Source organism: Choloepus didactylus, chromosome 8 (assembly GCF_015220235.1).
Source record: "Choloepus didactylus isolate mChoDid1 chromosome 8, mChoDid1.pri, whole genome shotgun sequence".
Taxonomy (NCBI): Eukaryota; Metazoa; Chordata; class Mammalia; order Pilosa; family Megalonychidae; genus Choloepus; species Choloepus didactylus.
The window spans coordinates 37182682-37254770 of NC_051314.1; the positions used below are offsets into that span (position 1 = coordinate 37182682).

At 38.5% G+C, this 72089-nt stretch overlaps 1 pseudogene; it reads left to right on the forward strand.

The window, feature by feature from the left end:
• Positions 1-18790: 18790 nt before the first annotated feature.
• LOC119542599 lies at positions 18791-44342 on the forward strand (annotated as a pseudogene).
• Positions 44343-72089: the final 27747 nt, after the last annotated feature.

Genomic DNA, 72089 nt, shown 5'->3' on the forward strand with positions numbered 1-72089 from the left:
GAATGCATAATATATGACTATACTGGGAATCATTGATTGTTTACTTAGAATGGATTGTATAGTGTGTGAACAAATCTGCTTAAAAAATAAACAGAAGGATACAAGTGCTGTAAAAATGTTGAGAGAGGGATGTACCTATTCGCTGTTGGTAGGGAAGTAGAATGGTGCAGCCCACCTGGAGGGCAGTGTGTTGGTTCCACAGGAACTATGGGGTTGCCATATGGTTCTGCAACCCTGTTATTGGGTATATACTTGGAAGAACTGAGAGCAGGAACACGAGTGGACATTTGCACACCGGTGTTTGTGGTGGCTAAATTCACAATTTTCAATGGATGGAGGTGGCCTAAGGGTACATTGACTGATAAACAGAATGGTGAACTGTGGTGTATACATTCAATGGAATATTGAGCAGTGTTGTGCCAGTTTGAATGTCTATGTCCCCCCAAACACCATCATCTTTGATGTAATCTTGTGTGGGCAGACCTATCAGTGTTAATTAAATTGTAATTCTTTGAGTGTTTCCATGGAGATGCTCCCCACCCAACTGGGGGGATAACTCTGATGAGATATTTCCATGGAGGCATGGCCCCACCCATTCAGGGTGGGCCTTGATCAGTGGAGCCATATAAATGAGCTGACAAACAGAAGGAACTCAGCACAGCTGTCAGTGACGTTTTGAAGAGGAACTACAGCCAAGAGGGACACTTGGAAGAATGCACTGAAACTGAGAGAGGAGCTTCAGCTTACAGAGACATTTTGGAGATGGCCTTTGAAAGCAGATTTTTGTTCCAGAGAAGCTAAGAGAGGACAAATACCCCAACAGTAACTAAGAGTGACATTTTTGAGGAGCTGAAGCCTAGAGAGGAATGTTCTGGGAGAAAGCCATTTTGAAACCAGAACTTGGAGCAGACACCAGCCACGTGACTTCCCAGCTAACAGGGGTTTTCCGGATGCCTTGCCCATCCTCCAGTGAAGGTACCCAACTGTTGATGTGTTACCTTGGACATTCTATGGCCTTAAGACCAAATAAACCCCCTTTATAAAAGTCTGTCCATTTCTGGTGTGTTGCCTTCTGGCAGCATTAACAAACTAGAACAAGCAGCAAGAAGAAATGATGTTGTGAGGTATGCAACTAGGTGGATGGACCTTGAGGACAGTATGTTGAGTGAAATAAGCCAGAATTGAAAAGATAAACATTATAATGTCTCACTAATATGGACTAACTATAATGCGAAAATTCTGAGAATTAAATCTGAGAGCATAGGTTATCATGGAAAGACTTATAGTAAGGGTTCCTAGATTTTAAGCTCTTACAGCAGTCACATCTATTCATGAGTTGTAATGACTTTTCTAAATTCTGAGATGATGAGCTGTTTGTATATAACCTGGTCAGTCCCTGGAACTTTGTGTATCTGTGTGACACCTGAGACTCAGAGCCAGAGTTCAGCAGCTATGAATGTCAGCATTACTCCATTCAGCAAATGTTAAAGAAGCTGAAAAAGAGATCAGACTTCAATTAGGGATATGAACAAAATGGGCTTGATTAGGACTAAAGTAAACTAGACTAAAGGGAAAAGGATGATATTGACTGTGTTTTAAAACTTCAACTTTTATTTGAGATCAAAGGAAGAGATGTTTATTTGGTAGAAAATCTATATTTTCTGTAGCATGCTATATAATTTAACTTTTATGGTCAGTTATTCAAACACCATAATTACATGGCACCTTGAATAGGGGGTGAGATCTGGTTGGTTTTTACAGGTTAGCATGAAGCCCTGAGACATCCCAGAGTAATATGGGCGGAGAATAAAAATGTATTTTCAAAGCCCCCTTGAGGAACTGGGGAAAAATTGGAAATATTAAACTTCCCCACCTGGGGAATTCCTGATATTCTCACAAGCATTGGGGACTACCAGTTTAGGAGTCCAAGCCCTTGATCTTGGGGCTTGCTCTTATGAAGCTTTGTACTGCAAAGGACAGGCTAAGCCTACTTATAATTGTGCCTAAGAGTCACCCCAGAGAACCTCTTTTGTTGCCCAGATGTGGCCTGTCTCTCTAAGCCAACACTAGAAGTAAACTCACTGCCCTCCCCCCTACATGGGACATGACTTCCAGGGGGTAAATCTCCCTGGCAACGTGGGACATGACTCCTGGGGATGAGCCTGGACCTGGAATCATGGGATTGAGAAAGTCTTCTTGACCAAAAGGAGGAAGAGAAATAAAACAAAATAAAGTTTCAGTGGCTGAGAGATTTCAGATGGAGTCGAGAGGTCATTCTGGAAGTTATTCTTATGCGCTATATAAATATCCCTTTTTAATTATTAGTGTATTAGAATAGCTAGAAGAAAATACCTGAAACTGTTGAACTGCAATCCAGTATCCTTGATTTTTAAAGATGACTGTATAACTATATAGCTTATGCGGTATGACTGTGTGATTGTGAAAACATTGTGGTTCACACTCCCTTTATCCAGTGTATGAATAGATGAGTAGAAAAAAGGGGGACAAAAAGTAAATGAATAATGGGGGGTGGGGGTGCAAAGGAGGTTTTGGGTGTCCTTTCATACTTTTATTTTTATTTTTATTCTTATTTTCATTTTTATTTCTTGAGGTAATGAAAATGTTCAAAAAATTGATTGTGATGAATGCACAACTATATGATGAACAATTGATTGTATATTTTGGATGATTGTATGGTATGTGAATATATCTCAATACAATTGCATTAAAAAAATAAAATAAAATAAAGAAATGCAAAATCTCAGGTCCTCCCAGAACTCTTGTATCAGAATCTGCATTTTAACAAGATCGCAGATTATTTTTAGGCCCATTATACTTTGAGAGTGTTCTAAGTGGTGGTTTATTCATGGGACCAGAGAAATACCCATATGTTTTATTGTTGAGTATGTATTTTAATATTATTTCTAGCTCCATTTTATTTCCCAGTCTTTGTTTTTCCACTTTTAGGTACTCGTTTACTGTTCATGCTTGGGGAGCTAACTGCCTTTCCAGGAAATATTCACATAATCGTAATAGTATAAACAATGTGTCTTGTTTTACGTAAAATAGTGAAGTACTTATATTGGTAGGATAGGGGAAGGTGAGTGCTAACTCCTTTTCCATTACAGCAGAAGTCAATAGATTGGGTTTAAAATGTAAAAATAAATAAATAGCAACATCAGCATGTTATTTAGAGAGATGAAGGCAGTTGTCAGAATTTTAAAAAATAGTGAAGAGGAACTTTGAAAAGGAAGTGAGATATGGCAGGTCTGTATAGGTTAGAGTGAAACAGCAACAATTCCCAAAGTAATTTGGGCGGAGAATAAAAATATATATTTGGGGCCCACCTGAGGAGCTGGGGGAGGATGTGGAGGTGTTGGACTTCCTCACCTGGATTGTTGCTGATGTTCTCACAAACACTGAGGACTGATGGCTTGACATGCTGAGCCCTCTGTCTTGGGGCTTGCCCCTGTGAAGCTTGTTACTGCAAAGAAGAGGCTAAGCATGCTTATAATTGTGCCTAAGAATCTCCCCAAGTGCCTCTTTGTTGCTCAGGTGTGGCCCTCTCTTTCTAACTAAGCCACCTCGGCAGTTGATCTCACTGCCCTTCCCCCTACGTGGGACCTGACTCCCAGGGGTGTAGATCTCCCTTGAATCTGGACCTAGTATTGTGGAATTGAGAACATCTTCTTGACCAAAAGGGGGATGCAAACTGAAATGAAATAGAGCTTCAGTGGCTGGGAGATTTCAAATGGAGTTGAGAGGTCACTTTGGTGGACATTCTTACACACTATGTAGATAACACTTTTTAGGTTTTGATGTATTGGAATAGCTAGAAGTAAATACCTGAAACTACCAAACTCCAACCCAGTAGCCTTGACCCTTGAAGACGATTGTATAACAATGTAGATTACAATGGGTGACAGTTGTGAAAACCTTGTGGATCACATTCTCTTCGTCCAGTGTATGGATGGATGAATGGATGGGTGGGGACGGAAACTGAATGAAGAATAGGGTGGGATGGGGAGGATGATTTGGCTGTTCTTTCTTATTTTTATTTCTAATTCTTATTCTGATTCTTTCTTGTATAAGGAAAATGTTCAAGGATGGATTGCGGTGATGAATGCACAACTATATGATGGTACTGTGAACAGTTGATTGTACACCACGGATGATTATATGGTGTGTGACTATATCTCAATAAAACTGAATTAAAAAAAAAAGTGAAGAGATTTAAAGTACTTTACTCTGGAAATTGGACCTCTTTTTTTGCATTTTGTCTGGACTATTTTTTAAATGTGTGCATGTATTACTTTGACAATCTTGTATTTTATGTATTCCTGTAAAACACCTAAAATCCTTTTTTCAAGCAAGGTCTAATATAAACATGCAAATAAAACAACAAATCTTTCCCAAGGAGAACAAGCAGCCTATAAGAGTGGCCAAAATAGGAAATACAGTGGTTTATGCAAGGAGAAATATGTCAAGTATGATAACTTAAAGAGGAAATGAGCCATTCATCGTGGTGGTGTCCTTATATTTGAAGGATGAGAAGAGGATAAAATACATAATGGAGCTGGGGATAAGAGGAGAGATGGAGAAGTCATACAAGTTTGTGGTAGGATAATTTTCACAAAAGAAATACATGTTACCAGGAGAGGAACTTTCCCCAGAGGGATTTCCCTCCAGGGATTTATCTGCTAGAGATGAAAAACTAATGTAAGCTGTAAGAGGTAGAAATGATGAAATTTGGGAGAACAAACCTCAGAAAAGATTTAAAATGATTTCGGGTGGTGATTTTCAAACTTTATTTTATTTGTTGAAGTGTTTTTCTTTTTTTCCCTCCTTCTTCAAATGAGATGTTATCCTGAACCATGATGTGTTAAAACAGAATTGAGCTGAGCTGCTGTGGTTGAAGCAGAGGGTGGAGACCTGTCGTCTGGTGCCTCTATCTGTCCTTCAAATTGTACAGCTTTGTGGAACACAAGTAGTATGTTGCAACTCAAAAACATCCTTCATTTTACTAAGGCCTGGGGAGGCCCATGTGATTTGCTCATGGTCATTTATGTTTTCAATGCTAAAGCCAAGTCTTGACCCACAATTTCCTCTCCATCACTGCTCTTTCCGAGTCATCTTACTGCCACATGACATGATTGAGTGGGGGCAGGCAGTTGGCTCCAACAGGCTAACTCAGTGAGGGCTAGGATTGGATTTGGCTTTTCCCCTACTATAAAATGCTTGGCATGTACAGTAGGGCAACAATAAATACATGCTAAAAAAGTGTAACATACGATATCATAAATAGGCTAAACTCCTTAATGCTTTTAGGGAGTGAAATGGAGTTAAAAGATGTGAAGAGTACAGCTAATTCATCTTCTAAGATTCTCTTTTCCAGGAAGAGAGCTTATTTCCTTGAAGATAAGTGATATACTATTTTTATCTCTTTATCTCCTTAAACCTTACATTATCCTTTTGTTCCCTCTCTCCAGTTTAGTACTCTTCAAACAGAGAGTTTTCACTTACTTGGTATTAATATCTTCCTGGCTTTCAAGAGCCCAGAACACAGGCCATTTTTTTTAAGACCAGCTTTATTATAAGCTTTATTTCTATTGAGATTAATCCTGGCTATAGAAATATATGAGTGACATCTCTTCTCCCAGACTTACAAGTTGAAGGGATCCTGCTCATGGCATCTATTGGGAAAATTTCTTCACTGTAATGCAAGCCCTCTTCAGCTTTTGCTTTACTAGAAAGTGATAGCAGAGGCTGCACCTGGACATAAGAGCTCAGCTGTGATCACTCACTATAATTGCCCAATTAATGACTTGTCTTGAGAAAGGGGCTTGTGCACGAAATCTGTGCTTTGGTGTCAGAGTTTTTGTTTCACTTAGGCAGAGATGGCAACCAAAGACCATCTGTTTGATGACTTCCACCTGTGTGTGAAGAGGCGCTGCTCCCTCCCAGGTGTCCTGAGCGATTAGCCAGGAGAATGAACATCAGGAGAATGGAGGCGAGAGGAGAGAAGAAAGAGTAAGCCATCATATCTTCAGATATCAGAGTTAGTTACAGGCTCAATTTGGCTGCCAGCACATTCTCTAGGGTCCTAAGATGTCCAAGTTTGATTTGTTTTTCTTTGGAAGAATAAGAAAAAGGTGTTGGCTGGCTGACCTATCATCTGTACCCTGAGGCTGAAACAGACTGTGTAGGCCAGAGTGAAATGGTTAGTTATTCTTCCTCGGTAATTAGTTATTCCACTGCCCTGAAGTTACCTTTCCATAGCAGTGGCTACAAAGCTCATCTTATCTTCAATGCCAAGGGGCGGACCGGAGAAGGTGCTGCCAGGATTTGGAGTGGCTGGGGATGATGAACCAGATTTATGCAGGCAAGTTGACCAGAGGGACTTTTAAAACATTGGCATCAGGACTTTTTCTTCTTTTTTTCTTTCTTCTGACAGTAATTGATGAAGCATGTTAAGCTTGTTTTCGATTATACAACAAGTCCCCATTCATTAGAAACCAAGGCAGTGTTCCCAGCTGTATTTCAGTGGCTTTCAAAGTGCAGCTCCCAAGTTAGCGTAAGGTTGAGCAATTTCAGTGTTCAGCATCAGTGCTGCCAGCTCAGGTATCCCGGGAGTGATTAAATGTTTGCATATTCAGGAAAAGAGTGGACTGTCTCCCACTTGTGTTTAGAAGGCTCAGGGCTTGTAATCTATTTCTGGGATATGGGGAAATGGGAAATAAATGCCTTCCAGTCTCATTCTGTGTTTCAAGAAAAGGGAATTGTCATATAGCTAGGTGGGTGGATGGCCAAACTCACTGTCTCCTCACAGTGATTGCTCTAAATGAGCTCTTATTCCATTAGAAGCATACAGAAGGCCCCTGAGGCTCCTCCCTAGAAAAAAATTTTGGGGATTTTGGATTCTTAATTTTTCCAGAAGAAAAATGACCCTTGCCTTAGAAGTGGACATGGAAAATTATTTGTGTGCCGGGGGTAGGGGGTTGGGTAGAGAGGGGAGATGGGGCTGATGCATCAAAGTAAGAGTTTACCATTTGTCAGTCACCAGTCAAAACACATTCATGGAGCTCTTTTTATCTGCAGTCTGGCCTGGATGATAAGGATGATAGAAGGGCTCTGTAGTTATCATCTGAAGCCAAGGTGCCTGGGTTCAAGTCCAGGCTTAGTTCTTTATTAGCTGTGTGACCTTGGATAAAATAGTTAATATTCTGTGCCTTTTCTTCACCTGTAAAAGTGAACTAATAAGAATATTTACTTTGTAGATTTGCTGTGAGGGTTAAATGCTGTGTACAAGATACTGTACCAGATGTTTTGTATATGTTATTTCCAATTCTTTTTATAATCAGGAGATTTGGTTATTATCAACTATTTTATGGATGAAGGTTAAATGACTGTAGACAGTCACAAAATTACTAGATGACGATGATATTTGAAATGTGTTGTATTTGACTCCCCCAAAGCCCATGCTTCAGGGACAGGGAAAGATGAAATGTTTAAGTCCTGAACAGAGGAGCAGAGTGGAGGGAGAGTTGTAGGAAGTGACAAGGAAGGGAGGCCTCCTTGTGGCTTTGGAGAGGGGACAAGATTCTGATCTCAGGTCCATCACCAAAACTAAAGCTTACTATGTGGCAGGCTGAAGGCTGAGTGCTTTGCGTGCATTGTCTTGTGTAATTCTTAAAACAGTCCTGGGAAGTTACTGCTATTCCCATTATACAGACAAGAAACTGAGGCTCAGGGAGGGAGTTATTTAGTTGGTTAGTTTAAACTCTGATCTCTCTGACCCCAAGTCCGGTGAATTATTTTGTGACAAACATGACCTATGTTTTCCCTGACAAGTTTGGGCATCTCTTTCATATTCTTTTCCAAATCTCCATTTCTCTTTCAGTCCTTGATCCAAAGCCACTGGTTTATGTGATTGGTTTTTGTCAAGCCACGGCTTTGTTTCTGAGCCCAAGATGAAGGAGCCACAGGGTGGCAGTATAACATTACACAGTTCAAACATGGGGAAAAAAGCCATGCATCTTCCAAACAGCATTAACCAGGTAAGACTCAAATCTCAGACAGACAAACCATTAAAAGTAAGACTGGTCTTATCCATTCATTGTGTCATACATGCAGACATATGCACTCTATTCCACGCTGGCCAACCCTAGGACAAAGGATTGAAAGGATCAGTCATCAGCTGAATGACAATGGTGGCCCCAAGGCTATGGGACTTCAGGCCCCTCAAGACCTCAGAGAAACCAGGGAATGCCATACATTCAAAAATATTTTGCATCCTCACCCTTCACTCCCCACTCCCTATTTAGGTTTTAGTTTTATGTAAACTATGTTTGGAAAGTAAAGAAGTGGTAGAAAAAGCAAGGAGAGTAAGGAGAAAAAGAGAGCAAGCCTTTGGAGTCAATGGAGGAGTTCACCGGGCTCCTTGGCTCCTTCCTAGCTGTGTGAAATTTAACCCAACACTCAATATCCCCAGACTCATTTCCTTGTGCTTGAAATGGGGGTGGGGGGTGGGGGGCAGTGTCTGTCTTGCAGATTGTTGGGAATGTTAAATAGGGTAATGCCATGAGGCATTTGTAGGTGCTTAATCCTGGAAATTATGTGTTTTCTTTGAATGTTTGTTGCCTTAGCCTAGAGAGGTATGACAACTAAGAGAATGACCAAGATTCATATCCAAGAAGGAAAGGCATGCCAGTTTGAATGTATTATGTCCCCCAGAAAAAGCCATATTCTTTGATGTAATCTTGTGTGGGCAGACATATCAGTGTTAATTAGATTGTAATTCTTTGAGTGTTTCCATGGAGATGTGCCCCACCCAACTGTGGGTGATGACTCTGATTGGATAATTTCCATGGAGGTGTGGCCCCACCCATTCAGGGTGGGTCTTTAATCACTGGAGCCATATAAATGAGCTGACATACAGAAGGAACTCAGTGCAGCAGTGAGTGACATTTTGAAGAGGGGCTACAGCCAAGAGGGACACTTTGAAGAATGCACAGAAGCTGAGAGAGTAGCTGCAGATGAGAGACAGTTTGAACACAGCTGTTGAAAGCAGACTTTTGCTCCAGAGAAGCTAAGAAAGGTCAAAGGCCCAAGGGCAACTGAGAGTGACATTTTTGAGGAACTGCAGCCTAGAGAGGAATGTCCTGGGAGAATGCCATTTTGAACCCAGAACTTTGGAGCAGACACCAGCCCTGGGCCTTCCCAGCTAACGGAGGTTTTCCGGATACCATTGGCCATCCTCCAGTGAAGACACCCGATTGCTGATGTGTCACCTTGGACACTTTATGGCCTTAAGACTGTAACTGTGTAACCAAATAAACCCCCTTTTATAAAAGCCAATCCATCTCTGGTGTTTTGCATTCCAGCAGCATTAGCAAACTAGAACAAAAGGCATTGCACAGCCAGGGTGGAAATCAATATGTACTCTGTGGCCAAAGAGAATTCTTGTTGATCTAATAACATAAAAAATATTTGTGAGATTGACAGAACAAAGAGATTTTTGTTTATATGCCTGTAGGTCATTTCGTAGTTTGTCATCACATGGAGACAATAAGAAAGCATCATGTTTTTCAAGAGGAGCGGCAAGAAATACATTTGATTTCCAAACACTCTTAGAGACCTGTTAAATTTTATGGATGTGTATCTCACAGATCATTCTTCACACTTGACATGCTGTTTGAAAACAGTGTAGAATTAGACGTGTGGATGCTCTGGTTTGAAACCTAGCTCTGTTATTTGTTAGCATTTTGGTTTAGGGCCAGTTCCTTAATCTCTGTCTCCTCAACTGAAAAACAGGGGAAATCATATTAGCTCCTACCTTGCAGGCTGACGTAAGGATTATATAGGATAATGTACATGAAGTGCTGTCACACAGTATACGTTAGATAAATGCTGGCTATTATTAATAACTTTGCCTAGTTATAACAACAATAGTGCTTTCACGGGCTGGAATCAGGTAATATTTAAAATTGCTCAAGGAACATTAAAGAGACAGAACATAAAGCTGCACTCCTCTTTGCTGCCCTGTGCTGAAATACTCCTCACATCCTTCTAATGTTGGATTGGGGTGTCTAAATCAGGCCGAATCGACTCCCCTTTGTTCTTAAATTGCATTCCCGGGAAATGATTGACAGCCTACTGATCATCTAAGGGCTCACCTTTGAACTGGAGGCTTCAGCAAGCCAGTGAGGTCAGAGGGGCCCCTAGTCTCCACTGATTCACAGAAAACATGTCTTCACCAATAACTGCAGGCATTGACCGTCATTTCAGTCCCTTTACTTCACATTCCTCATCTTGTACAGAGATACTTCTATTTGAAATCAAATACTATTATGTTCTCCTACCAAACTTCCTTGTGGAGTTGAGAATTTTTCCAGGAATACTGCGTATTATGGTTTTCAGTGTGGTTCCTAGATCTGGAAGCTTGTTAGATATGCAAATTTTTGAGTCCCTCCTAGGCCTCCTGAATCAGAAACTCTGGGGTGCCCAGCAGTTTGTGTTTTAACAAGTCCTCCTGGTGATTCTGATACTCTGTCATGTTCAAGAACCACTGGCTTTCATTATAATTACTTCCTCTATCCTCAAAAGTAGGTCACCTCTGTACCACAGCAATGCTTCAGTGCTTGTTTCCAAGAACTCAGCTATTGAGATCAAATTCATGATGCTGTTCTTGATGATCTTACCTGTGTTTTGTCTTATTCTCTTCATTTTGCCTGTAGAGAAACTAACTAGATTTGGAATCCTTCTTCAAACTAAACCTAGCTCTCCTACTCTGCCTACATATGCATAAATATGTTTGACTTGATTCTATTACTCATTATTGCAAACTGAGGTTGAAAACATTAACTGAATTGGCTCTTTAAAAAATTCATAGTAACTTGTGCAATTGCATTCCCTCATGACTCTTTTCTATTTTCCTTTTCTCATCAGGAAAAAAAAAGAAAATAAAGCAATGCATCTTCATCATCTTAAATCCTAAGGCTGAAAATTGAGAATTTATTGTGGATTTTGCCAGGGTTTATGGCAACGATTATGGCTGCTTTGAGTATTACAGCAATAATAACACTAACAGCAAAACTAATTATTAAATAAAGCAAATAGAAACACATAATATGCAAATTACTGTCACAAATATTTTCTGATTTAATTCTTACTTTTGCTGTATGCTATATGCTAAAATATTCTTATTTTTAAAATGGGGAGACTGAGGCTCAAGGCTCAGTGGGGTTACACTTTCATCATTGGACACCAAATGATTGTAACAGAACTCTCTGGGAATAACAATAACAACTAATGCATACTGGGGCTTCTTATATGTCAGGCTCTATGGATTGTTTTACTTGATACACAAAAAATTCCAATGAGGTAGTAAATATTATTTTTTCCTTTGTACAGATGAGAAGGTAGTTCTATAAAGGTTAAATACCTCGCTAGGAGTCAGATCCAGGTTGGTTTTAATTTCAAAGCCCTCGTTCTCAGCCTGTGTGGACAAGATCACTGGTGATACTGTATCTGAGCAGTAATTCCTTTTGGAAATGGCTAGGCTCTGAACCAAGCAAAAAACACAGCAAGAAAGAGCAAAAGAAGCTCCATCAAAGATTTGACTCCTTCAATGCAAGAGACTTTGCTATTTTGGGGGAGGGGAGAGGGGGGTTGAGAGTTGGGACAAGGAGTTGCACCCTATTTATCTTATCAATTCCTATTGATGGTTTATTTTGTCAATATCCCTACCTCTTTCCTAAAGGATTTTAGGAAGCTATAAGGGTCCATAAGAAATCCCACATTATCCTTTAAATAGTTTTATCCACACACAGGAAGGGCAGGCATTTCCTAAGAAGCCAGCCGCCAAGTGGGTTATTTGAGATTAATTGGGATATTACATTATTTTCATCGTACAAGGGGACCCAGGTACAGTCACAGCTTCAGAAATCTACCTAGTTGTCCAGTACAAAATGCTTTGAACACAAAGGAAAAAAAAGATAATTACATGTAGCTTTGCCAATTTCCCAAATGGTGCAGATTATACATACAGGAAAAGCAAAATCAAAGCTTTTCTATAATCAGAGTTTAAAATCTGAATGTTCAGGAGATCAAGCATTGAACAAGGTTGATGCGGAGAACGTAATAAAAAATTGTTCCCCCTTAACTAATTGGCACCTCCTGGATTTTACTGAAATGAGACCAAAGTTCACTTTCCTCTTTAGCCTTGTCAAGTCCCTCCTCTTTAAAAGGCTGAGTAGACACCACTGAACTCACGCCCTAGGCATGCATATTGTCAGCCACTTGTAACGGGGACTTGCTGATCTCCAGTTTCAGTCACCATTGGCCAGTGCTTTAATAGCCAACGGGGCAGCAGCTCACCATTATGTTACTACCGGCATAATTCTTTCTTGTTCCTGAGGAGTTACTTGTGCATCGAATAGGCTTGCAGTTCACAATTCTATTAAGAATCTCAAAGTTCAGAGCTTAGATTCCATATATAATTTTTTTTTTTTTGCTAACAGTTATACTGAGACGTAATTCACATACCATATAGTTCACATACCGTACAATTTATCCATTTAAAGTGTACAATTCACTGTTTTTTAAATATATTCAGAGTTGTGCAACCATCACCACAATCAATTTTAGAACATTTCATCATCCCAAAAAGAAACCCTGTATTCTTCAGCTATTACCTCCCAAACCCCCATCCTCTTCAGCCCTAGACCATGACTAATCTGCTTTCTATCTCCATAGATTTGCCTATTCTGGATATTTAATATAAATGGAATTATACAATATGTGGCCTTTCGTGTCTGGCTTCTTTCATTTAGCACAGTGTTGTCAAGGTTCATCCATGAATCATTCTTTATTCTTTCTTATGGTCAAATAACATTCCTTTTTAAGGATATACCACTTCTATTCATCCATTTATCAGCTGATGGACATTTGGGTGTTTCCACTTTTTTGGCTATTATGAATAATGATGCTTTGAATATTCATGTACAAGATTTTTGTGTGGATGTATGTTTTCATTTCTCTTGGGTTTATACCTAGGAGTGGGATTGCTGGGTCGGATGGTAACTCGATGCTTATTTTTTGAGGAACTGCCAGGCTGTTTGTAAATTTGGTTTTATAAATTAATTTAAAAACCTTCAGATGGAGTCATTACTTTACAGTTTCATTTGAGATTTTGTGATGTGACTGATATTTGATAGTTGGCCTGTTAGCCTGTTGAGGAATTGCTGCTATTCATTAGCAGTTTCCTTTTTTAAAATTTAAAAAATTTTGCCATTTTTTCAAACTTTAGAAACATTGTAAGAACAGTACAAAGAATTCCTCTGTATTTTTCCCCTGGATATTCCAATTGTTAATATTCTACCACATTTACTTTATCCTTCTCTCTCTTTCTCCATATGTAAATATATGTGTGTATCTGTGTTTTCTGAACCATTTGGAAGTAAACTGCAGATGCTCCTTTACCCCTAAATACTTCAGTGAGTATTTCCTAAAAACACATTCTTGCATATAACCACATAAAAATTATCAAAATCAGGACGTTAACATTGATACAATAGTATTATCTAATCTATAGACATTATTCAGATTTTGCCAATTATCCCAATAATATAGCAGATCACCTGTTGTCTTTAGCTTCCTCTAATCTATAACAGTTCTTTATCTTTCATGACCTTGACATTTTCAAAGAGAATAGACTGGTTATTTTGAGGAATGCCTTTCAATTTGGGTTTTTATGATGTTTCCTTATGATTAGATTTGGTTATGAATTTTAGCCCTAAGTTCTTCTTAGACTTGCAATATGTGTTGGGTTTATCCCACTGCAGGTGATGTTAACTCTGGTCACTTGATCAAGATGGCATCTGTCAAGTTTCTCCATTATAAAATGACAATTTTACCCTTTGCAACTGGTGTCTTGTGGGGAGATTATGTAAATAATTGTCTTTCATCAAGCTTTCACCCATTAGTTTTAGGATCCATTGATATTTTTTAATGGAATCAGTTATTACTGTGATCACTGCCATATGAAGTTTTTCTAATTTCCATCATTCCTTCTAGATATATTAGTTAGCATTCTACTGCAAAATAGAGCTTTTCTATTATAATCCATTATTATTATCATTTTAAAAATATTTTTGCTCAAATAATTCCAAATTTGACCAGTAGAGTCTTCTTTGATCTGGCTCCTGTGTCCTTTTGATGCATCCACCATTCTTTGAACACTTCCTTACTTTCTGCCAAAAAAGATATTCTAGCCTCATTTTGTATATGCACCTGCTTTAGCTCTGGAATCAGCCATTTCTCCAAAGAGCTCTGATTCCTTTAAGCAGGGAAGGAATTTAGAAACCAATATCTGAGCACAAAGTGTGCTCATTGTTACTGGAGTGCCATTTCTTTCAGGCTTTCTCAGTGATAAAGCTAGGGAATATATGAACATACACGTGTGTGGGTGTGAGTTTCATTCCATCTCTATGAAAAATGATGAGGTTTTACTGATACCTCTAGTTCCAGTCCATTAGATACCCTTATGCTACAGGGTTCATTCTAGCCTTCCCCCCTTTACATATTTGTACCTCCATTTCCCAACAGTGAGAAACATGGTTCCCATTATCCACAATGTATTCACTTATCTATTCATCTCCCCCGTAAGGGATGACTTTTTAAGACTGCCTAGAGTCTCATGTACTTTTTTATTCCTTCCTGTAGTCATAGCTCTGATCTGACAGATTTCTTTTGGGTTTTATGCCCTTAGAGTAGATTTTCACTTTCTGGAGGTGACTGTAAATCAATCTTAGGCTTTCTTCCAGCTCCTCTCCTCTCTTCTGCACAGTTTATCTGGTTGGCTTTTGCTCTTTGCTAAGGCATGCCATGGGAATGTGAGTGATAATTCCCTGGGATTTGATGTTTCTTTTTCTATTTACAGGGAATTTGGAGTTTGGGCATTCTCTCCTATTTATGCTGAGGGTGTAGGTTTTGAGTAGTTTTATTTGTTTTTCTTGTTGTTCTGTATTGCTTTTGGAGGATATGAGGGGAGATTAAGATATAGGTGGTAACTTTATACTCAGCTACCTGGAAATTCATCCAAATCAGGATTTCTTGGTGAGAATCTACCTTTGTTAAATTATATAACCTTTGTATAACCTTTGTATGTGTGAATGATAGAGGGAGACAGACAGGGAGAGAGGAAGGAAATGAGAAGATTAGTGCAGGATAAACAGCACAGTACATGGCACATAGACTGGCATGAAGAATTCATAATAACAACACAAATTTAGTGAGATTTTAAGTGTTTATGTATTCAATTTTAATTTTTATAAAAATCATGGACAGGCATAGTTTTAATATAACTACAAAGCTTATACAGAAAAACAGAAATCCCTGGATCTATCCTGCCCTACTTCAAGTCTGCTATCCAGAAGCAATCTTCTAGTCATTTCTTCTGCTATTTACCTTTTTATTTCTAAATAACAGGCTTATACCATTATTTCTTGATTCATCAAGTTTAGAAAATAACAATATTTTGTTAAATCAATAATCAGTGTATACTGTGTTATGGTTTTTATAAATTATTCACGCCTGAGCCAACTGGCATGATTATGACTTCAGCCCAGTATTATGATTACATTCCATTTCTTGTACAGCTCTTTACTTCTCCTACAGTTAACAATTGCTTCTCATGGGTTACTGTTGTCATTTGCTTGCTTAGTGTTACTATTACTGATTTCCCCTCAAACTCCAACAGAATTGCAAGAGAATCCTAAACGATGAGACTTGAAAGTTGAGCTGGGATCATATTATAAAAGCCTTGTATGCTATGCAAAAAATTTTGAGCTTTCCTATAGGCCCTGAGGAGCAATGAAAAAGGTTTAGGCAGGAAGTAATTTGATTAAATTTGATTTTTAGAAAGACTTCTTTACTGGAGAAGGTAGAGAAGGCAGTTAAGGCTGGAGATAGAGAGAGAAGTTAAACCATTGCTACCATCCAGGGAACTGATCTATGACAGAAAAGATGGAAAAGGATGAAAAACTTGATGACTGACTATATTTGGGGATATGGTAAAGGGATGCAGCCCTTTCAAGTAGGTTAGAAAATGGTGGATTGAGAACAAACACGAAAACCCACTCTAAGCCTAGATTAATTCCACGTTTAGTTGGCCTAGGATATGAAATAGAAGGGAAAGTGAGGGCAAGAGAAGATACAGCCCATCTCAGCTTGGGATCTATTGTCCCCTTTCCCTGTCCCTAATAGGGGCCATAATACCTCCAGAGACCCAATCATACCAAGTATGGTCCTGCCAGAAGAAGAAGGCTCAGTTCTTACAGCAGCATTGCTCTGCTCAAGGCCTGCATCACCTTTCTGAAAGAACTAATTTTTTGTCAGCTCATGTGAGGCAATGTTATAAATATTTGATTCTCCTTGTCCAAGCCCATATCTTTATCTGCAGCAGGGAAGGAGGGAGGAAGTAGACTGGTGCCTGGGGTCCCTAAACAATATTTCTGTCTTCAGGTTTCCATTGGCCAACGTGGACTTGGGTACGTGACTTGGCCAAGGTAAATAAGTAGGGCTGGGGCTGCCATACGGGCCCTTTGACTAGGGTGATCATATGCCCCAGTCTGTCTGGGACCATCCCAGTTTGCACCAGTTATCCTGGTATGCTAATAGCTCCCTGCTTCAGTCTCAGAAATGTACAGGTCTAGCACAAATATCATATTTCCTGTATATGAAATAAGTAGAATATTCAAATTCAAAGAGCCAGAAATTAGAATAGGTTACCAGGGGTGGGGGTGGGAAATGGGACCTTAATGTCTAATTGGTATAGAGTTTCTGTTTTGGGTGATAGAGAAGGTTTTAGTGATGGATGATAGTGATGGTAGCACAACATTGTGAATGTAATTACTATCACTGAATTGTATACTTGAAAGTGGTTAAAATGGGAAATTTTAGCTTGTATGTATAGTACGAGAATAAGAAAAAAATACATAGGACTGTACAATACAAAGAGTGAACCCAACGTAAACTATAGACTATAGTTAATAATACAATTATAATATTGTTTCATCAGTTGTGCCAAAGGCACCACACTAATGCAAAATGTTAATAGAGAAAACTGTGTGTGATACGGGGGCATATGGGAACTCGGTACATTCTGCATGATTTTTCTGAAATCTCTGAAGAAAAAAACCCCCAAAACCATAAAACCAAAACAAATAAAAATGTTCAAGTCTGCATGCAGATTCTATATTCATACTAACTCTGATTTTTTTGTCCTGTACTCTTTTTACCATGATATACAATTTGCTAAGACCAAAGAAAATCAGCATCTTTGAATGATAATCTTTGGTTGAAGAACACTAAAATAAAATCTTGGTTTCTGGAACAGAGTTTGCCTGATTTCTACCAATTTTTCACAAAGGTATTGGTACACTGAGGTTTGTAGTCATGATAACTGGCAAGTGAAAAGAAGAAAACTGAATCAAAGGAGTAAAGAACACGCCATGAATTCCTTAAAACTACAGAGGTCTGCAGCCAGTTTGTTTTGGACTGATCACTTCTGGAAACTTCCCGTTAAATGCAGAAAGACAAGAAGCATGTAGCATCCACCCTTTGAAGAAACCAAATCTGAACTATAGCCTGTTGTATTTTTCTTAAATTTAATGTACTTGATATTTTTAGAGCAGTTTTAGGTTTAGAGAAAAACTGAACAGAAAGTTTGCATGTCCGGAGTACATACCCTACTCCCCCCTCAGCTTTTCCTGTTATTAGCATCTTCCATTAGTGTGATGCACTTTTTACAACTGATGAACCAATATTGATACATTCTTATTAACTAAAGTCCACAGTTTACATTAGGGTTCTCCCTAAAAATTCTCTGTGCTCCATGTATTCATCCCTACCCCCTCTTCCCTGAACTCCTGGCAACCACTGATCTTTTTGCTGTCAACAATTTTGCCTTTTCCAGAATGCCAAATAGTAGGAATCACACAGTATGTATGATTTCAAACTGGCTTCTTTCACTTTGCTACATGCATTTAAGATTCTTCTGTGTCTTTTCTTTCTTGAGAGCTCATTTCTTTTTATCATTGAATAATACTCCGTGGTATAGATGTGCCACAGTTTCTTTATCCATTCACCTATTGAAGGACATCTTGGTCATTTCCAGTTTGGGACAATTAAGAATAAAGCTGCTCTAAATATTTGTGTGCAGGTTTTTGTGAACATAAATCTTAGCCTGTTTTATTTTTTTCTCAGCTTTCATCCATCCACTTGTGCTTAAGAAGCAAGGCATCTGATTATTCCCCCTTAAATGTGCAAATTGCTTGTACATATTTCTCTTGTCACTAATTCTTTCAGCAAATATTTATTAAGTATCTTCTCTGTGCCAAGCATTGTGCTAAATGTTGGAGCCATTATAGTAAAAAAGAGATGGATCCTGCTGTCAGGTGGGTTTTGGCATAGGGGCAGAGATCTCAGAAATCAAGTGAGTTCATAAACAACAAGATAATTACAAATCTTGATAAGTGCTATGTAGGAAACTAATAGGGTGCTAAGATAGAAATAATGGTTTGGGGTGTAGGAGTGTGTTAGGTGATGAGAGAGAGTCTCCTTGAGGAGGTCAATTATGTTGTGATATCAAGTCTGAGACGGAGCCGCTACACAACAGAGAGGAAAGTTCACTGAGCTGGGAAAGAGCTTGGCATGTGCTGGGCACAGAAAGGAGGCACAGGAGATGAATGCATTGAATTAGGACAGGGCCTGAGGGTGTTGGCATAAGATGAAGCAGGAGGAGGAGACAGGAGCAGTCACACATGGTAAAGAGCTCATGTTCTGTGCAGTTGGAGAGTTTGAAAATGAGAATTACCGTAAGTTTATATTCACGTCAGGTAGCTACGCTTTGACTCTCCACATTAGTCTGTGCATTTGGAAAAACCCTCAGTCCCTATGTCCCTGATCTCTCCCTTCCACGGTGAGATTTTCTGGAAGGACTAGACTTCAGACAAGTCTTTGGCGTGGTGTTCCAGAATATAATATGAATAGTGTTCCCTAGTGTTGGACAATGGGGTTGTAGTGACTTCAGGTCATCTCAAAATTAGGCTATCTTATGAAGAAGCCATTTTGTATCTATCAGTTCAGATGGTGTCTGGGATTACCCTGCCTTGGACTAAATTTGTTTTTATAGCGTTACATAATAATTGCAACTGTTGATCCCAATGAAAATATTTAGTTAGGTCTTACATGACTCACTTGTCCTGACTGAACCAGGTTTAAATAAGTTAATTTCGCTGGCTACACTAATTCCTGTCTATCTTAACAGTTCTCATAATGATTAGAGTGCTTATTTAAAAAACAAAACAAAACCCAAATGTCCTAAACAACCATAAAAACCTGCCTCAAACTCTACCATTAACATTACAAATTGTTCAAATGAAGAAGCGACAGCTTATTCCAAACGTTACCCACATTTGTGCATGTTATTTTGCAGACAAACTGGTCAGAAGAAAATAATTTGGAGGGGAAAAATCCAAAAAAACTCTCAGCATCTTTTCCATTAAACAGACTTCATTAGGAGCTCTCACAGGCAGAGCAGAGGTTGAAGAAATTGTGCACATGTGACTGACAGGTTGTTAGGGGTTCTGTGGGCTCATGGTTCCCAGAGAAGGGCAGATGCCTGCTCAGAGCCACCTGCAAGGATCAGCCATAGAAATGCATGATAATGACAGCTAATACTTACTGAGCCCTCACTGTGTACTAGATATGGTTTTAAACTCTGTTCATGTATGTTTTCATTTAATCCCCACAACAACCCTATGAGATAGATGTTACAATTAACCCCCTTTAATAGAGGAGAGATAATTGGCCCAAGGTCCCACAGCTGGTAAATGGCAGTGCTGGGACCTGACTCAGCCATCAGTCAGATCAGGGAGCTCGCTCTCACATTTTCTGCCACATGACTCTTCGTGCTGTCTCCCTCAGCTACGGGTTACTGGGTGAGTGCCTCAGCCCGGGGAGGCTAATCCACAGTCAGGCCAGCCGTTCAGTAGAGTGGCTTGGTGGAAGCAGCTGGGCCAAAACTGGGACAGTGGTTATTAACTAGGTCAAACAGGTTTCCGCCCCTGAATTCAAGCTGAGGAATATATACAGAGAAATACAGAAGGGAGGGCAGAAACCAATGTCACATGATGAGAAATCAGGTAAACTGAGGCTGTAAATGTGTAGAGGACTAGATGGGTTGTGCATGAACCAAAGCAGTGATCAGCCAAAAGTAGTAGCAGTTTCCATCTGCTGATTTGTTCACTGGTAGCCAAGTTTGAAAGCTAATTTAAAGAATTCGCTAAGCAAGCAGAGGTAGGGAACAGGACAGAGGAAGAGGACAGAATAGAGGACAAAGTGGATAGTCATTTGAGGAGACAGCTTCAATGAACTACAGTGACTGAGAGGACAGAGACCATGTTCATTATATTCACCCCCTTACTCCCTGGCACCCAGGAGATGCTCAACAACTGCTGGTACTCTGCAGATGGAGAGAAGAAGACTCACTGGAGGGTAGCTAGGTCCTGCTAATGGTAGAACACTTGGGGGCAAGTCAAGAATCCTTTCTGCTGGGGAGCTAACAGCATTGCTCAGCCCCTGGAGTCAAATGACTTTCAGAGGATGTTTTCCTCCATTCTACAGCTCTTTTTTTTATCTCACAAGATTTCCTTCTCCTTTATTGCCAAGAGTACCATTTCAATAAAACCCCATTTCCATTTCTTGAGGTTGCTTAAAGCTGCTTTTTTTTTGTGTGTGGCAAGAACAACTCAACACCTAAGAACAACATTTATGTATGTGAGAAGAGAAAACAATTTCTCTAAATCCCCTTCAAGTTTTCCTTTTCCACTTATTAGGGATAGAAATAAAAACATTCAATTTCACCTGAGAGTGACATTTTAAAATCAAAGCATGTAGGGCCAAGGTTCATAGATTTTAAAAAATCTTAAGCATATTACAAATTTAAAATTACCTTCCAATGGTGAAAGATGATTTGTTTTCTTTCCACTTTAAAAATTCAAGGTAGATGAAGCTACCAAACTCCAACCCAGCAGTCTGGACTCCTGAAGACAATTATATAATAATGTAGATTACAAGGGGTGACAGTGTGATTGTGAAGACCTTGTGGATCACACCCCCTTTATCTAGTGTATGGATGAGTGGAGGAATGGGGATAAAAACTAAAGGACAAATGGGGTGGGATGGGGGGATGATTTGGGTGTTCTTTTTTCACTTTTATTTTTTATTCTTGTTCTGGTTCTTTCTGATGTAAGGAAAATGTTCAGAGATAGATTGTGGTGATGAACGCATAACTATGTTATCATACTATGGACAGTGGATTGTATATCATGGATGATTGTATGGTGTGTGAATGTATTTCAATAAAACTGAATTTAATAAAAAAAATTCAAGGTAGATCATGTATTTGCATGAATAATCTGAATAATGACTCTCCATTTATTAGAATAATTTAAAAAAATGTCTCACATATTCTCTTCCACTGCCAATTATGTGCCTCAAGAAGGGAGCTCAAGGCTAGTGTTACAGAAAATGTTTACATCTGCTGATTTGTTTGCTGGTAGCCAGGTTCGAAAGCTAATTTAAAGAATTTGCTAAGCAGCAGATGTGGAATGTTTCATGGAGAGAACACAAGATTTGTATTCAGTAGTCCTGAATTCTAGTCTACTTCTGCCACTTTCTGACAGTAATCTCAAGTGAACTGTTACTTAACTCCTCTGAGTTTCTGTTTTCTCATCTGTAGCTGGGTGATGTGACAGTAAATTCAGTAATAACTTTTTAACAGGACTGTTGTGAAATTTCAATGGGAAATCTCACAATAAGGTATATGGGAAATCTAACAATATATTTGATGGAAAAATCTCACAATATGTGAAAGCACTGATGCAATGATTATTTTAGATTTCCCCTTTGCATTGATTATTGGTTACAAATAGTTTCAGTTTTTCTTTATTAATATTTGTTATGTATAACTTTATTTATTGTCTGGATCACTCAGCGCAAATTATTTACTATCCTTATCATTGTTCTTAAGACAAAGATCAAAATCTTTAATGTGGCTTGTTTTTTTACCTCAAGGCCAAATTCCGTCCCTTGCTCTTCAAGTGCCAGATACACTGGCTTTCTCTCAGGTTTTAGGGAACACCGTGTTTCTCTCCACTCGAGGGCCTTGCGTATGTTGTTTTCTTTGCTTAAAATGCTCCCCCCACTCTGATTCTGCTCTACTCACCCTTTCTCCCAGCTAACACCTACAGATAGATTTCAGTTCAAATGTCATATACCAGGGAAGTCACATGCATTAGCTCGGGTCTGTCTGTTATGGGCTCTTCTACCATCCTTTATTTCTCCTTGGACTGTTCACAGACAGTGACTGCGTAATTTTCTGTGTGGCAATTGGATTGTCTTCCTGAAAGCAGAGGCCATGTATGTTCCTTCTGTTGGGACCCCAATACATAGCCTAGTGCCTGGCATTTAGCAGACGCCTGAAAAATATTTGCTGACTAAATGAAGGGAAAAATAACTTCAATACAATTAATAAGACCCCTAATGCAAAGTATACATATTGAATAGTTAATAAAAATTAGTATGCACTAACAACTGTGCCAGGTACTAAAGAGAGTGATACAAGTGCATGAAATAATTATTTACTTCATCTATTCATTGTATGAGAACTGGACTATTTGTTACATAAGTATTGGCTTTGTCTACAAGTATATATAGTTAAAAGATAATATAAAAGTTTAAAATTGGTACCGGAGAATATATAAATACAAAGGCAAGGCCAATTAGAAAGCTTGAGAAAATATTTAGTCTAGAGAGTCCTATGCCGTTAATAAAAATCGAGCGATAAATGTGACTCCAAGCTTGCTGGAGGCCAAAACAAAAATGAAAATATGATCAGTTATATGATGGTCATTGAGCTGGGGTGGGAAATCACTCCAACCCTCAGGGAAGAGAAAGCTGTTCATGGCACCATTTTCTTTTCTGAAATAAATTTCTTTATTAAAGGGATAGCACTTATTTTTCTCCATGGCTCCTTGAACAGGTTGGCAGCCTTCCAAAACCTGCAGCATGAGGTCAGGGATTCTGCTTCCAGATTGTTCTCTCCTTCCCTCCCTTCCCATCCTCTGCCCTCCTCTCCACTCTCCTCTCTTTCTCCTCTTAAATTTCTTAAATTTCTGTCTCATTGCAAACAAAAAACCAAACTTTAAGCATGGTCTTTCCCAGAGCTGGGATAGTGGCAGGGAAATGTCTAAGTCATTGGGTCCTAATCCAATGACGTAGTGAAACAGCCAGACAGACTCTGCTTCGGTGAACTGAACTCTCCAGCTAGGTGAGCTGGAGTGAGTAATTTAATCTCCTGAGGCTCCATTTTATTGTCCTCAGGGGGTTGCCGATACCTCCTTCAAAGGTTAGCTGAGAAGATGAATAACACGTGGGCCTGATCCTGGCCGAGCCCATGCTTCATAAATGTTTCTATCTCACACATTTCTTCCTCTCTTTCAGAATTGGTATAAGATCTATGGAGATATCCTGTGTACTTGAAAAACTCTTGTATACGTGGGAGTGTGCATGTGTTCTAGAGGCTGAGGGAGAGGCCCACTGCACTAGTTCAACAAACAAAACAGGAAGAAGGAATTGAATATATTTCTGTTTCCTTCACATAACCTTTAAAAATATATATATATATTTTTTACCTGAAGCAAGAAAACATGGTCTGTAATCTTTTCACCTATTAGCTATATGTAATTAAAATATATATGCATATGTAATTTCAAAAATCCTTCTTTCAGCAAATTAAAAGACAGTTCAGTGATTCATGCAAATAAAAACAAAACAGGAAGTTATAGAACCAGCTGTACTTAAGACCATGAGTGCAGAATGACTTGACAATTGAGTTTATGTTGGGGTTTGCCAAATTCACCACATTTATATAAAGAGACTAGGCTCCTCCTTAGCCAGAGACTTTTTCTTTCTATAAAATTCTCAGAATATTTTTTTGACCTCTTGTGCCAAATTTTTTTGACCTCTTGTACCAAATTTTTTTGACCTCTTGTACCAAATTGTTTCATTAACAAAAAGTCAAAACTCTACCTCAACCATAAAGTCTGTGATCCCTGACCGAGTTCTTCTTGCATTTCCAATTTATTCAAACCAGATTTTTCCATTTGGGAAGATCATGAGGAATGTGCAGTTTCTTTAAGGCCACCTCAGAAATGTTGGTTTCTATAACAGTCTCGGGTGTGACAAAGTGTATTGCCAGTGGTTACCAGCATAGTCAACAGAACATGATTATTTGTATAGTAATTTCCCCTACTTTTTTTTTTCTCCCGAAAGAAAATACCCTGGTAACACACCACATCTAAAATTGGATACTCTGTATGTGCCTCATTATGGTTTTGTGGACAAAGGAATTAAAAACAATGGCAGTTTAAAAATAAAATTGCTTTGTTTCCTCTGGCAGTGTCAGAAATGTATACCCTTTCACCAGAAAGAAAAAAAAAGGTTATAATTGTGTGGTTATAATTTACTAGCAAAATCTAGCACTGAGTGTTACAAATGGTAAAGGCAGAATGGAATTATACAGAGAAATACAAGGTAAATTATCTGTTAAGAATATTGAGATTTAATAGGCTGTGGGTATTAAATTAGAAAGTTTTAATGACCAATATCCATTGAGAAGTGACATTTGCTAGGCCGAAGGCTACTCTGTTTTGAACATCTGACATTTCTCTTGGCTCAGCAATTTTCTATCTTTTACGTTTTTGAACTTGGAATAGTAACCCGAAAGGCAGCCATGGAAAGCAGATCTTTGCACCCTGTGAAACTGTATTACTCAGAATTGCACTGGGTCTGCCAAACAAACACTTCTTGCACTGTGATACTAAGACTGTCTACATAGCGTGTAATAAAGTGAAGATGAACATGTCATCTGCTCCTCATTAAGGACTTAGCATGTTAAATACTTTTCAGAATACTTCACCTGTATTATCTCGTTTAACTCCCACGATGATCCAATAGTTGGTAGTAGTACTATTCCTATTTTACAGAAAAGAAACTGAGGTTCAGAAAGTATAAGTGAAAGCCTGTGTGTATCATGGAGCACACATTCCAAAATAGGTATGTTTAACTGTGGATTCTTTCCTCTAAACTGCCACACATATTGCTCCTGTTGATAGTTACCTAATTATCAGCAGTACCAAGGATGAAGACTAAGTTATAGTCGTAGCTCTCCAACGAGCTTCCTACGTGACCTTGGGCATGTTTGCTTCTTTGTTTGTAGGCCTTGGCTTTCTTAACAGTAAAATATGGAGAGTTGAGCCAAATGGTTTTCAAGCTTCCCCTTATCATATCATCATCTTGTCTGATTCTATGAACTAACCTGAATTGTTTGGGTAGTTTTGATAATTTGAGCATAGTTTTGATTGTTGTGATCCCTGTCACAGCACTATGTTCTGTGGAGGGTGGCTTCAAAATAATGCAATGTATGGTCATGTAGTAGAAAGTACGCCGGAGGAAAAAAATCTGAGAACCGTCTGAGAGAAGGTCAGAAAAGCTAGGTAGTAATTTGTTTTCCACTTACCAGCTACACATACTCCAGCAGGCTATGTAGCATTTTGAGTTTCAGTTTTCTCACCCAAGACATAGCAGTGTCTCTCATACTCAACGACTTGAGACTTAAAAGAAACAATGTGTGTGAAAGCCTTTGTACATGTAAGGGCATGAATATTAGTAGAATTATTGAGAGGATATTGATAACCATTGACAGGAAGAAGAATAAAAAATGGGCGATATTGGTCACAGAACAAGTAATCACTGAAGCACATATTATTTGTCTAGCACTGTGTTGAAAGAGGAGCATGAAATAGCTTCTGCTCTGATGTTCATGTTTTAAGATACTTCTTGATGCTTCTCCTAATTCTACTCTGTGACCCCTCCCCACAAGAGATGGCTAGCTGGATGATCATCAGGCATTCTAGATACTTCTTGGTTGTCTCATTTGCCATGCTGCTCTGGGGTTGACTTGCCCTTTATTTGTGTGCCTTGCCTGTTCAAGTGTGACCTTTTCAAAAGGCTCCATCTTACTTATCTTCATGTCACCACCACTTCTTTCTGTGCCTAGCATAAAATCAGTGCTAAATCAGTGTTTGTTGGAGGGCTACAGGTCCTAGCACTCTACTTAGGCATATGATACAATTAGAGTACATTTAGGTAATAACACCAATATTTATAATAAGAATTACACCAACAATAATAGTAGCTATAATTTTAATGGTTGCTGCTTAATGAGAACAAAGAACTGAGGTAATGGAGAGTGGATCACTAGCATACAACCATACTTCAACTATTTTAAATTTGATCCCACTAATTGTCTTTTGGCAGGCTGAAGTTGGACTAGTGTACCTGGGATGACAAGTGTTATGTTTTCAGTTTGGTAGAGCTGCCTCTCAGCTGACACTTCAATTCTGGCGGCATCTTTCATTTTAATCTTTATGACAGTAGTGAATTTTATTGTACTTTTTCACATATTTTAAATGTGTGGAATGGAAAACTGAAAGCATAAGAGTGCTGATTTTAATGATAAGTAATTGGTCTCATAAACCTAATTCAATTTAGAAAAAGATGGAAATCATCAGGATGCCAAAATCTGGGACAATTTTTTCTGAATTGGACATTTATTGATCTTAAGCCGTCAACTGTGGTTCAATTATCAAAGCAAAGAATAAAATTATAGACCATTTGGAAAATTCTAGAATCCCATGGTCATGGTTACGTTAAAAATGGAATGTAATTCAGAATTTTGTATTTTTATAGCAAACTGAACATGGGATCCCACTTATATAATATGTAATAATGCAGTTCATTTTTTCCATATTTAAAATTTCTTCTTGGCAATGTAATATGTAAGAAAATTGCCAACTTATGTCTTGTTTAATTCTCCAAACAACTCTATGATATTGGCATAGTCCTCACCATTACAGAAAAATTGAGGCTCTTGGATTGGAAACTAACCTTCCCAAAGCCACATGCTTAGTAAATGGCAAAGCTACAACATGATCCAAAGTCAGCGGCTCTTGCGGTTTTTATTTTTTTAATTTTTTTTTATTTTTAAGAAGGGAAGGACTTATTATGTTTGAGGAAATAGGACAGAGAAAATAATTTAATAATTGTTAGCTCAACATGGGAAAGGGTGGCTCAGAGCACCAGAAACAGAAATTAGCATTAGCCCCTAGGTGAACTTTTTTCTTTCTCTGAAGCAAAGTTTTGCTTTTCTGTTGATGATAGAGTAAAACAAAAAGATCTGTGACTTTAAGCAATTTGACCAAAGTATAAATTTTGTAGAAGTAGGTCAGGAGTATATTATTGCTCTGAGTAATCATACAATGGCTGTTTCACTGCAAAATGGCTAAGGTGATAAAATCAACCTAATCAGGTTATACCTCTGATATAAAGGGTCTCTGGTAACAAATCTTCAGCAGATTCTAAACTACTTTCTACAACCACGGGCTGAAAAGGTTATTAAATTAGTGGCACAAAGAGATGGAATTAATACTACTTGAATGACCTAAAATCATTATATTCTAAAAAGCAATCGAAATAACTTTGGCCTTTGAAAATAAATCAGTAAATTTTTCTATTAAGTTTGAACCTCTAAAAAAGACTAATAGTGAATGAGTTGTAGCTGAAGAATTTTTGGAAGATTTTTGCACATGATTTTAAAAAGTAATTTAGCAACAACAAAATCCAGCTTTTTACATTTCTTTTTATGCTGAAGAAGACTCGTGCTTCATATGTGTGAAATATATTACAATGCACACTTTTGAACATAAACATATCAAGAAATATATTTTTTCTTTTACATTGTTATTGTGAAATATAACATATATACAGAAAAGTAATAACTTTCAAATTAAAATTTAACAAGTAGTTAGCAAAATTTCAAGAATGTTATAGGTTACAGTTCCAGAATTTGTTGTTTCCTTATTGTGAAATATAACATATACACAGGAAGGTGATAGCTTTCAAAGTGAAATTTAACAAATAGCTATAGAGCAAATGTTATGGGTTACAGTTCCACCATGTCAGTTATTTCCTTCTAGCTAGTCTAGTATCATAGAAACTAAAAAGAAAAAAAAAATTATATAAAGATTCAGTATTTGTAATCTTTTGCTAAATTCTACCTTGTCTGTTGCTACCCTTTCCTCTCTCATTTGATCGCTATCTTAATCTTCAGGGCTGTATGGGCAGGGACCATCCTAACTTGTTCATATTGAAAAGGGGTGTTGACATTGTGGGGAAGGGGGACACATCTAGTTGATGTTCTTGAAGTGGCTGTTGTTGCTGTGTTTGGGGACTTATCTGGCATAGGAACACTCTGAAGGATTTAAGTTTCTGAAAAATAAGCTTAGTGAGTGAAACTTTTATAGAGTCTCAGATAGGGTCTTAGGTATTCTTTAGTATTTTGGGGAATACTGTTGATTAAAGCTTGGCATACTATGGCCATTTGGAATATCTAGCTGGAGCTTGCATAAAAGTAACCTCCAGAATAGCCTCTTGACTCTATTTGAAATTTCTTAGCCACTGAAACCTTATTTTGTTACATTTCTTTTCCCCCTTTTGGCCAAAAAGGCAATTCTCAATCCCTTGATACCAGGGCCAGGCTCATTCCGGGGCATTGTGTCCCATGTCACCATGGAGACTCACTGGACATCAGTCTCCTGGGAGTCATGTCCCATGTAGGCGGGAAGGTAATAAATTTATTTGCTGAGTTGGGCTTTGAAAGAGAAAGGCTACATCTGAGCAACAAAAGAGGTTCTCTAGAGGTGACTCTTAGGCATAATTATAGGTGAGCTTAGCTTCCACTTCACAGCCGTAAGTTTCATAAGAGCAAGCCTCAAGATTAGGGCTTGACTTATTAAGTAGGGGGTTCCTAATTTCACACAGCACATATTCTGCTCAAGATAAGCAATCAATGTTTCACATTATCTTCACTTAGTTGTACAATCATCATCATTCTAAATTCTAAACAATTATTGTAACCCAAAACACCCCAAAGCTCTTATCAGCCCCTAATTATTTATCCTTAGTATTTGTGTGGTACTGGTAAAGTATTCCTATTAAATATAGTATATAATATGCAATAGGTAGTTTTTCCCATGTACCACTCTGTTGTTAATTCTTTGTACCAGGGTCATACCTTCAAGGTAGATCATGCAAGCATTTATTTATATTTATAGTGCTATTCTGTGGGATGCATGCCTTTAAACAACTCCTTTCAATCATGTTCACCTTCAATGCAGCACTGAAACTTCTAATCCCATTAACAAACTATCATCACCCCTGTCCACTCTCATACCTTTAAGTTCACCCTCATTAACATGTCTGTACATATTAGATTATCATTCCCCCTTCACTAGCTTCTATCTATCTCTAGGTTTCCTATATTCTACATTATAAAACACTGATTTTCCATTGTTCATGGAGGTCATATTAGTGATAACATACACTATCTCTCCTTTTGTGTCTGACTTATTTCACTCAACATTATGTGAAGATTCATCCATGTTATCATATGTTTCAGGACCTCGTTCTTTCTTACTGCTGCATAGTATTCCATCATATGTATATACCACATTTTGTTTATCCTCGCCTGTTGAAAGACACTTTGATTGTTTCCATCTCTTGGCAATTGTGAACAATGCCACTATGAACATTGGTGTGCAAATGTCTTTTCATGTCATGCCACTGCTTTCAGATCTTCTGGGTATATACTCAGAAGTGAAATGTCAGATTGTAGGGTAACTCGATATCTAGTTTTCTGAGGAAACGCCAAACTGACTTCCACAGTAGTTGTACTATTATACATTCCCATCAGCACTGAATAAGAGTTCCAATTTTTCCAAATGCTCTCCAGCATTTGTAGTTTCCTGTTTGTTTAATGGCAACCATTTTTATTGGTGTGAAATCGTGTCTCCTGGTTTTGATCTGCATTTCCCTAATAGCTAGTGAATATGAACATTTTTTGTGTGTATTTTTTATCCATTAGTATTTCCTTTTTGGAAAAATGTCTTTTCATATCTTTTGCCCATTTTAGAATTGGGCTGTTTGTACTATTGCTGTTGAGTTGTAGGATATCAGTCTCTTATCAGACATATGGTTTCCAAATACTTTCTCCCATTAAGTTGCCTGCCACTTCACCTTTTTGACATAGTCCTTTTAGGCACAGAAGCTTTTGATTTTGAGGAGTTCCCTTTATCTATTTTTTCTTTTGTTTCTTGTTTTTTGGGTGTATGGTCTAAGAAGCTACCTCCTATTACTATGTATTAAAGATGTTTCCCTATATTATGTTCTAGGAGTTTTATGGTACTGACTCTTATATTGAGCTATTTGATACATTTTGAGTTAATTTTTCTATAGGGTATGAGGTAGGGGTCCTCTTTCATTCTTTTGGATATGGATATCCAGTTTTCTCAGCCCCATTTGTTGAAGAGACTGTCACAGTTCAGTGAATTTGGGGGCCTTATCAAAAATCAGTTGACCATAGATCTGGGAGTCTATTTCTAAACTCTTGATTTGATTCCATTGATCAATATGTCTATCTTTGTGCCAGTACCATGCTGCTTTGCCAACTGTGGCTTTATAGTAGGCTTTAAAGTTAGAAGTGTAAGTCCTCCTTTTTTAGAATGTTTTTGGCAATTTGAAGCCATTTCCCCTTCCAAATAAATTTGATAACTAGCCTTTCCAAGTCTGCAAAGTAGGTTGTTAGAATTTTGATTGGAATTGTGTTGCATCTGTAGATCAGTTTGGGTAGAATTGACATCTTAATGATGTTTAGCCTTCCTATCCATGAACACAGAATATCTTTCCACCTATTTAGGTCCTCCTTGATTTCTTTTAGTAAAGTTTTGTAATTTTCCGTGTAGAGGTCTTTTACATCCTTGGTTAAGTTTATTCCTAGGTACTTGATTTTTTTAGTTGCTATCATGAGTGGAGTTTTTTTCTTGATTGCCTCTTCAGTTAGGTCACTACTAGTGTATAGGAACATTACTGACTTTTGTGCATTAATCTTGTATCCCACCACTGCTGAATTTATTAGCTCAAGCAGCTTTTTCGTTGATTTCTCAGGGTTTTCCAACTATGAGATCATATCAGCTGCAAAAAATGACATTTTCACTTCTTCCTTTCCAATTTGGATACTTTTTATTTCTTTGTCTTGCCAAATTGTTCTGGCTAGAGCTTCTAGCACAATGTTGAATAATAGTGGTGACAGTGGGCATCCTTGTCTCATTCCCAATCTTAGCAAGAAGGCTTTCAGTTGCTCACCATTGAGTGCTATGCTGGCTGTGGGTTTTTCATATATGCTCTTTATCATATTTTGAGGAAGATTCCTTCAATTCCTACCTTTTGAAGTGTTTTTATAAAAAAAGGATGCTGAATTTTGTTGAATGCTTTTCCATTGTCTATGAGATGATCATTTGATTTTTCCCTTTTGATTTGTTAATGTGTTGTATTGTATTGATTTTCTTATGTTGAACCACCCTTACATGCCTGGAATGAAATCCACTTGGTCATGGTGTATGATTCTTTTAATATACCTTTGAATTTGATTTGCAAGTATTTTGTTGGGAATTTTTGCATCTATATTCATTAGGGAGATTGGCCTGTACTTTTTCTTTCTTGTAGTATCTTTATCTGTTTTTGGTATTAGAGTGATTGTAGCTTCATAAAATGAGTTAGTGTTCCTTTTCCCTCAATTTTTTGAATGAGCTTGAGCAGGAATAGTGTCAGTTCTTTTGGGAAAGTTTGGCAAAATTCACCTGTGAGGCCGTCTGGCCATGGGCTTTTATTTGTAGGAAGATTTTGGATGACTGATAAGATCTCTTTGCTTGTGATTGGTTTGTTGAGGTCTTCTGTTTCTTCTTGGGTCAGTCTAGGTTGTTCATATGTTTCCAGGAAATTATCTATTTCCTCTAAGTTGTCTAGTTTGTTGGCATACAGTTGTTCATAGTATCCTCATATGATTTTTAAAATTTGTTTTGGATCTACAGTAATATCGCCCCTCTCATTTCTGATTTTGTTTATTTGAGTCTTCTCTCTTTTTCACTTTGTCAGTCTAGCTAAGGGTTTGTCAATCTTGTTGATCTCAAAGAACCAACTTTTGGTTTTATTTATTCTCTCTATTGTTTGTTCTTCAGATCATTTATTTCTGCTTTAATCTTTGTTATTTCTTTTCTTCTACTTGCTTTAGGGTTAGTTTGCTGACCATTCTTTAGCTTCTTCAGTTGTTCAGTTAGGGCTTTGGTTTTAGCTCTTTCTTCCTTTTTAATGTATGCATTTAGAGCTATTAATTTTCCTTTCAGTACCACTTTCGCTGCATCCCATAAGTTTTGATTTGTTGTGTTCTCATTTTCATTTGTCTCTAAATATTTACCTATTTCTCTTTCAATTTCTTCTTTGACCCACTGATTTTAGGAGTGCATTTTTTAGCTTCCATATATTTGCGAATGTTCTGGTTCTTTGGAGGTTATTGATTTCTAGTTGCATTCCATTATGGTCAGAGAATGTGCTTTGAATACTTCCAGTCTTTTTAAATTTATTGAGACTTGTTTTGTGCCCCAGCATGTGATCTATCCTGGAGAACATTCCATGAGTGTTAGAGAAGAATGTATATCCTGGTAATTTGGAATATTATGATCTGTATATGTCTGTTAAGTCTAATTCCTTTATCACATTGTTTAGGTTCTCAATTTCCTTATTGACCCTCTGTCTAGTTCTTTTATCTATAGAAGCAAGTGGTATACTGAAGTCTCCCACTATTATTGTAGAAACATCTATTTCTCCCTTCAGTTTTGCCAATGTTTGTCTCTTGTATTTTGGAGCTCCTTGATTGGGTGCATGAACATTTATGATTATTACTTCTTCTTGATGAGTTGTCCCTTTCATTAATATATAGTGCCCTTCTTTGTCTCATATGACATCTTTGCATTTAAAGTCTATTCTGTCTGATGTTCGTGTAGCTACCTCTGCTTTCTTTTGGTTGCAGCTTGCATGGAATATTGTTTTTCATTCTTTCACTTTCAGTCTCTTTGTGTCATTGGGTCTAAGATGATTCTCTTTTAAATAGCATATCGATGGATCATACTTTTTAATCCATTCTGTCAGTCTCTATCTTTTAATTGGGGAATTTAATCCATTCACATACAAACTTATTAATGAGAAAGCAGCTTTTGAACCAACCATCTTATCCTTTGGTTTTTATTTGTGAGCTCTATCCCCCAACCTCTTCTTTTTCTTTAAGTTACCCTGAATAATACTCTTCAATTCTGTTCCCTTCTCCAGACCTCTCTCTCCTTTCTTTTTTTTCTCAGCTGGTAGAACTCCCTTAAGTATTTCTTGCAAGGCAGATCTCTTGTTAAATTCTTTCAGTATTTGTCTGTGAAAATTTTAAACTCTCCCTCAATTTTGAAGGAGAATTTTGCTGGATAAAGGATTCTTGGCTGAAAATTTTTCTCTTTCAGAATTTTAAATGTCATACCACTGCCTTCTCGCCTCCATGGTGTCCTCTGAGTAGTCAGTGCTTAGTCTTATGTGGTGAATCCTTGTACATGGTGAATCACTTCTGTCCTGCTGCTTGTATGTTTCCCTTGTATGTGGTGAATTACTTCTCTCTTGCTGCTTTCAGGACTCTCTCCTTCTCTTCAGCATTTGACAATCTGACTAGTATATGTCTTCAAGTGGGTTTATTTGGATTTATTGTATTTGGAGTTTGTTGGGCTTCTTTATTTGCATATTTATGCAAATAAATAAGGGTTGGGAAATTTTCCCCAACTATGTCCTCAAATACACTTCCTAGCCCTTTTCTCTTCTCCTTCTGGGACATCAATGATTCTTTTGTTTGTGTGCTTCATGTTGTCCATAATTTCCCTGATATCATTTCAAATTTTCAATTTTTTCCACCGTTTCTTCTTTTGTGCATTCACATTCAATTGTTTTGTCCTCTAGTTCAGTTATTCTTTCTTCTGCCTCTTCAAATATGCTGTTGTGTGTCTGTACTCTATTTTTAATTTGATCTACAGTATCTTTTATTTCCATAAGATCTGCTATTTTTTTATTTACTCTTTCAAATTCTTCTTTATGCCTTCTAGAGTCTTCTTGATGTCCTTTTTGTCTTTAGCCAACCCAATAAAGTTGTTTTGGAAATCTGTTTGTACTTCTTTGATTAATTGCTACAAGTTCTGTGCCTCCTCTGGCTTTTTAATTTGGTTGCTTGGCTTGTCCATATCTTCTTGGGTCTTTATATGCTTTATGATTTTCTGTTGACTTTGGGGCATATGTTTGTGTTGATAAGGTTATTTTTGGAAATGCAAGACTATCTGGACATTTATTTAAAATTTTTCAGAAACACAGCTTGCTGGAGTGCATCTTCCCTGTCTTCCTGGAAGATGGCACTCTTGAGCCACCTCTTACCTTCAAGCCAGCTTTTTCCCAACTGCACCTGCACACTGGGCCAGGTCCCAACCAGATGTAAATCCAATCAGTGCACCAGTTCTCCATGTGCACTGGGGACTGCCACCTGGGGGTGTGGGGTGGGCCCTGTGCAGTTCAGCAAGGAGTCCACTTAAGGATACAGTGGATCTGGTGATTCCTGGGCCTCTGAGTGGATCACTCTTGGGCTGTGGGGCTGCAGATCTCTCTCTCCATCTCAAACATGACCCACTCCCTGCCTGCCTGCATCCACGAGCCTCTGGAGTGGGGAAGGGGCTCCTGGTGCTTCCTTGTGGTACCCTTGCCTATCTCTGCCTCTTGCCCCTGCAAACTTCAGGCTTCCATCAAGGAAGAGTAAGTGCAGTCAACCAAGTTCCCTCATGGGAGCCCCTGGCTGCGGGGCTGGGGAGGATTATCTCCTCAGGTAGTTGCTCAGATGGGTGTGCGGGAGTGGAGAGCTACTCTCTCTTCTGCTGGGCAGCCATCTCACCTCTGCTAGCCCCAGCAGCAGTTCCCCTATCCTTTCAGATGTAATTTCTCTGATTTTTCATCCAAGTCCCCAGTATGTATTGTAGAGGTCCTTCTCTGGCCGCTTGTACCCTGGAACTGTTCTCTAGCTGTTTTGTTTTTTTTTTTCTCATGGAGGAGAATTTTGCTCTGCCTCACCTATTCTGTCAGCTGGCTTGAAGCCTGGCTTTGAAACTTACTAGCTCTCTGAATCTTTAGTTCATCATCAATTCTCCAATGTTAGTGAGTATTTCTCCAAGAGGCATTAACTCCCTGAAGTATATTTTCATATATCTATATGCCAAACATTTCAGTAATAACTAATTTTTCCAAATGTCCAAAAGCTACTTATCTGTCACTTTAACTGCCTGGAGAGTAAAACTTGGCAGTAAGCAGACTGACTTTCAAGAAGCCAAAATGGATGATATAGTGCTTAAGTAATGAAGTATTAAAACTCGTAAAGGAATCTTTTAGTTGTCACCCAGAGCTGACAGACTCATTTTCTAACATGCTAAAAAAAATGTCAGAATTAAGTTCTGACTTTGAACATACAAATTAGAAAAGGGCTTGATCAAAACAGGTACTTAGAAATCAGTGAGGATGGGTAGAGAAAAATAGTATCAGCATACACAAAACTTACTGGTGAAGCTGTGGTGCGAGTTGCTATATAGTGCGAGTAGTGTGTGCTATATAGTGCTATATAGTGCGAGTATAGTGTGGTGCGAGTAGGAACATAGGCTCCAGCACAACAGAGACTCACAGGAAATAACTGCTTTGTTACTTACACAGCACAGGGTCCAAAAAATATTGCACTGTGGCTGGTCCCCCAGGGAGCCCAACTGCTCAGGTCATGGTTGATGAATGGCAGCTCTGTATGCTCTGCTTCACACCAGAGATGAGGGACCAATTGTGGTTGGTCCCCTTGGGGGGCCAACTGCTTGGCAGCTTCACATGCCTCACTTCATGCAAGAGATGAGGGACACCTGCACTGTATACTCTAGGGGGAGGGTACTCTGCTAATGAGCAACCTTTGTGCCCTGGCAAGCAGCTGGGGGTTGGGTAAGATTAAACGACTTCCCTGGCTGCTTGTCATCTCTTGTGAAATAGAAACATACCAAACACCTGCACTCAAACAAACACAACTGGAAACATAACAAACACCTGCATGTAAACAAGAATGAGGGGAAAAGTTGGGGGAGGCAAGGACTGGGAGATGGCCACTGAATGTGTCCATGACTTTCCCAATGGAAATAAGCAGCATCACAAGCTCTGATAGGCCCTAAAGTCTTCACTGTATAATGACTTAGGTTTATACCAAGGATCCAGAGTCATAACAAGAGAACTAAGCAGCATCTAGTAGCTTCTACTTCAGACATCAGATTAGCATGAAATGCACTGTAAAGATTTCTATCCAATGTGGTAAAATAAGGGTGAGGTGGCACATAATGTCTCTGAAAAGCCAAATTCTGTGAACTATTTTATTCATTCATTTATTCATTAATTCATGGATGATATATCAAGCACCTATTGTTTATTCACTAATCCAACAGGTGTTTATTGAATGCCTTCTCTGTGTCAGGCACTGTTCTGGACTCTAGGATACACTGATGAACACAATAGAAATATCTGTCTTTGTGCCACTTACGTTTTAGTTGAGGGGACAGACAATAAAAAATTAAATAAGTAACTTATAGAAAGTATGTAGAATATAGACAGTGGTAAGTGTTGTGGAGAAAAATAAGTCAAGGTAAAGGGAAAAGGGACATGGGGGAGAGAATGGGATTGCAACTTAAGTTAGGATGGTCAAGGAAGACCTCACTGGGAAGGTAATTTTCAAGTAGACTTGAAAGAGGTGAGGGAGCATGGCCTGGCTCTTAGGAGGATGTGTGGTCCAGGCAGAGGGGATGGCCAGTCCCAGCATGGAGAGCATGCCTGGGACAGTGGAGCAGCAGCAAGGAAGCCAGTGGGGCTGCAGCATGTGCTGGGAGGAAAGGAGTAGGGGATGAGCTTGGTAGAGAGGGGCTTTTTCCCTGTGAGAGGTGAGAAGTCATTTCAGGAATTGTGACTGGAAGAGTGATATGATATGACTTAGATATTTAAAAGGATTTTTCTGGCCAGCATGAGAACAGTCTGCAGAGCAAGTGTTAAAGACAGGAGGCTTTTGCTATTTTCCATGCAAGGGTTGCTGGGAAATTGAACCAAAGTGCTGGTGGTAGAGAGGTCCAGAAGAGACCAGCCTAGAGTTATATTTCCAGGGTACCATTGACAGGATTTGCTGATGGATCAGATTCAGTGTGTTGAGAGAAAGAGATGAGATCTGGATGACTCCATGAGTTTTGGCCTGGGCAACTAATATGGTTGCCATTTACCGAGACAATAGAAGATACAGGTTTGGTTTGGGGGAGATGGCGGCGGTGATCAGGAGCTGGGTGTTGGCCATGTGACATTTAAGATGCCTGTTAGAAGTCCCAGTGGTGACATGGAGTTGGCAGAATAATACACTGGTCTGGTGTTTGGGACAAAGGGTTGTGCTACAGGTGTAAATTTGGAAATTGTAAAAGTATAAATGGTTTGTGTTAGATCCAAAGACTACATATGGAACAGTACAGTGTTCAAAAAAATGATTAAGATATTATCTTCCCCCTTTAAGCAGTGAAAATACATAAATAAGTATAATGAAAATAAGAGGGCAGAATGCCATAAATAGAAAACAAATTAAAAAAAAAAAGTTCTGTACACCGGTATATTGGGAATTTGGAGGATATATTGAGAACTTTATGGAGTATGATGAAGGAATGCTTCATAGAGAAAATGGAATTGTTCAGTCTTAAAGAGATGATAGGATTTTTGACAGAAAGAAATAGATGGAGAAATATATTCCAGGACAAAAGGCTGCCATTAGTAAAAGCACTAAGGAAAGAAATTAGTGACTATGGTTGGAGAATACTGAGAAATAAGAATGTTTTTGCCAGATCCTTTTCTCTAAAGAACCATAAATGCCACATGAGGAGGAGAATTATTCACCAGACCATGTGGTACCATTTACTAAGCTTTTTCTGAAATTGATATATGACGTACATATTGAAGAATGCATAAATTGTCTGTGTGTACAGCTCGATGAATTCTTGCCATGTGAAAACACCTGTGTAACCAATCACTCAGATCAAGAAATGGAATATTACCAGCACCCCAGAAGCCTCCACTCCTTACCCCCTACGAAGGAAACCACTATTGTGACTTGCAGCACCATAGGTTAGTTATACCTAAATTTGAACTTTATTATGCAATATATCCTCTTTTGTGTCTAGATTTTTTTTCATATGTATTTTGTGCATTGCAGCAATTTGTTCCTTTTCATTTATGTAAATACTGCAATTTATTTATTGAGTCTACTCTTGATGAACATTTGGGTTGTTTTCAATTTGGGACTATTATAAATTATACTGCTGTGAACATTCCTATGCATGGCTTTTGGTGAACATATATGTATTTCTGTTGGGTATTTGCTTGGGAGTGAGATTGTTGGATCACAGGGACTAGAAACGTTCAGCTTTTGTAGGTATTTCCAAACAGTTGTCCAAAGTGGTTGTACCAATTAAAACTCCCACTAGAGTACAAGAGAATTCCAGTTTCTTCATCTTCTTGCTAACACTTGGAATTGTCAGGTTTCATAAATTTTAAACTGTTTTGACATGGTAGTGGTAAGTTATTTTTATTTTCATTTACATTTCTCTGATGATTAATGATGCTTAGCACCTTTTCATATGTGTAATTATATTTGAATATCCTCATTTGGGCAGTGCTTGTTCAAGTCTTTTGACCATTTTTAATGGATTGTCTGCCTTTTTCATACTAATTTGTAGAAGTGTACTATATAATCTGGATTAAGTACTTTGTTGATATATACATTGCAAATATCTTCTTCCACTGTTTGCATTTTCACTCTAACAGTGGTGTCTTTTGGTAGACACACTGTCTTAATTTTAATGAAGTCCTATTTATCAATTTTTAAAAAAATTTATGGTTCGTGCTTTTTGGATTCTGTATAAAAAATCTTTGCCCACCCCTAGTTAAGGGATTCTCCTATGTTATCTTCAAGAAGCTTTATTGTTTTACCTTTCACATTAGGTGAATTGACTTTGGTGTATGGTGAGAGTCAGGGATGAAGTTTCATTTACTTCTATAGATATCCCACTGACCCAGCATCATTTATTAAACAGAACATCCTTTTTCCTCTGTGCTTCTGAAGGGGCACCTTGCCATAAATTAAGTGATCATATCCATATGGGTCTGTTTCTAGATTCTTTATTTTGTTCATTGGTCTGTCTGTCTCTGCATGAATATCCACTATCTTGTTTACTACAACTTTATTACAAGACTTCATATCTGATTTTTTCCAGCTTTGTTCTTTAGTATCAGACTATCCTTGCCTTCACATTGTCACATGCATTTTAAAATCGGCTTGTTAATTTTTACCCAGGAAAGTGTTGGGATTTTTATTGGGATTACACTGATTCTTTAGGTAGACTTGGGTTGAATGAATACCTACAGTATTGCATCTTCTAAACCAGGTGTATTTCTCTGCTTATTTAAATTGTCTTTGACTTCTCAGTAATGTTTTGTAGTTTTCTTTGATGAGGTCTTGCACATATTTTGTTATATTTACTCCTGGTTATTTAATTTTTTGATGCTGTTGTCCATTGTATAATTTCTTAAATTACGTTTTCTAATCTCATGATGCTAGCATATAGAAATACAATTATCTATTTTTACATTACATATCCATGGACTTACTAAAATCATTTATTTCTTAATATTTTTCTCTTGAATTTTCTGCAAACATAATCATGACTTTGAAGAATAATGTTTGTTTTTTCCCTCTTTTCCATTGTTTTATAGTTTTTGTTTCTTTTATTATCTTTTCACTGGCTGAGGCTCTCACCCATTGTTGAAAGAAGTGGTGCTAAGCAAGTATCCTTATCTCATTTCCAATATTAGTGGGAAATATTTCAATATTTTGTGATTTAGTATGATGTTTGCTATAGGTTATTTCGTCAATTTGCTTTATCAGATTTAAAAAATGTCCATCTGTTCCTACTTTGATAAGAGTTTTTTCATAAATTGGTGTTGAATTTCATCGAATACTTTTTCTTCATCTGTTGTGAAGATCATATGGTTTTTCTCCTTTCATTCTGTTGATTTTTAACTATTAAGCCAATCTTGTAGTTCTGTATTTTACTCATCTTGATGGTGATATATTATCCTTTTGGTATATTGCTAGATTTGATTTGCTAATTTATTTATACTTTTAAGGAATTATGAGTCTTTGTTTCATGAAAGAAATTGGCCTACTATATTCTTTTCTTATGATGTTCTTGTCAGGTTTTAGAATCAAGGTAATTGATGAACACCTAAAACAAATTGAGAATTGTTCTTTTTATTGTATCTGGAAGACTATCTATATATTTGGTGTTGTATCATTCTTATATGATTGGAAGAATTCACTGGATAATTCATCTTTTCTGGAGGTTTTTTTTCTTTGTGGGACTGTTTATATTTATGGGTGAAGGCTTATTATGTCTATTAAGTCTATTTTGATTTTTTACAACTCTGTTAGTTATAGTAGATTGTATTTTTCAAACTATTTATCAACTTAATCTAAATTATCATATTTGTATTTCTCTTATTACCTTTTTTAGTGCCTTTAAATCTTATGTATAGTATTCTCACATTTTTCATTTCTGATAATGATATCTGTATCTTCTCTGTCTTTTAAAAAAGTAATGCCTACGGGTTTATTAACTTTATTGATGTTTTCCAACTTTTTGGCTTTGATACGTTTCTCAAATATATGATGTTTTCTATCCTATTAATTTAATTCCTGCTGTTAATATTATTATTTCTTTACTTTTCCTGTATTTTGGATTAAGAAGCTATTCTTTTTCAAACTTCTTGAGATAGCTACTTAGTTAATGAATTTTTGGATTTTTTTCTTTTCTAGTATATATATATACACATGTAAGGCTGTAAATTTCCCCCTAAGCATGACTTTGACTGCATCTCACTAGTTTTGATGTGACACAAATTTATTTGCTTTAGTTAAAAATATTTTATAATATCCATTGTGATTTCTTTTTTGATCTGCGGGTTCTTTAAAATTTGTTGCTTGGAAGCCTGGCCCACACCCAGAGCAGTGGGAGGGGCGGGGAGCCACAGCCACGCCCGCACCTCCCACCCCACCCTTGGTGCACCTGCTCCTCCAGGAATGGGAGGTGAGGGGAGCCTGGTGCAGAGGCCCAGTGAGACCCACTGCCCAGCCTGGCAACTGGGGACCCCAGGTGCATAAGGTGTACATCCCTCAGGAGGACTTGGGTACAGGGGAAGGAGCAGAGGTGTTGAGTCAGAGTACCAGCCTCAGGGACCCTGGACAAATATCATAGAGACTGAGAGTGAGCAGAACTCCACCTCCACAAATGGGAGTCCCAGCTTGGTGGGGGGTATGGGTGGGGGGCAGCTCTCTGCCCAAGATAGCTTGACTGTTACTGTATGAATGGCAAGCAGTATAGGCCCTGCAAGCACGGCAGAGGCAGACCAGTATTTTTGCCAGTTCATGCTCTAGCAACAGCTTAGCAATGCCAAGCTGCATAGTCTGGCTGCTATTCAGCAGGCCACAATTGCTGCCAGTTGGTAGGCAAACTCTCAAAACATCAGCACCACCCAGCAGCAGACTACCACCACTCAGGCTTCAAGCAGTCTGGCCACCATGTTGGCCTCCCAGCTCATCAGCCAGTCCCAGAGTGTGTGCTTTCCCAGTGCCACCACCTTGACTCAATCTGCATTACTGGGGAACACCATCTCCCCACCCATCAACCAGATTGGTCTATGGCTACAGCTGGATGGGTCTACGGCTATAGTTGGGAAACCTATTGCAGGTAAACCAGACCCTGGGCTGGAATGTGCCTCTAGCCTCCCAATTCATCCTGATGCCTAATGGGGCAGTAGCTGCAGTCCAACAGGAGTTACCATCTCCCAAGTCTACCGGAGTTCATGCAGATGCAGATCAGTGAGGAACCAACAGTTCTCAGCCCAAGGACCCCAAATGCCAGGCTCAACTCAGAAGGCCAGTTCTCCTGGAGCCTCCCCTGCCTCTAGCCTTTCCCAGGCCTCTAGTCAGGCCCTACCTGTGGCTCAGCCTTCCTCTGCAGCTGCAGACCAGTCCCTCAGGCTTAGTTAAGCCAGCGGAGGCAGTGGAAATAGCATCCCGGGATCCATGGGTTCAGGAGGAGGGGGCCAGGTACCTAGGGCTTTGGGTCAGTTGCCTTCCTCGGGAATGGGTAGTGGTGGGAGTTATCCTAGGAAGGGCACAGAAATGGTGCAGCCCTTGCCTGCAGCCCAAACAGTTACTGTGAGCCAGAGCAGCCAGTTAGAGGCAGAAAGTGCAGTGTCCAAGAAGGCCAAAGTAGAGGGAGTGGTCAGAGCATGGACATGAACTTGACATGGATAGCTACACCTGCTCCCAGCCATACCCTTATTAGCTTAGCCACCTACACAAAGATACAGACCCATTCACTGATTCAGCATTAGAAATAGATCCACCTTCAGCAGAAACAGGTGGTGATCCAGCAGCAGATTGCTATGCGCCACCACCAGCAATTCCAGCACTGCCAATCCCAGCTACTCCCCATAGCGACTCATCTCCAGTTGGCCCAGCAGCAACTGCAAGCCACAACCCTCACTGCTCCTCAGCCACCACAGGTCCCACCTACTCACTTGACCCAACTCTAAAGCCACCCATCCCCATCCAGTCCAAACTACCTGTAGCACCTATCAAACCTTCACAGTTAGGGGCTGCTAAGATGTCAGCTACCCAGCAACCACCACCCTATATCCCTGTGCAAGTTGTGGGCACCCAACAGCCAGGGACAGCCCAGGCACAGGCTTTGGGATTGGCACAGCTGGCAGCTGCTGTACCTGCTTTCCGGGGAATGCCAGGTACAGTGAAGCCAGCTGGTCAGGCCCATTTGGCTTCCTCAACACCTTCATCCTAGACACTGGTGCACTGCAGGAATGCCCTTCCACATTGGCCCCTGGGATGACTCTTGCCCTGTGCAGGGAATAACACATGTAGTAAAGGTTGGGATCACTATCACCTTACCTGTTGTAGCCCAGGTCCCTGCTGCAGTTTACTTGCAGTCTGTGCACCTGCTAGGCAAATGCAAGGCTGTGTCTGAGGAGGAGAGAGAAGAAGTCTCCCCATTGGGTTCGTCTCATCATGATTCCTGCTAAGGCATCTCCAGTAGCAGAGAGCCGAAAGGCCATGGAGGAGAAGAGCAGTCTTGGAGTAAAGCTGAACCAGTGGCCAGTGGGAATGCTAATACTCTGAGCAATGAACCAGTAGCCTTGACTCCTGCCCCATGTCCTTTGCTAGCCATGGTGTCCAGACAGATGGGTGAGTCAAACCCCCCACAGGCCATTATGAAGCCCCGGATTCTCACATTGTTGAAGGCTTTGTTATCCAGGAAGGAGCAGAATCTTTCCTGCTGGGTTGTTTTCAGTTACTGAAAGAGTCTGAGAAGTAACTATAAACTGAGTAAGAATAAGGGCTGAATAAGAATCACTCAGGTAGCTTTTTAGGAGGGGGCAGCACATCTACTGGGCTAGATTAGAGGGTGAATACCCTTGAATTACAAGTACTGTCAGAAGTATGCCCGTGCAGCGCAGTTTTGTGGCTCCAAAGGGGTTCTGCTCCATGATTTGGGCTACGAGGTACAACATGAGCTGCAACCACCAGTACTGGCTGAAGAGGAAGAAAATGAAAGAGTTTCAAGAAGCCCACTATGATTGGCTGCCAGTGTGGTCTCTGCTGCAGCTACTCTGACATTGCCCATGCCAAGATCCAGGGCAAGTGTCACCAGGGTCAGGAAGACTCTAGTCGGGGTTTTGGTGAAGCACTCTCCCCAACATCTCCCAAGCCTTCATCAGTGAGAGCTGGGCATGGAGAATGTGACCTGGGCAACCCCAATTCAGCCCCACCTACTCCAGAATTACATGGCATCAACCCTGTGCTCCTGTCTGGTAACCCTAACTGTTGGAGTGTAGAAGAGGTGTATGAGTTCATGGCTTCTCAATAAGGCTGCCAAGAGATTGCAGAGGAGTTTTGTTCCCAGGATATTGATGGACAGACCCTCTTATTACTTAAAGAAGAACATCTTTTGAGTGTCATGAATATCAAGCTGGGCTCTGCCCTCAAGATCTATGTCAAGATAAATGTCCTCAAGGTGACCTAATGTGGCCTCGTGCACAAACCAGCCTAAGGGAGACACTCCCCACTGTCCAGGTTATAACCCGGTACTAGCAGGGAAGAAAGAGCTGTCCTAATTATGTAGATCTTCCATAGAGGGGATTACTGAGACAGAAAAGAGAATGCAAGAACTGGCTTCTGGTGCTACATGGCGGCAGCTTTGAAATTTTCTCTGGGTTCTCTTTTATTTTTGAAAATCTTTACAATTCTCACTGTCCCCACTTACCCTAATCTGAGAAGAATATACAATATGGTAAGGCAAGGAGATGGGTGGGGATGTAGGTTGCTCCCCACCCCCCACCTAGGGGAGAGGTAGAGTTTTCTAGCTTGTGTGACACAAGTAGCAAAATCTGGTACTCCCCTTCTTCCCTCTGGTTTGTCAATTGCCCCACTGTAGCTGTGGCCCAGAGTTTTCTCTTGTCACTCATCTTCCTTAGTATTGAACATTTTCACCTGCATTCATGGCATGGTCACTAGCTGGTACAGACTTGGTTGGCATCTTTCAGATTTGCTATAAGGACTAAAAGTGTTTGACTGGCATGTGTGTGGCTGTTGTTTTTTCTGCATCCCCTACTCTTGTCCAATTTATCTGTTGTCTTCTATCCTCCCTTTCTTTTCAATTACAATTCTGCTGTCCTATAGCTTTATAAAATAGGAGTGCGTGGGTGGGGCTGAGGTCAAGAATATAAGTATTTGCCTTAGACACTACTCCTTGCACAACAAAAATATTAAATATTTTTTCTTCCCCAGTAAATATTTTTTAAAAAGGTATATTCTATAATTTCCAAATATTTGGGGATTTTCTAGTTAGTTTTTGTTACTGATTTCTAGCTTAATTCCACTGTGGTTAAGCATGTTCTTTTTTATTTCTGTACTTTGAAATGTGCTGAGTTTTGCTTTATGGCTCCAAATATGGCCAATTTTAGTAAATGTTCTGTGTGTGAACTTGAAAAGAGTGTATTTTCTGCAGTCGCTGATTGCAGTGGTCTATAAATGCCAAAAGGTCAAGTTTGTAAATTAGGTTACTCAAATCTCTCTTGATTTTATTTATCAGCTTGTTATATGCTACTGAAAGAGGTTTTTAAAATCTCAAACAATGATTTTGCGTTTTTCTCCTCCTTTTAGTGCTTTCGTTTTTGCTTTATGTTTTGAGGCAATGTTGTTAAGCATAAACAAATTAGAGCTATTTTATCTCCTAGTGTATTAATCCTTTTATTATTGAATATTATGAAATATTCAACTTCATGTTTAGTAATTTGTTGTCTTACTGTCTATTGTATCTAATATTAGTATAACTACCCCAACTTTCTTTTACTTGGTATTTTCATAGTGTATTAATCAGCTATTGCTGCAATAATGCTGCATAAGAAACACCCCAAAACTTAAATCAGTGCTTAAGTCAGTGACTCCTTATGTTCATGGGATTTGACTGACTCAGATGGCCCTCAAATTGTAGACTGTAATTCAGGCTATAGATTGGTGAGTTTGTCTCCAGGCTAACTGCGGGTTTGTCCTGGAGTCCAAGCTAGAGAAACAGCAGGTACTAAAGATAGGTTCTTTCCTTGTTCTAGATCACTGGAGTGTGGATGAAAGCCAAATCTCACAAGCAGATTCAAGACCTCTGCTTGTAACACATCTGCTTACATTCTAAAGACCAAATTATGCCACGTGGCCAAACCCAACACCATTGGGGTAGGGAAGTGTACTTTGTTCACAGTGAGAAAAAGAGTGGAGTTGATACTTGCTGAAAATAATTCAAACTATCATATGTCACTTTCCCTCATTTCATTTTTCTGTCTCACTAAGGGATTGATAAAATTCTTCTAAGATAAAACCTTGGTCCTGGTTTAGTGCACATCTGTTTGTTGTGTTGCCTAATATGCTATGCTTGTCCTCTACCTCTCATAGAGTGCCTAGAAATTTTCCGGGGAACATTTCCCTTCCCCTCACTCAGACAGTGTCCTTTATGTAGGTCTCTGTAGCAGGTTTCAGAGATGGAGTCCGTGACTCAAGCCTTGACAATTGGAGAACTATATCCCTCTGGTAATAATGATGAAGTCAGGGGTGGGATCATGGACCAATTAGAGCCAGTGAGACATCATGGATCTTCTCTCTGAAATGACTGAAAGGCAGGTACTCATTTCTGCTGAGAATTGACTCTGTAGTTCTTGGAAAACATTTTTTCCCATGAATGAAGTTAACCTGGAGAAAGGCAGACCTAAATAATGGGGGAAAATGATCACTCATTTTTCATAACAGTCTGCTAATGTTATCTGAGTCCCTGAATCCATTTGTTCTTGAACCTAGCACAGGCATTGACTTTTCAGATAAGTCAATAAATTCCCTTTAACCTAAACCAGGTGTTTAAAATGTTTTTCTTCTCCCATCTCCTGTCATTTATAATTAAGAGGCTTAGCTGAAATACTGGTTCTTCTTTTTATTTTTTATCTGAATTTTCTGAGTATAATCTGTGTGTAAATTATTAAAGGTCAAGGATTTATATTCTTAACTGAAAACAAATATTTGATTTTGGTGCTATTGGCATATATTTTTGCATTGCAACAACACTGTAAATGCTGAGTCTTCCACATACACGCATTCTTGTAGGATAAGTAGGTGGAGGAGTTCAGAGGGCCCTCTTCATTCTCTGTTTTACATCCCCTTTGAGTTTCTCTTTTCCTCTATCTTATCTCTAGGACAGGTCACAGACTTCCTGGCCCTAAAGGAAACTGTGCTTGTAGGATTAACGATCTCTCTGATCACATCTCTTTCCCATTTGCTGTTCCCCTTCTCCCGTATAGTACCCTCTTCAAAATGGCCATGCATGTCCCCTTTACTTTTCTGGTTCTGATTTCCTTCAGCAGGAAGGATAGCCATATGGGCCTATGCTGGAGGTAGGACTGTGCTCTGTGAAACAGAATGAGTGAGAATGGATGTAATTGGAGGGTTGGAATCCAAGGGATGGAGAAGAGACTAAAGGTGAAAGCTGAAGCAAGAGCTGGGGTGATAGGGAACAAGTAATAGGAAAGGGTGGAAAGAAAAAGGAGATGAAAGGCCGAGGGCAAGGCTGTGAAGAAGGCAGGTGCTGGGAAATGGTGCACACCAGATGTAGCAGATTGAAACTTAAAATGCAGAACTGGACGGGGCATGATTTCCACATCTCTCCTGTGGCTTTCTCCAACCTCAGCCGCTGCTGAAAGTGACCTGATTTCCAGTAATCCCTTTGGAGTCTGGGTTTGCTCTCTCAGCATTCTGTGAAGGGCTGTTTATCACGCTCACATAGTTGGCAGCTCACAAGGTCTAATTTTTGAATTGAGTACCATTTGGAAGACAGTACCTCTGGAAATTATAAACCTCTTTCTCTATGGTTATTTCCTCTATTTATATTTCCATCTCTCCTAGTTGATGTATCTAGCTAACCAGAATTAAACATGTTTCAAGCTCAGTGCTGGGTACATAGCAGAATTCAATAAATGTTTTTTCAATGTATGAAGAAAGGAAGGAAGGATAAAAGAAAGGAAAAAAAGAAGAAAGGAATATTAGCTCCCATTTCAGACTGAATGATGTTGAGAACAATCCTTAAAGCCACTTTAAAAATCCCCTCATCTTTTGCCTTCTCCTATTCATTTGCCATTGAGCCACAAGTGACCAGTGATGCTGAAAAAAGCATGAGCTTTGAGGTCAGAAAGCATTTTAGGATCAGAAAGACTGGAGTTCAGACCCTGGTTCCGCCACTTCTTACTCATATAAGCTTGGGCAACTTACTTCACTTCTCTGACCGCCAGTGTTTTTCTCTAGAAAATCAGGATAATACCTACTTCACAGGGTTGAGGTAAGAATTAAATGAGATAGGATGTGTCTAGTGCATAGGAGAAGTTCAGTAAGTTGTAACTCATTATTTAGTTATTCAAACTAGCTGTGATGGTGGTAGTAGCTGTATTAAGTTTGTCTCCATGCAAGGTTTACCATGGGAGAAGAAGACAAGGCACCCCCATCTCCTTAAGAGAGTTTTGGTAATAACTGCACCATTCAACAGTTTTTCTAGAGGGCTGCACTTAGGGTAGCCCTGCAGGTCCAGAAAGAAATCTAGAAAGATGTAGCTGACTTTAGCAAGCACAAGGTTATTGAATGGGGCCTCGTAGAGGGTCAGATAGTTTGACACTTTATCGTGTTACCAGCTTAGACATCTTTCATGGCTCTGGACAAGATCAGGCCTCTCACTCACCCTTTCTTTTCCCTCATGATCCTCATCCTTCTAAACAATTTCCATAACTATTTTTTTATTCCAACCCATAGCCCGTCACCTCTTCATTTCCCTCAGGATACTCATCACTCATTCATTCATTCATTCACTCATTTATTGAACATATATTTGGGAGATACTTACTGAGTACCAGATGCCACCTTCACATGGAGTTGTGATGCTCTTTCTTTGCAGTTCTCCAAAACTCCATGTCAGCATGAATTAATTTTATGATGAAAATCAAGCTTTTTTATTACACTAGGGTAACATCTCTCTGCAACATTTGCACTAAATATTTAAGTTACTAATGCTATAAAATGACTTACTATAAAACTTCCGTAAGTATTTTTTATTCCAACCTATGGCCCAGCTAATAGTTCCTCCGGCTAAAGTTCTTGAACAGCCTCAGGCTACAGAAACATGAAAAAGTTGGTCCTGCTACGAGGAACTATCTTTAAGAAACATCATGAGTTGACAATATTTTCTTTCTTTCTTTTTTTTCCTATGTTGTTAAAAAATTTTGTTGTTTATAGTACTGAAAACAAGAAAATCATTTATTGTCCTTCTTTCAAATATGATGATCCTTTCTTTTAACAACAACCAGATTTCAAGAAAATATAATTTTATGAGAGAAAACTGGTGGTTGCATAGCTCATATCCTTGATATTGTCACAATATTCTTTATCAAGATAACATTTGCACACTTTGCAGAAGTCTCCATCTGTGCATGGAGAGAACAGAAGCTACTAGAAAGTGTGGCTAATATATTTGATTTCATAATATATGGTTGAAAAAGATCCAAATGTAATAACAAAATAGAATTTTAATTCACTCTTTTCATCTTATTTTTGCTTCCAGTCCCCTGGTTATTCAGGGTATCTGATCTTTTGATTCCTTAGCCTTCTTTAAAAAGGTTTTCTTTTGAATTATATTCAGAAGCACTTTAAAGTCTTCTAAATAGCTGCCTTTAGGCAAAATCCTTTGAATTGCCTTTATAATGCATTTTTTGGAATAATATATTTTCTTTAATTTTAAAACTTTTTTCCCTTATCTATTGACTTTTCCTTCTGAGTTTTTTAATTTGATCTCTTTTTTAGTTTCTTCCCTTAGGAAATAAGTTTTTCTCACAGGAAATAATTTTACTTTCTCCTTGTTTTGTAAATACACCAATTCTTTCTCCTTCCTTTATCTCTTCATTTTGTATTTTCTTCTTCTCCATCTTATATTTCTAGGCTTGTTCTTCAAAAGTAAATGTATGATAACTATTCAGAGAACTCCTCAGAGTATGGCCTTTTGTTATTACTATTTTTTTATTTTAAAGAATAATTTTATAGTCTTATTTCCAGGTATGCCGAGATATTTCATCCTACTGAAAGGAAATATTTGGATATGTGGGTAATGATATGAGCAGTGTAGGCCCCATGGGGTTATAGAGTCATAGCAAAAAATAAAATATGACATTTGGCTTTCCATAGCATTGTGTTTAAAGCATAGCTAAAAGCCACACATTCTACAGCTATCTGGTTATATCTCTAATACTGTCTTCAAGTACCCAATAATATTTTTACTTGAATTACATCCATGATATATGTTTCCCCTTAAAGTTTTTTTCTTTTCACATTTAAGTGCAGAACAACACAAACAAGAATGAGAACAACAATGGCTTGGGGTAGACCGAGAGTGCTAGTTGGTTGAGGCTGTCCTGTACACCACCGGTCAATGCTTCACTCCACATGGCATGACTTTCAAGGATGCTCTTACATTGGCTGGGTCCTCTGTTGGTTTGTGGCTCTCCTCAGACACTTCAGTGGCCATTGGCACAGACAGAGGAAGCAAAGGGGATCTTGCCTTTTCAGCCAACCCCAGCGAGTCTGTTTTAGCGTGAATCCTGGGAAGAGTAGGCCCTTTGAGAGCCGGAGGGTGGCCATGGACTGGCCCTGAAGGGGACTTTCTGTCCCTGTTTCAGCTCAGTGGAGAAAGCCTCAGCCATTTTCAGTTCCCAGCCAACAATATTTTCTTTTAAATTTGTTTTCAGACTACACTTCTGGCTGGTGAGACATTCCAACTGGTCAGGGACTCTTGTTCTGGAATTCACTAGAAAGAAACTGAACCTGGTGCTCCTGCTTCCTGTCGTCCCTTCCTACCAAGCAACGTGTTTGTTTGTCAAGCATTTCTTTGACCTTGCAGGACAAACACCTATTCTTCTGGTAGTTTTGCTTCTCCATGCTCTTTGGCCTTTTAGGAAATGTCATCTCTTCTTGCAAAGTGTTAGAGGCTTATTCAGGCCCTCTTATTTGTTTTCTTTTTCCTCCAGTGGAAGCCACACACCTTCTAGCATTAGTAACTTAAATATTTTGTGCAAATGTTGCAGAGAGATGTTGCTATAGTGGAATAAAAAAGCTTGATTTTCATCATAAAATTAATTCATGCTGACATGGAGTTTTGGAGAACTGCAAAGAAAGAGCATCACAACTCCATGTGAAGGTGGTATATGGCACTTAGCGAGTGCCCCCCAAATATATGTTCAATAAATGAGTGAATGAATGAATGAATGAACCTAGGAAAAATCTTCATAAATATCTTATAGTATTCTTTCTGGGCTTTTTTTCTGTGCATATATTTTTGTTCTTATACATAATTTTGGTAATAATATATGTATTTTTCATCATGTTCTGTATGGACTCTTCAACTTTCAAAATGTTGGGTCACTAAACAACTGTGAAAATTTATCATCTGATATATTTTCATCCTCAAATAACGCAGCGTTGAAGGCAAACATGTGCTTTATCAATCCCTTTCTCACCAAAGTCTCTTTATCTGATAAATTTAGAATATTCCTGGATGTATATTTATTTTTGCCTAATGGAAACTAGCTAAGGCATGTGATCTCAAACACATTTTTAAAAAAATTCTGTAATGATCAGGAGAACTCAGGGAATTATGTCGTTATGAGTTAGGATAATGTGAATATGAATGTAAGAAACATCTATTTTAATTTTAGTTTATTTGACTTTCAATCCAGTTTAATAAAATTTAAGTTTCAAATCATTGTATCTAAATAAGGAGAAAAATATGAGAGATCGTAGTACAGAACTCAAAGCCTTGTTAGGCAGGGACTGAAGCTGAAAAGTACCTCAGGCAGAAGGACATTCATTAGTTAACAGTGGAAGGAAAAGTTGGATCTAGGGCACAATATTTTTCTTTTAGAGATGTAGAAGAGCTTGGCAGGTGGAGCAGCAGAATAGAAAACAAAAAAGGACATTATGATACTACTTTTGTTGCCAATATATTGAGCTAATAAGACATTTCATCTTTCTTTCCCATAGTTTCCCCACTGTAAAATGAAGAAGGTGTTTGTGGGGTTTAATTTTTAGACTCATATTATAAAATCATAATTTGGCAATATCAAAATGTATGGAAATGAATTCAAAATAAACTCTGGGCAGCTGTGATAGGCAGGGTACCATATTTATTGCAGGTGGATCCCAGGAAAGTAAAAAGTTAGTCCTCTTCATCTTTGTGATACCTAGAACAGGACCCGGCACACAGCAGGTGCTTAGTAAGTGTTACTTAAAGGTCCCTAAAATAAAAGACACATCTCCAAATTCAGTAGTAGCCTGGTAGTCCTGTAACCCGTAGATGCTCAGGAGAACACGAGCAATCACCAAGTGAGGGGCCCAGGCAGAGAGAGGCCAGTGGGCAAAAGTGTCTCAGGAAGGTTTATGAGCCTTCCAGGGAACCATGATTTGAGTAGATGGAAGGGGGAGGAAGATGACACAGGTGATGTGAATACTCCCTGGCAACATGTATGCTTTGTGAGAGAGGAAGGATCCACCTGCAGCAAAGGGCTCCTGTTGAGAAGCAGTGGGAGGTGTGGCTGCAGAGGAGGCTGGGAAAACTCTCTTGGCCCTGGCCTACAAAATGGGGGCTTTCTTCCTTTTTCTGTAAAGGACGGTTGCATTTATGGGTTACTGAGCAGAGGAGTGACAAGATTAAAGCAGCACTTTACAAAGACTTACTACTGTCAACAACAGGAATGAATTTACTTTCTGAAAGCAGGAAGCTATTAAGAGATTTTTAGCAGAGTCTAGGTTTGGAATGATGAGGGTCTGGTTTGGGAAATGGGAATGGGAAGAGGACAGCCAGTGGTAATAGCTACATCCTGGAAGAACTAACAGAGAGCAAAGTGAGTTTGGTAATTGGAAAGGGTGAAGTGGGGACAAGGAAGACTAAAGTTAACTTTAGCAGAAGTAAAATAGAAGAATAAAGGAAGGGAAATCAGATTAGAAGGAAAAACCTATTATTTCAATTTTATATTAGTGTAAGATATTATAGATGGTGCAACACTGAATTCAGTTTTTATATAATTCCTTAAGTTTACAGGGCACATTCCAAGGTATAACATTATTTGTGGCGAAGTTACAATAACCCAGTAGAAATGCATTGGTGGTTAGTGATATGCAGAAACAGTTGGAGCAAGAAGGTAGGGCTATAGAAATAGCTTAGAAAGTCTTCACATGGAAATGTAGTTGCAGAGCAAATGGCATATAATGACTTGTTTTACCATCTTGGAAGGTAAGTTGAATTTTCATTTGTGTTTGATTTTCACTTGTGTTTGTATAATTTTTATTAAGTTTTCATTTGTGCTCCTTTGTTTGAAGCAGTATGATCTATGATTGAGTCCATTTATTTACATTAAATCTTTAATGTTCACTTCTTTTCTTCAGTAGCTAGTGAGCCGTATTTTGAAATGTCATCAACCAGTTTTGAAATAATTCTTCAAATAACATTTTTAATCCCGAGTCTTAGCATATCTTTTCCTAAAAAAATATAAGTATGTGCATGTGAGTGTATGTATGTGTGCATTTCCATTTGCAGATTCAGCAGTACACTGGAACAAAATCAAAATGGGATCTGCTGTTGCATGCTTTTATCAGCTAGTGCTGGGAGAGTGATTGGCAAACTGAATTACAGTGGTATCATTAAAATTCACAAACCAGAGAATTACCAATGTGTAATATTCAAAAATGCAATGGGTGCTAAGTATCTTTGACACATTCCCTAAAGCTTTAACCATCTTGGGAAAAAATGTTAGAAGTCTGTCAGGAACATATTGGATTTTCTTAAAGCATATGGTGATGAAAAAGAATATCACTTCATGAGAAAATATTGTCATACTGGCTTCCTGGCTCAACATGTCATAGTCATTTTATATTTCTATATTGTAGTTGTCTTTCTCCTGTGCTCTTCATTTCTAGGATGATTTCTTTTCTGCTCATAGAAGACTGCCATTCCGCCTCCCCTCCAACTTTCTTTTGGCCATTCCTTTGTTTTTATTCTTCCTTTCAGAGTCTTTTGTTGTCAACAGTAAAGTCTTTATGCTGTGTCTTGAGACTGGAAGGTATCTGCTTTGATCAAGTTTTTGTTTTTACTACACTAAGAGTTTTCATTTTCCAACCATTTCTCCTCTACATGGTTATGTGCTGCTGTTTCATCCTCTTTTTGAAGTGGTTGCTTTCATTCCAGACCTGGCTGGGTTGCAAGGATGGAAGTGGTTATTCATTAGCTTGCATTAAAAATTAAAAAATCCATTTTCATTTCAAGAGGATAACGGACAGAAAAAATAATCTATGCTACTGGGCCCTTTTACTGCATTGTCTGCTGGGTACCCTTGGACTCTTTTTTAAGCATTGAGAAGGTTCCCAGAACTGGTCTAACCCCTATTACCTAGTTGCAAGCAGCACTGTGGGTTGGCATTCTAGTGGTTGGTTGGTAAGGTCAATTTCAAAATTCTTGGAATTGTCATATTAATCTGTTTTCTAAAGCAACCAAGGAGCAATGGATCCTTTCCCAAGGCTTTTTATTGTCTTAAAGTTTTTAGAGACTAAGTGGACTTTTCTAGTCTGCTGTAGATTCCAAACTTTTTGCTTTACGATATCCATAATGAAGTCCTGATGAGGTTAGATAAATTATTCCTCAGTGATAGTCCCCTAGTCAAGCTTACTGTGATGAAATGAGTAATCTACTTCATCTAATGGGATCCTGATCCTAAAGGCATTTGGGATACAGCAAAGTTTTAAATTTCATCTTAGAAGATGGGCTGGGAGGGGTATGGCAACAAGCTGTAACACTCATAGTATAAGCAGCTCTGTTTCTGTAGCCCATTTCACCTGGATGAGGGAAATAGGGAAACAAACAAACAAACAAACAAACAAACAAAAAGTCAAGGATTCAGAGTTTCTGACTTCTGACTGGACTGTTTTGATGCCAGCTGATTCCATCAGCTGTGGCACTGCAAGAAAGTTGTCTGTGACTTGAAGCAAGGTGGAAGCATGAAGTTGTGGCCTATTCAGGCAATTAAGAGCATTTCCCCAAGCCAATAAATCTCATAGGAATGATTTATATATAAACTATTTTAAAATATATAAATATGTTTTTTTAAAGAGCCCTATTAGTTTGCCATATTTTGAAAGTTATATTGGGAAATGGAAAGACAAAAATAAAATGTTTGGTCTTCATTCATACCCATTAATGACTCCTGTTTGGAAATGATATTGGATTTTTCTTGATTTTAAACAGATTTCTATAGATGATAGAAACTTGCTATAATGTCAAAGGCTCTTCTCTGTAAGTCAACAGAAACTAAAATACCTCCCCAAAACCTCATATCTGTTTTCTCTAATGTAGTACCATCACCAAGAATCAAAATCCGGGATGCCAGTCAATCACAGTTGGAATCATTAAAGTAGAGTAGGTAAGAATGTAAAACATTGATTTCTTAGAAATAAATACATAAAATATAATAAACGGACATTTAGCACAACCATCACGAGAGCCCTGGCTTTCTTCTTTCTGCCAGCCTTTCTCATTCTTTTCCTTTCTCTACATTCCCTACATTCTACATTCAGTATGCTCTCCATAATATTAACCAGTACTTCTTTCAATTTGAAGTTTATCTATTTGGAACCTGGATCATTTTTAAAGTACATAGATTGACCCATAAATGTAATTGAAATATTTAAAGTATAATAGTGTTGATGGAAAAATTATTTTCTTTCATAAAGTTAATTTAATGCTAGTTAAATCCCACCATATACTTCCAGCTCCCTATCTTAGAGCTACTTGTTTACCTCAGCTATTTAATAGTTGGAAACCTCCTTGTCTCATCTGGAGTCAGTTCCTCTTCCTAGAATATTCTTTCCTCCATTTACCACTTTGAAACCCTTCTTATTGGTTAAAACTTGTTTTATTTTCCTGGCTGCCAAATACCATGCTGTGGGTTGGCTTAAACAATGGGAATTTATTAGCTCATGGTTTTGAGGCTAGGAGAAGTCCAAAATCAAGGTGTCAACAAGGTGATGCTTCTCCCAGAAGACTGTGACATTCTGGGGCTGGCTGCTGGTAATCCTTGGTCCCTGGCTTTTCCGTCACATGGCAATGCACATGGCCCCTCCTTGCCTCTCTTTTCTCTTCTAGGTTCTGTTGACTTCTTGCTTCTGGCTACTCCCTGCATCTTTTTCTCTCTCTCTGTGACATTCCCTATAAGGCATTCAGTAATTGGATTAAGATCTGTCTTTGATTCAGCTGCACCATCCTTAACTGAAGTAACCTTATCAAAAAATCCTATTTGCAAGTGTTCACATCCACAGGAAACGATTAAGTTTAAGAGCATGTTTTTCTAGGCTACAAAGTCCAAACCAGTAGAAAACCCAACTAAAATGCCAATTCTTCTGGAAGCCTTTTATTCAACAAACATTTATTGAGGACTTTCTCCATACCAGTTAGTATTCCAGGGGCTGGGGACACAGCAGTGAGCAAGGTAGACAAAGTCTCTGCATACATGGAATTTATATTCTGGTAGGGAGAGGTTGCCACTGACAACCAACAGAAGTAGGTACATAACATGTCAGGAGTTATAGGTAAAATAATAGAGAATTAGGGACTAGAAAGTAATGGGTGAAGAATGGGGTGATACCATTACTCTCTTTTTGGTGCTCCTATAGAATATAATTATACTTAAAAATGCTACATACTTTTTGTACATGAAAGAATGACATAAATGCCTTGTATGTTGTAAGCTGCTTTTAAACAGAAACTTATTTAGTTTTGCCCTTACGAATGCCTTATACACAGTCAGCATCCAATCAATGTGCAGTGCAAATGACATCAGTAGCACACAAGAAACTGACAGTTTATCCATAACACCATCCAATACATGTTGGTGTCGTATGTTCTAAGCCATGTCAAGAAGTGGAGGAAGGGTGTCCTGACAATTAACTGGGGAACAAGAAACGATAATGGAGGCAGGAAATCAGTCTTTTTAGATTCCAGGTGTGCCAGTGGAGGAGGTCAGAGGAACCCAAGGAGGTGGGCACACAGCTGAGAGTGTGCTGGGCTGGATGAAGGTGGAGGGAGGGGAAAGCCAGGAAGCAGCATCAGAGGAAAGACCACAACAGGAATCACAGCTGATGGCAGACAAGTAAAGGTCCCTGACCCTTGGCCTCACTGATTAAGCCTAAGTACCCTCAAAGACTCGGATAATGAACAGCACACATCTTCTATATGGTACCTCTTTAATTTAATGTGTTAACTGTGTTACGTAGCATTTAATGTTAAATACTATTTCCTATCAATTGAGCATTTTTTTGCATGATGTTTTGCTAAGAGTGCCCAAACTTGTTCTGTGTTTCACCTCTTTCCAGAAGTGTTAGGGGTGGGGAGTAGGGGAGTAGAGAAGAGGCCAGCAATGGAAATAGTCTGCCTAATTACTAAAAAATTCATGGTAAAGTATAATACCACCGATCTTAGAAACATTTTCTTTATTTTAGCTAATAGGACACACATAGAACTTAAACAGCATACCAGTCACTATGCTAAGTGGTTTACCGGTGTTAACATAAACCTAGAAGTAAGTTTATTTTTTATTTATTTTTTTTTATTGTGACCATTTTACACACAGGGAAATGAAGAAATGGAGAGATTAGGAACTTGACCAAGGTCACTCAGCTAATAAATGGAGGCGCTAGAATTCAAATCTAAACCTTCTGGCTCCAGAGTTCACATTCTTAACCACCTCAGGATGCAGGTGCAGTATTATGGTGATATTGCAAAAAGTGTTCAAGCAAGCTCCCTTGCTCTCTTTAGGGGACAGCAAGTCTAATTCCTTGCTTGTGATCATCCTCTCAGAATTGTGTCTAGAATAGCAAACAACAACCAAATGACCGTCTCGCCCTTGTAACACACTTTTCAGTGTACAGATGGTTTCATCAACAATTCCTTGCCTTGGTCTTTATAACAACCTTGGGAGGTAGTTTTCATTACCCCAGTACTTCAGGTAAGGCAAGAGAGGCTCAGTGTGGTCATTACCAACAAAGTGGGGGCAGAGCTGGATGCATTCACAGGGCTGTAGACTCCAAACACGTGTGCTCCCACTTCATGTTGAGCAACTGCACGAATCTATGGATTTGGAATGGGGACTAGAGATTGGTCCAGGTATTATGTTGCTTTCTAACTTCAAAACAAACCATATCCTTCCAGCACCTCAGCTGCTCAGTTAAATTTGGGGTGTGGGGCAGAGTAATGGTTTATTCATTTTGAAGCTGTATTTAGAGAAGTTCTTAGAACTGGAGTGAATGTCTCTGTTGAGTAGCATTTCAGTTCTTCAAGTTGTCAGACAGTTATGCTGGAGAATGGTCATTTATTTATGAAGCATTTTAAAAATTTAGGCAGTTTTTTGTATCTTAGAGAAGGCAATTAGTGTCTCTTTATTCCTAGTATTAATGCAGTTTTTAGTTTTGACTCTGCCCTTAAATAAGAATGCAAGGACAATCAAGTAAATTAACTATTATATTTTTAATGAGTAGATGGAGGCTTAATTTTGGAATTATGAGAAATCTGAAGATACTTTAAACATGATTCAAAAACTCTCTTCTTCCCTCTCTCTCATTCTCTTTGTGTGTGAATTCTAATGAGGAATAAATGAGAGTAGAGAACCTAGGCAGGGAAAAGTCACACACCATTTTCTCTGGTTTCTTTGCTTTATGTGAATTCTCTACTGGTTCATAAAGTTGCAAGTGTAGAAATGTCTTACTCATAAAATGGGGTATTGATTTTTTGGTTGATACTTTTTCTCCTCTTTACTCAGGTTTCCTTGTATTTCCCCAGCAAGGAAGGGATAAATGAACCTCTAGAACTGAATATTGAAATGGTGAATACAAGCAAAGACTGCAAACCAAGAAAGCTAAAGAATACTAGCTTTAAATCTGGTCTGATTATTATAATAAGATTGATTTTTGTAGAAAAAGGTTTTCTTGTATTGTGAAAACCTCTGTATATAATAGCTATATAACATTAACGAGCAATTGTGCATTTTTTTTCCCAAATCAAAATGACTCCTAGTCTTGAGATAGGAGCACAGACTCAATGCCTGTACACGCTGAATTCCAGAAGAGAACGAAGTAGGCCAGCTGTAGGAGATAATGGGGATTTGCTAGGCGGCTCTGGCTGATTGCTTCCAAGTGGGCCCTGGGCAGCTGGATTTCTTGATTTTTTAAGCTGGTCATCTAGATTTTTATGTGAAAGCTCCCCATACAAAGGTTGGTGTCATATTCAACAGTCAGTTTCTGCCACCAAAATATACATGTGGGCTGGACAAAGCTTGGAAGAACTGAGGTTTTGCCTCTAAGATAGAAGATGCTACAGAGCTTTTTGTTGTTCGATTTCATTTCAAAAGGAGAAACAACAACAGTGAAGCCCTGGAACATACGAACAATTGTTGAAACACAGTTATTATGAAGAAGTTGTCTGTTCTCAATGGCTAAAAGGAAGGCTGTCTTACTGGAGAGTCACAGGAAGGCACTCTATGATCTGAATGCACAGGAGCAGTGGTATTTAAGAAAGAGGGGAAGAGACTCTAGACAAGAAAGTGGAAATGAATGAAATCCTACTGGTCTTTTAAGGCCATTTAAAAAAAAAAGTTTATTGGGATATAATTTACATACCACACAATTCACCCATTTAAAGTATATAATTCAATGGTTTTTAGTTGTACAACTGTCACTTCAGTCAATTTAAGAATATTTTCATCACTTCAATATACTTTAGTACTTACCTCCCTACCCCCAAATTCCCCAGTCCACTGTCCCAAGCCACTACTAACCTACTTTCTATCTCTATAGTTTTCCCTATTTGGGGCTTTCATATGAATGCAATCATATAATATGTGGACTTTTGTGACTGTCTTCTTTCATTTAGCATAATGTTTTAAAGGTTCATCCATAGTGTAGTATGTATCAGTACTTCATTCCTTTTTATGACTGAATAATATTCCATTGTTTAAATATACTACATTTTATTTATGCATTCATCCGTTGATGAACATCTGGGTTGCTTCCACCTCTTGGTTATTGTGATTAATGCTGCTGTGAATATTCATGTACAAGTTTTGTGTGAACATGTTTTCTTTTCTCTTGGGTATACCTAGGATCAAGGCCCTTCTTAATCTATGGCACATTTACTTTAAAATCAAATCTAGCAGCTGTGTTCCCCGCCACAGGCTCACAGAGGACTTTAACAAATATTTATATCCAAAATGATACTCAACAACAGGCAGGTTTAACATAGGTTTGTAATTGATTATAGCCAATGAGAACAGATAGAGCCCTTAAAAAAAACAGTGCAGATATGTTGTTGTACATTTGCTGAAACCAGCTTTGTTTATGTCGTGCATTTAATATCATAAATTTTTGCTACTCAAAGGGTAGATCTCAGACCAACAGTATCAGTATCAGTGGACCACTAAACAGAAATGCAAAATCTCAGACCCCACCCTAGACCTACTGAATACAAACCTGAATTTTAACAGGATCCATAGGTCATTCATTTGCACATTACAGTCTGAGAAGCACTGTCCTGGAATATTTTATAGCTCTTTTATCATCTACCATATCTTGCTTTGTATAAAAATAATTTAAGTACTTTGCTATTTATAGTAGTCTGTTAATTTGTTGAGGGTAGAGACTACATATTTTGAAATCTTAATACTGGGACCATAGTAAGGATTAAAAAAATTTGTATTTAATTGAAAACGGTAAAAAAAAAAAAAAAAGTCATAGCAATAATAATAATCAGAACGCTAGCCTTTATTTGGTGCTTCCTATGTGCCTGATGTAGGGTTAAAAATTGCATCAACTTTATATTTCATTTTGTCCTAACAATAACATATAAGGTGGAGACTAGAGGACTGAGGATTTGCAAGGTTAAGCTTTGCTGAGTCATGGAGCGGCACAGAGGGGACTCAGCTTTGTGATGTCTCGCCCAAGCTCACACTGTTACCAAACTTGGAATTGGTAGGTGTGAATGAAAGATACGAGAGGAAGACTGGAAGAAAACTATTCCAAGCTTGTAAACCTTGGAAAGTAGGAGAAGGATGTTTTATTCTTGATGATATTGGAAAGCTCACCAGTAGCTGTCAGGATGTTTTGCCCGAGGTGAAAGGCTTCTTTTTACAACAGGGAGTGTCTGCTGGTTAACACGTGCACTTGGCCAGAAGATGGAGCTCTTTTGTCTTCATATTTTATCGATTCATCTGCCTGGAGATGAAAGGGCAACAAAGAAAATTTTTGCCTGCAATAGCCACTTTGCCTTTTCTCCTAAGAAACGAAAGGAATAAAAAACTCAGCTAAATGTTAGAAAGATGATTGAAGGTGGGGAGAGGTAAAAGAGAGGAAAATGTCTCGGGGCTTTTCAGACCGTTTCAGCAGGAAGCAAAGTGCTGTAAAGATTCTGTGACACAGGAAACTTGGTAACAGTTTAATGGGACCACCAGACAGTACTATGATGGGGGGTGATAGGCAGTATATAATTATTTTTAATGTGTATGTATGGTTAGAGCTTGAAATGAATCATAGTGCTGTCCAATGCAAAAGAAGCGTAGATGAAATTAACCATTCTTCCTGTGTGCTGGGAAAGAAACCAGCCTGTGTAACTCACTGGGGGATGAAAACATCAAATGAAGAGCTTAATGAAATAAACGCTGTGAAAGAGAAAGTCGGATTCTCTCTTAATAAGCAAGCTTTGAAATATTTTAAATTGCACTTAGGAGATTTATTAGCTTATTCACAAAACACTCGCTTGGAAAGAATCATCACAAGCTACATTTCCATCCTGTTTTAAGAACTTGACGGTGCACACAGCAGATATTGTCATTTCTTAACAATTAGCTTCACGAGATATTTGTTTAGTTAAACATCACTGCAAGCAAAACAAACCAACATATTGATCCTCACTTCACAGTCATGACTGCCATCTACAATTTAAAGAACTCTTCCATCAAATCCTAGAAGAATGTTATCTGCAGAATCTAAGAAACTGTTAGCATCAGGTTAATTGAAAAACATCAAAACTTCTGTACATATATTCTCAAAAGAGGATAAACAGGTCTCATGAGTAAATTCTTAGATTTCAACATTAATTAATGTCTTATTGAAATTTACTTAAAAATCCATGTGGAATCACACATCCAAGTTGCCATCATCACCTTTTCTGGGATAATAATAATAAAGCACTTGCTTCACCTAAAGTCTTCCTTTTGGTTGATTAGAATCTTAAATCCTCTTATTGGATGCTTAGGTTGTTAATTTGACTACTTTAAATATAAGAATTTAGCATAAACGTACATTAAATTATGTTTGAGCATGAAATGCAAAAATTAGTAATTTGGAATTTAGAGTGAATTACATCCAGGAAATATCTTTTTTAAACTTTGGGCTCCATATTTTATTATATGAAAGCTAAACAAAACTTAGCATAGAGTACTGACAAGTTCTTTAACATCAAAGTAATTTATGGATACAAAATACTTAAGTTTAGTGAGAAACTCTTCCTATGTACGTGGCTTTACATTTTTCTGCTTAGGATATGAATGGTGAGAGGGACTCCAGCTGTCTAGTTTGAATTGAGACTGAGATCAACTATGAAGGAAAGGTTTTGCAGTCTACAAATCCTCTGAGCTCTCTGAGCTCCCCTATTTGGGTGTGCCCTTCAATTCCCAGCCAGGACTCTTGTCTCATGGGAAAAGCTGCCGGAATGGTGGTTATGAGTTTAAGCTCTATCGACTGCCTTCAGATTATAGTTTTGCCAGCAATAGTTATGTGACCTTGGGCAAATCATGCCAATTCTCTCTGCCTCACTTTCGCCAGTTGTAAAGGGAGTATAATAAAAGTCAATACTTACATTGTAAGAAAATTGTGTGGATTAAATGAACAAATCCAAGTATAAGATTTAGCACAATGCTCTCCACCAAATAAATGCCCCCAAACAGTCAGCTATTTTTGTTATTAATAGCAGGAGAATAGAAACCCCTGTCTTCATTTAGCCATAAAATAAATCAATGTAATGTAGTTATTACCATTTAATTTTATTCTTATAACATTTCTTATTTCTTTATTACATCAGCAATACACAATTGATATAATTATAAATTATAAATACACACAAGTTAGAAGAAAAAACATGCAAAATTATGCCATTCATAGAAGACACCCATATCTATATCTGTATCCATATCTAATCTACATAGCTATGTCTATAGTGGCATTGAGACAAACACACACGGAACTTCTTTTCATGAAAATATCTGTCTCTATGATGCATAAATAATCACATTTAAACAAAAGTGGGATAAAAATTGTACATGTTCTTTAAAAATACATGCACTGAGGTCAGACTGCCTTGGTTTAATTACTGGCTTTACCACTGAATAAGCTACATGGCTTTCATCAAATTAACTCTTTTATCTCAGTTCCATTGCCTACAAAAGGGAACAACTAGGGAATCTACCCCAAAGTGTTTTAGGATTAAATAAAAATTTATGTAAAGTGTAGCATACTTTATTATAGAAATCATTGTGTAGGACATTTCTTTTAACGATTCTAGTTTTAGAAGCTTTTTGCTGGTAAAATGCCAGGAACTAGTATGGATCTATTTTCATTACTATACTTCTCTCCCTGCTGCCTCAATTTGCCCTTAATTCTTCACATGATAAATGCTGAATTTTTTCTGAATTGTACTGATATATTAATGGAGAAGTCTAGCTCAGTGGAGACCAAATGTACCCACAGGAAGATTGTTTTTCCCGGTAGGACTTAATCAGGATGGAAGTAAGAACCATGTCTTCTATTTCTTCATATTCCCAATGTATCCACATAACATGCCCTGAATATTAAAATTTGATGATTTTGGAAAGGGTATCAGAGTAGTCCATAAAGTAAAATTCACCACCTCAGAAAAAGTTCAGTTGGTGTCCTAAATGAGCTGCATATATTTTACTTTAGAAAAGACAATTGAATGAGCTGATAAAATTTTTTACATAACATTGTTGGAAGCGTATTAGAAATTTCTGGGGTGGGGCTTTGCTTTTTGTACCCTTTTAGGATTAAGTATCTTTTCTTCAAATTGGCAGTTGCTGTTTGCTATTTGTCTGTACAAAGTGTGTTAGGGCAAAAGATGAAAATAACATATTCTAAAGAAACTAAAGTTGTTCCAGTGATGACTGTACCAAAAAAGCTATCCATTACAACTTTATTTTATAATTAAAGCCCTTGATGAAATACATGTTAAATGAGGTTTTTTGTTTTTGTTTTTTTTTTTTTTTTGAAGTCCCCCTTTCTGCATTTTCCTGTTTAAAAGATTAATTCATTTAACTGAAACCCAACAGAGGAAGGAAACTTACGCAGGCTTGAAATCTTGTTTAGAAACATTTAAGTCTTCTTTCCCAAAATATAGATTGTGCAATTAATGGAGAACTTGGCTAGAGCAAGGTTGTTGACAAAATGTAGCTAGAAGTTTCGAGCTATTTTCAGTTATTATGTTGTTTGTATTAGAAATATTTAACATGAACATTTACTTACATTGAAATTATTATTTTAAGGCGTGGTAAATAGTTGGCATTTGTTTTGGGAAAAATATCTAGTTTTTAGTTAAAACAAACAAAAACCCAAAACCCTACAGTCAGAGGAGATAAATATTTTCATTGACTTTTTACATGGGGGAAAATTGTGTTAGGATATATAACACTTTACTTTAGAAACTCATTACATATACAACTTACTCTGAAAAAGTAAAAATCCTCATTTATAAAATATTTTAATACTGTTTTATAGCTTTCAGGTCTGCCTAGTTAGTGAAAGTAGCCTAATAAAACTGTCTAGTAGAGAAATCAGGGGAATTGTTTAATAAATAAAAATGATTTTTAATAAACATTGCCAGTTAAAGGGGCCCTTAAAGTACCTGAAAATACTGGAAAACAGCTTCCTCTTTTTAGTAGGTTGTTTCAATTACGATCATTCTCTTACCTTTTTTATTCCTTCAAAGGTAATAAAAGGTAACTTTTGAGTTCTGTCCCTATCAAGTATCACACATCTCCAGGCAGTGAGGTATGAAGTAATGAGATGTTACACATCCAAGGACCTTTGCTATAACACGTTGGCATCGTGTCACTCACTCTACTTCCTATTTAACTGTTTTGGCTAGATCGGAGAGTAGATGCCTGCAATCACGTTTCCCTCTTGGTCCTGGCCTCGTCCGAAGAAACTGAGTGTTCTGTAACTCCCAATAAATCTGCTTCTGTGGCTCTGACACTTGCTCAGGATCTCAGTAGATGGACTGGACTTGGGATAAGCAGGTAACTACGAGTTATGGCTAGTATGGGATAACCTGGCGGCCCGATTCACTGCGCCTCCAGAATAAAGGGCAGAGGCTGCTGTTCTCCTGCTGCTGACGTGATTGGTTCAGGAACTGAGGCAGGCTGGGAGGGGAGAAAAAGACCCACTGACAGAACCCTCTAGAGAAGGCTAGTAAAAGGGGTAATGACTGCCGGCCTCCACTCCCTTCTGTTTAGATTTGTGTTTGCTAGGGGTATGAGTAAGCCATATACACCGCTTACAATAATAAAAATGACAAAGTAACATATATTCAAGGATTATAACAAATAAGAACAGTCCCCAGCCCCATCATACTCCATCCAATCCCCCTTTTCTCATCCCTTACCTAAGAAGTAACCACTTTAAAACTCTTTGAACTCTTTATTCTGGTATTTGCTTTTTTATTTCTAAATAACGTATTTCTACAGATATTTCTTGATTATTCGATTTTAGATATTATCAGTTGACCTCCTAGAAGCGTTTCAAATATACTTATTTTGTATATTCTGTTAAATAATTTTTACTGTTTACATATATATATGTATATATATATACAAAACACATGCAAATATTCTGCATAGTTGAGCCACATAGTGTCTGATAACATTTTCTTTCTTTTACAATTTTTTTCCCCTGAGGTTAATATTGTCTCAGTTTTTTCTTTCAGTACTTCGTATTTTTTAATGGTCATTTAATAAGACCTGACATATATTTAGCATGTACTATATGCCAGGCTTTGTAAGTAGTTTTTAGGTAAGTGATGAAGGAACAGAGGGGGGGGCATGTCACTCCTGGCTTAAAAGGCAAAGTCCAAATTCCTTGTTAGGACACACAAGATCTGTTTCCTGGCCAGTGTCTTTCCTGTTTCTTCTTTCCCCTTATTTGTATTCTAGTCCCAATGGACTCGTTTTAGATCTTAGAATATTCTAGGCCACTCTTAATCCCTGGCCTTTTCACAAGGCCTCCTGCTGCCAGAATCACTCTTCTGCTCCCTTTGTTTGCTTATCTCTTGTTCGTCTCAGATCCCTGATTCCTAAGAAATGTTAGATTGCCCTGCAATGCATTCTTCTCACTCACCACTGTTTATGTTCATTATATGGTTGATCCTTGTTTTTCTCACTGAATCAAAACCTTTGAAGATGACTTCTGAATGGTCTTGTTCTCTGGCAGGTCCCAGTGTTTAGCACACAATAAACTGTTTATAGATTCTAGCTATTACATGGTGGGGTCTCTAGGGAAAACACAATTTGATACAAATGTACATGAAAACATCACAATGATTCAGGATGAGAAAACCTTCTGTAAGAGTAATGAATTGTTTACTCACATGAAGTAATTCTGTTTCTCCTTTATAAGTTGCCTAACCTTAAGCTGATTTAGATCAGGTGACCTGGGTTTAAGAGTCCAGTTCTTAGTTTTTGCTAGTGATCCTGGAAGAAATTGATTATCTTGGAGTGTTAATAGGGTAGACTGTTTCTTTAATCTTCCATCCACCTTAACAGACTTGAGGGTTATACCATGCCAAAAACAGTGCTTCTCTGGGCAGTGGGAACTGTGGGCTCTGCCCTCATGAAGCGCACAGTCTAATAAGGACAATACACAGACAATAAACAGGTAAACACACACTTAACTAAGGACTTTCAGATTTAAAAGATGGTATCAAACTGGCATCTGTGATGGAGAATAGAGGGAACTCTCCGTGTGTGTTCTTATGGAGTAGAAGAGGGTCTGAGGAGGTATCATCTAAGTAAACAGTCAAGGACAGAATGTTCCCAGCTGACAAAAGGACAATAGCAAAGTTTCTAAGACAGGTGATGATTTTGGTGTTTTATGTCTCTAAAACCGCATTGGAGTCTGTTGTGGGTGGAGCACGGGAGTCAAAGGAAGGGTGCTCAAAATGAGGTTTGACCAGCAGGCAGGCTCCTCCTTATTTGGGGTTTAGTAGTCAGACCTATTCAATGTGTGGTCTGCACACCAGGTTCTGATCTGCAAACTGTTGGCTACCTGTCTGTGATGAGAAAAGGAGCTTGGGCACATGTAATTCAACTATATCACTTAGAACACTTTTTAGTTGATCATACATATTTGTAGCAAGACTTCATCAATGAAAGGAGTGTGTCGATTTACATTTTCATTCTGATGGAAACCCCTTACTTTGTTGCAGACCAATGCTTTGAGAGGACGGTGATTTTCAATGATTTTCAGTGCATGTGAATGTGTATTTGGTAATGGTGGGGTGGGCTGGTTTTCACATGATCAAATTTACTTTTCAAAGTGATTTCTAGGGCTACAGAATGAAGTGTGGAGTGAAAAGAGGGCAGGAGAAGAGAGATCAGTTCAGATCAGTATTCTAAGGAAAAGATTATGATGGCCCGGATCAAGATGACAGCAATAGAAGTGGAAGACTAGTTTATGCACGGTGATATATTTTGGAGGTAGAATATATAGGATTTTCTCATAAATTGTGGTGTGGGAGTTAAAAGGGCAATTCAAGCTTGACCTCCTCCAGGTTTCTGCTCTGAGTGTATTTGTGAATGTTCATGTCATTGATGGAGATAATAACAGTAGAGGATGAATGAGTTTAGGATTGGGGAGGTGATGTGCATGCATATCAAAAGTAGTAGTTATTACAATGGGTTTTTTTAAATAACAGGAACTTTTATGAGAGGATATTTTAAATTTTTTTCCAAAATTTTTTCCAAATTTATAAATATTACCATAGTCTATATTTTCCCTCATAAAATGGTTTCTTAAAGACAGAAGAAAAAACTAAAAAGTTATGTTGAGTTATGGATGTTGGGAGATGTTGGGTTCACTCATCCGCTGAGAGATCTTTTCATCCTGAGTGATTCAGTTATATGCTTTAGCCAAGTTATATAGCTATCATGGTTGAAATTATAAATGTTAAATCAATGAATCCCAAGGATATACCAAATGCAGGGAATATGTTTCATCATAACTGTCAGCTCTAACTAATTTTTAATGGATGCTTAGCGAACTGTGTTGAGGTTGCATGTGGGTTTAGTGAAAAGAGAGCCGTCAATAATTTTCAGTGTCTACCTTGGACGCAGGAGGGAATTGTGACAGCAGGCATGCCAATTATTTGCTGACCTTGCTGCATCTTTCAGTTATAGAAAATGAATTGGATAAATTTCTCAACAGGTGTGTCACTGGATATGCCGTTTCAAATACTGAAAAATGGAACAACGCTAAACTTTGAAGGGAACTGTCTACGTGATTAAAACTTGGAACAGACTCCAAGAGCTGGAATACAATGTCATCACTGTTCCTTCCCTTGACCGTGATGTTTGAACAAAAGCTGGCTGGTAACAACTAAAAAGCCTTGTGGGATGCCAGTGTGATTTTGTTCTGGGATCCATTAGGTATAGAAAAGAGCCTGATTAAGATTGGGCAAACTCCACAGGTCTGGCTGGGCCAGTTGCCATGGAGTCAGATTATATGTCCCTGCTTGGTGAACATGGTGGACCATTCTCAATTTCCCCCATCTTATTCTATGCACAAAAGCTACTTTCTGTTTACTCATTTCAATTTAATTTAGCTCTGTCATCCTTCCCATTCTGTCTGAGCCTTTCCCAGCAAATGGAGGCCTTGTACTTTCCATACTAATGAAGAATCAGGTGACAATGTAAATCATTGTTAGTCACCAAGGAGACTAATTTGGATTCTAGTCTGGATTCATCAGAAAGTGGCAGCATTTTGATTGGACATTGGTAAGGGTGTTACCAAACTCAACTCGGATGGTGGAGATAAGCAGGATGATGTGTGATATTAGAGATGATTATCCAAGAACTTGGCAAGACTCCATGAGTAACAATCATAATTATTCTCATGATGAATCAAAAGGGGAGTGATGACTTGGGGAAGGTAGTAGAATAAGTCACATTAGTTTTCTGGCCATTAGCCACAAATAGCCTCATTTTCTAGTGAAGAGAAGACTGTTGGTGATTTTTATCGTTTAGATAATTTTGTCGAGGAGATGCAGAATCCATTTCTGGACAAAAGCAAAAGGAGGACAAATTCAAAATATTACTTTTAACCTACTCAGAGATATTTGTTGTGGGTGTGAAAAGGAATTGAGAGAGCAAGTATATGTCTGTTTATTAATATTTGTGTGGATCCAGAAAGAATTGGGAGGAGATGATTGAGGTCATGCAGTATAGGTGATTTCAAACTGTTTATATTTTATAATAGAGCAACTTTTTGAAACAAACTCTTTTGTTGAACTCCAATATACACAGGTAAAAGCAGAGATGACTGCGTAGGAGATGGAGTGGAGAGTTGATAACGTGATGCACATGGGCCTATGCCTGTCTTTGCCCACCTGAGGGTTCCATGAGATGCTTCTGTTCTAAGGACTCAGTTTAGAAACCATTGATCTAATCCAATAGGGGATAAGGTGACCTTCCCAGAATCACACAATCAATTACCTGGCTGGCCCAGGTTCCTGTATGATGAGCTTTCCACTAAGCCACATTTGGGGTAAAGCTGTTTCCCTCAAGCCCTTCCTGCTTCTTACATCAACAGTTCCATCCATTACCTCTTTCTTCCCACATCATTCAAGAGACTGCATCTCCTTAGCTACAATTCTGTCTCATGATGGTTTAAAGAAAAACATATTTGACTATACGTACCCTTGAGAGTGAAGAAGGGAACACTGGGTATGCCTTCCCCAGCCGAGGGCCCACAGTGTTTGCTGCTCCTGAATGTACCCTGTGACTGAGAGTTCTAGTCCATGACCAATGCAGGGAAAAATCCGTCTTGCCTTCTTTTATTGTATTCCCTGGCCATATGACAGGAGCGAGTGATGAGAAATTCTCTACAGGCTTCAGATTGTTTTAAATTCTGCTTCTCTTTCTTAGAAGTTACGTGGTCTTTGATACATGATAAATTCCCAAATCTTGTTTTGTGAGATTTTTAATCATATGATAGATAGATAGACAGACAGACAGACAGACTGTTACAGAGCATGATAGTACCCATCACCTGACTAGAAGAAATGTTAGTTTTATATGGGCTTATATTTCTAAGGATTACCAATTCTTAGAGCTAGATATGATCTTAGAGAATTTCTAAACTTTTCTCATATAGATAAGGAAGCTGACGCCCAGAGTGATGAAGAGATGTGTCTATGATTAATCAGCTAGTTCTAGTTGTGGACTCAGTCCTCTTCCCTTAAGGTCCATTGCTCATTCCACTCTTTGGTCACTTTGGATGGATTTGATTTGATTAAAGAATGTGTGTTGATTGTCCTGTAGTGCAGAATATCCAGGAGACAGGGGGAGATTTTCCTATTTCCTTGAGGTAGTCTCTTAGTGACCTTTCGTAAGTGAGTCAACCACACTGGGCCCCAGTTTCCTCATCTGTAAAGTAGGTTAATAAGAGTGAACACTTTAGCATATTCTGAAGATTAAATGAGTGAATATATGCAGCTGCTAGAATAGTCTGGCATATATTAGTGCTCAATAAATGTCACCTGTTATCCTCTTGTGGATTAAAGGCATCTTCTAAATGGCAGTAGAATATCAAACTCCTAATTGTTGAAGCGGATCCCAGCAGCTGTCTTACTGTTTGTATTCAGGAAGCTTTCTAAGACGTCATTCAATCTATGATAGCTTCTTCTGGGCAGGATTTTCTTGGTTACTGAAGGCCACAGTTAGTGTAAGTTCTATTTTCTGTGACTTTATTTTTATTTGGTGTGCATTCTTATGCCAGGTGAGCTAGGGGTGAGGGGAGAAGTAAGGTGAGGATGCAAAGATGAATAAAATGAATAAAACATGGTTTCCTCTCTCAAAGGGCTTGAGAGGTGGGGTGGGATGCAAAGAAACCTAAGATGCCCCCTATCTTCAAAAAGTTTTCAGAGAGAGAGAGAATATCAGTAAACAAATAGTGACAAAGCAGTGGGAGATGTGCAAAGTGCTAAGGGAGCATAGAAGAGGAAGTGACTAAGGCAGCTTGAGGGGACAAGACAGGCTTCACACAGGAAATGACATACAACCAGGGTTATGAGGGATGAGTAAGTGTCAGGTAGAAGAGAAGGGGTGAATTTCTAGGCAGGGCAAAGCTGCGTGTACAAAGGCACGGAGGCATGACACACAAAAGCAAGCAATATTCGGGCAGCATGAACAGTTCAGAAAGTGCATGGCACCGTCCTGCCTCAGTGATAAACGTCATTGCCCGGCTCCTTCTCCCAGCTGGCAGAGCCTTGAGTGAAGCTGCCTCTTCCCCACCTTTCCAAGCCCACCTCTTGCTTCACAGCTGCCAGCCACATTGGCCTCCTTTTTTTCCTGGATCATGATAAACATATGTCCACTTCAGAGCTGATGCACATACTGCTTTTGTTGGAACATTCTTCCCCCATCCATTTGCATGACTGGCTCCTTCTCACACTTCAGGTCTCATCTCCTCAGTGAAGCCATCCATGGCCACTTTCCCTGAAGCAGGTCTCCTGCTATTAGCTATCACAATGCATATCTGTGAAACTCATTGTGACCTGTAATTATTTTACCTGTTAGCATGTTTATTGCCTGCCTGATGCTCTGGAATGTAGCATGCACCTTGAGAAAAGGGGCATCAACTGTCTTGTTCCTATTGTATCCCTAGTGCCCAGCTCAGTTCCTGACATACTGCACTGAATATAAGTTTGTCAAATGAAGAAATGAAGATATCAATGCGAGAATGAATGAAAAAATAGGAAAGAGATTGGCCTGGAGATTTTCTGTTTCTCCAGGTCCAATCTCTACCCTTCTGGATTTCATCCAGTTAGTTCTGT